Below are 68,653 nucleotides of genomic sequence, written 5' to 3'. Positions count from 1 at the left end.
GGGCACTGGAAGGGGCTCTAAGGTCTCCTTGGAGCTTTCTCTTTTCCAGCATGAACAACCCCAGCTCCCTCTCTCAGGATATCCTCACCCAGCAGTGAGGGATAAAACCTCCTCTGTGCTAGGGCAGAGCTGTCCCTGCACGGTGGCACTGGAGCTGGGGGCACCACTCCTGCAGCAGGTGATTGCTGGCAGGACCCAGCAGGCTGGGACAGGCAGCGGGTGCCAGCCACTGCCCCCACCCTTGCTCTACCTGTCAGACAGGTGGAGCTGGCCACCTGCCACCGCCTGCCACCGTCACTTCTGGGAAGGGAGGATGCGGGAGGGATGGGTCTGCACAAAGGCTGAGGACCTGCCCACGGCTAAAGTGACCCTTAGGACCTGCTCCCTGGGATGGCTTGGGAAGGGCTCCCAGTACCAGAGGCCCTAGGAAGCCTCAGGGCTTCCCTGCAGGTGCCCAGGGAGAGGGGACAGACAATCAGCTCTTCCACGTGCCTATCTCCTCTCCTGCTGCTCAAAGAGCCCTTGAGGCACATGCCAGGGCACCCTCCTTCTGAGTCCTGTTGTTGGAGAAGGGTTTCCTGCACATGGATACCACCAGCCTGTTGGGGTGGAGGAGGTAAAGGGCTTCTTCTCCAGTAAACACCAAGGGACTCAGTGTCCATCTGCCCCTCTGGATCCTACACAGACCACCCTGGCTACTGCCAGAAGCAGACCTGGGGCCAGACACTTCCTGAGCATCCTGCTGGAGCCGCTGCCTGCTCTGGCCTCGCTCCGGACAAGGGCAGCACCTCAGATGCCACCGGCTGGAGCCCAGGGTCAGCCAGAGCCAGGCCTTGCTGTGCTCAGCTGGGCACACTGGGAAGGTGCAAGGAAGGAAACTGGGACAGGCACCCCCACGCTGGGGAGCCTGTGCAGACTTCCCATGGCACAAGCCACGCTGTGCCCACTGTGTCAGAGAGAGACAAGGCTCTCACCCTCCTGGAGCTGGAACAGTGCAGATCCCATGGGGAAAACACAACTCTCATCCCTCAGGACCTGGCCCCAAAGTCCCTGGTTTTTGCACCAGCACTGTGGGCCAGGCTGTTCTCAGTTCACCCCGCTGTGCACCCCAAACATGCCTTATGTAATGGCCCCGGTGTTTGTGGCTCCCACAGAGAGTGCTCTGAAACTCGGCTCCTTTTAGAAAGGCCCGGAGCGATGAGATCTTGTCAGACCCACCCTTTGCCCAAGAGCAGGCTCAGGCCTGGACTTGCTTACCTGCAGTCCTGAAGGCAAAGGCTGGAGCAGCGCCAGCTCTCCAGGGAGCCTGAGGAGCACACAGGAGCTGCCACCCGGCAGCACACCATGGCAGCCCCTCGGCCACCTGGATGTGCCCCAGCTGAGGCTGGCATCCACGGCCTGGCCACTGTGGGCACGGTCCCTTTGCCCTGGGGTGGTTTAGCAGCAGAGCCCCACCACCCAGCAGAGGAGGTCCCTGGATGAGGGGAGCCCAGGCAGGGGGATCTGCCCCCAGCCAGCTCAGTGTGAAGTGATATCTTCCAGGGTTTTGTGTTGGGATACCAGGACTAGGTCCTCACTCTTCACCTCCCGGCCCAGGCTGTCCTTTGGAGATGGAGGGGCTCTGACAGCTCAGCCCCAGCACACCTTTGCCCTGGGGCTCTGGCAGAGAGCAGGGCTGACGCAAGAGACACGCAAACCTGCCTTGTGCTCAGCCTGCCTTGTGCTCAGCGGGTGTGCCCGCAGCTCTCAGGGCACCGCCAGCCCTGTCCTGCCCGACGGGCACACTGGGCAGGTGGAAACCTCTGGTGTTTGGGGACGGAGACAGGGAAGGCTAAGGGAATATGGAATTGTTCAGCCTGGAGAAGAAGGCTCCAGGGAGACCTTAGAGCCCCTTCCAGTGCCTAAAGGGAATCCAGGAGAGGTGGAGAGGGATTTTGGGCAAGGGCCTGAAGTGCCAGCACAAGGGAGAATGGCTTCCCACTGCCTAGGGCAGGGATAGATGGGATATTGGGAAGAAATTCTTGGCTGTGAGGATGGTGAGGCCCTGGCAAAGGATGCCCAGAGCAGCTGTGGCTGCCCCATCCCTGGAAATGTTCAATGCCAGGTTGGATGGATCTTTGAGAAATCTGGGATAGTGAAAGGTGTCCCTACCCATGGCAGGGGGTGGAACAAGATGGTCTCTAAGGTCCCTTCTAACCCAACAGTTCTGTGATTCAGGGGCAGGCAGGCAGGGAAATACAGCAAACACCCCAGCACAACACAGTGCATGGCACAGCAGGCTGGATGTCTTATTATACCTGTCTCCTGTTTCCACTCACTAACCCTCGGAATCCTGCCAGGAATCCTCACAGGAGGGCTGTGATGCTCCTGTCCAGGGCCATGGGGATGCTGGGCTCCCTGGCCTGCCACAGGCTGACACACTGGCTGTGTCCTGTTCCCATTTCCTCCCTGGATGCCCTTTAACATCTCTGGCCATCGGCAGCCTTCCTGACATGCCCAGTGCTGCAGGTCAGGAACCCCCAGAATCCTGTGTGGAGCAGCAGAGAGAGACATTTCCCATTGCATTCAGGCTCAGTGGACACCATGAAATGCTCAGCAAGGGGGTCCCCATGTCTTCATTAGGCATCATTGCCATGCAGCAGGGTGGCAGCTCCTGTATTCCAGTTCTCACCTTCCTTGCATCTCCTCTCAGGCATTTCAGACACCACTGCTCCTCATCTTCCTTCTCCACCATTGTGCTCTCCTCCCCCTCTGACTGCATGTGCTCTGTGCTGGGATACTGCAGCAGGGGAAGGTGTGCAGCTGGGACAGCCCCTCACACTCCTGGAGCAGGGGCAGGGCCCTGGCCACACTGGCTTTCAACATTCTGCCTTTTGAGGAGTAACTCTTGCCACTTAGTGCCTTGCTGAACTGGGATCAGAATGTACCCACAGTGAGCTCAAACACCTTAATTTGCTATGTGTATTCTCGGTAAAAACTCACAGATGAGCATCTGGCCACGACCGGGTGGGAAGGTGAGCAGTGAGTGGAGGAGATCAGGGCTCCTGGTGACCTCGCTGTGGAATGAATCTGCACAGAAGATAGCAGCTGGGAGCTGCAGCCTGTGAGCTCACCCAGCTCTGTGCCCCATCACCCAGCATCTGCAGCTGCCCCGATGCCCAGATGCCCTTCTCAGTACCCAGCCCAGGCTCCAGTCCCAAGCCTCTCCAGAGCACAGAGCTCTGAGGACCACGTGCCATGATGGCTTGGCAAAGGGCTCCTGGGCTTGTTTCATGTGGCCTGCTCAGGAGGAGGAGGAGAGAACAGCCAGTGGTGCCTGGCTGCCTGTGGGAAGGCAGAGCTCTCAGGAGGCCTTGGTCAGTTGAGTGAAATGTCTGTGTGATGGAAGCAGACCTTGCCAGCCTCTTTGGCATCTGCCAGCCCACCAGGGATGCCACGAGCTCAGCTGGGCCCTTCAGTTGGTGCTTTCCCATTCCTGGAGTCCCCAGCTCATGCTCTCTGCCCAGAGACTCCGTTTCAGGCTGGTGGAGTGCCAGGCTCCATATCACGTTTGGTGGATAACAAAGGGCAGGGCTGGCCAGGAAACAAGAATGCAATGAGCATTTCTTTTGATTCCACAATGAAACATGGCAATTCTTGGTGGCAATGAGGGAGAGAGGAGAATGAAGGGAGCTGGGAGACATCCACCCAAGAAGGGTGCCAGAAACCAAGGGCTGAACATGTACCCCAGCCTGGGCAGTCTGAAATCTGGTGTTTTCTACAGGAGGGGAAGCATCTGAGCAGGAACAGGAGCTGGGGAGGTGGCAGAGATGCAGCTTTGTCAAATTTGTGTGAGAATAAATCTTTGGGCTGGAATCAGGTCGTGTGGTCAGAGTCCTGGAATGGTTTGTGTTGGAAGGGATCTTAAAGATCCCCAGTTCCACCCCCTGCCATGGCCAGGGACCTTTCACTAGCCCAGGTTGCTCCAAGCCTCATCCAGCCTGGCCATGGGCACTTCCAGGGATGGGGCAGCCACAACATTTTTGGGCAAACTGTTCATGAGGTCTGTCCCTGAGGAGCAGGGACCAGCCACCGCAGCCAGCAGGAGCCAGAGTGCAAGCAGAGCTCTGGTCCCAGAGAAGCATCGAGAGCAGCATGGGGCCATGAGGCTGGGACAGTCCCTCCCCAGGGGTGACAGGGCAGCTTCTGCTTTACTCTCAGACTCTAGGCAAATGCCTGATGCTGAATGACCGAGTGGCAAACCAGGAGACAACCTTTTGGGAGCTTGGACCCTCCAGTCCCATCCTGCGTGAACAAGCAAAGTCCAGCCTGGCACTTCCAGGGATGGGGCAGCCACAACATTTTTGGGCAAACTGTTCATGAGGTCTGTCCCTGAGGAGCAGGGACCAGCCACTGCAGCCAGCAGGAGCCAGAGTGCAAGCAGAGCTCTGGTCCCAGAAAAGCATCGAGAGCAGCATGGGGCCCCCTGGTACAGCCCAGCAGCTCTGGCTGGAAGCAGGGATGGGTGGGATGCACAGGTTGCAGTGCTGAGCACAGGAAGAGGGAAAGATGGGCCTGAACAGGCAGAGGCATGTGGGTGTCCCAGGGTGGTACCCTGCTTCCCCAGGGTGGTACCCTCGTGCTCCGGGGGTGCTCCCGATGCCACTGGCTCCCTGCTGCCTCCGGTTCCAGGCAACTGCACCAGCTTCCCCATTCCTCCAGTGGGAACAGCCTTTCTCTTGCTAAACAATCAAACAGCCCAGGGTTGCCAGACGAGCTCCTGTCAGCAGGCAGCTGCCCTGGCCAAGTAGGCACCCCTGGCAGCTGCTGCTGGAAGTATCAAAGAAACCGTCAGGCAGGGGAAGGGTGTTCTGGGAGCCCAGGTAAGGGCCCCAGGTAACTGCTGCTGCCCCGAGGAGCAGGGATGCAGCTCAGGGGGCCTGCCCAGCCCTGGGCATGCCAGCCCAGCCCTGACAGCAGGCTGGGTTGGAGCCTGCCACAGCAGCACCCTGCTGCAGCCCCTGGCAGCACTGTCCTGCCAGCTCCTGTGTGATGTGGGTCCCCTGGGCAGCAGCTCTGCCCCTCCACATCTGGTCTAGCAGCAGCCCTCCCCTCTGCAGTTCCACTCTCAGAAGTGCAGGTATGTAACAGCCCCATCCCTCACAGCATGGCCCCCCAGACATTCACCTTCCTGCCCCCAGACCAACCCCTAACACTCCATCCACGAGACCCCTCAGTGGTGGTTCCACCTGCTCCACACCCTCTTCTCCCATGCTGTGCACCAGCTCCTCTCCACGGTTCCCAAAGTGTGCAAGGTTCCCATAGTGGCTTCCCTGCTCTGCCATCCCTGAGCTCTGCCCTCGGCTGCAAAGCAGAAGGGTAAGGAAGGAAGGGTGAAAGCCAGCAGGGCCTGCAGGGAGCTTGAAGGGAACCAGAGATGGTCCCTGCCTCCCAGCAGCTGTCCCCATCCCCACTGCATTCCCATCTGCTCTGATCTGCTCAAGGATGGCCACAGTCTGGCTTGGCTGGAAAATCAGGTTGTGCTCAGGAGCAGTTCATGGTCTGGCATGTGGGATATTGGACACCTTCTTGCTGGTCGAGGTGAAACCTCTTCCCTCACCCAATTTCTCTGCTCCCCCTCTGCACATTTCAGCCACAGCAACCTGCTTTTGGCCACAGCTCCTAGGGGAGCAGTGGCCAGGGCAAGCTGTTCTCTTCCCTAACTGGGACCAGGGCTGAGCACCAGCCTCTGTGTCCCTTTGGGAAGTCTTGAGGAAGACAAAACACTCTCTAATGCTGAGACTTGAAGGGTGCCCAAGATATTTTAATGAGAACTGTGTGCCTGTTCAACTTGGGACCACCTGATGGGAAAAGTCTTCCAAAAGACCCCAGGGTAAAAGTGTTAGGCAGTCTTGGAGGAAAATACTCTTTTTCTTCAGCTCTTGTCATGGCTTGCCACAGCCATAAAATCCAGGCACCTCCAAAGATAATAAAATAAACAAATCATCTGTTTTTCCTGCCTCTTGCTGGGAGGCTCTGCTAGGGTGGCTCAGTATGGGCTTGGAGGTCACTGTAGGTGTTACCCCAAGTGTGTGCTGGCTGTGCACTGATGTTGGTGTATGTGTGTGCATTGCTCCAGCCTTGCTCTCTTTCCAGTCCTGGCTCTTCATCCCACTGCCCCACAGATTTCATGAGAGGCTGCAGGATCTGGTCCCCCCGTCTGTGCCCACACACCCCTGCCTCCTCCTCCTCCTCCTCCTCCTCCTCCTCCTCCTCCTCCTCCTCCTCCTTCTCCTCCTCCTCCTCCTCTTTCACAAGGTACCCACACAGCTGAGGGACCTCAAGGGACAAAGGGGAATGGCTCCACAGTGACAGAGGATAGGGTTAGAGTATATTTCAGGAGGGCATTCTCCCCTGTGAGGGAGGTGAGGCCCTGGCACAGGGTACCCAGAGCAGCTGTGGCTGCCCCATCCCTGGAAGTGTCCAAGGCCAGGTTGGATGGTGCTTGGAGCAACCTGGGAGAGTGGAAGGTGTCCCTGGCCATGGCAGAGGGAGGAGGCCGTGGTGGTCTATAAATTCCCTTCCAAACCCTTTTCTGACTTTACAGTCCACAGACCCTGCCTCTGCCCCACGCTCCTGCCTGGTGTGCCACCCACTCCGCAGTGGGGTGGCAGCGATGGGCACTGGGGACACCGGGGGCACAGAGGCGAGGCAGACAAGTTCCCTGCTGCTGTTGGAGCTGGTTAAACATTGTCCCAGGCCAGTTAGGTAACACAAACTGCAGCGGGAAAGAAATGAAACTGCTTGAGCAAACAAGGCGCGCTTGGCAGGGCACCAGGCTGCGTGACAAAGTGCTCCCCTCTCACTGCCAGCCTGCTGGGGTTATCTATTTACGGAGAATAAACACCTCGCCCACAACCCCAAACTTGAGGGACAGCGGCCAGGAGCACAGGCAGCTCCTGTGAGACCCAGCCTGGGGCTGGGCTTGCTCCACTCGCCGTGTTGGTGTCTGCTCACAGACACGCTGATGGCCAGAGGGCACTGGCCTGTCCCCTCCCGGGTGTGCCAGTGCCCCTCCTGCCACCCCTGAGCCTGCTCTCCGCAGGAGCTCCAGGAGGTCAGGGATGGACCTGGGGCACCCTCCACTCACTGAAGCCAGCAGACACCAGCCAGGAAAACCTGTTCCCTGGGGAGGATTATGCAAAGAAACCTGGCGGAGGTCTGGCTGCAGCCCAGACCAGGGCCCGGCTCCAGGTTCACACCCAGGGACTGGGACCTCTTCTTGCACCACAGGGCAGCCCTGATCTCCTCATCCCAGCGTGTGTCTGGGAGCAAGACAACTTCAGCCCAGCATACTGGAAGGCAAGGAAAAGAGGTTTTCCCTATGACACCAGGCATCCCAGGTGGACCAGCAGGGCAACTCCATATATAAACAGCAGTGGAACCCACAAAAAAGATGTGTCTGGCCTATGGGCACCTTCTGCCCCTGCAAAGCAGGTGGGTCATGCCCTTGATGTTGCTGCAGCCTCTCTAGGAGGGTTCGAGCCACCAACCTCACACTCAAGCTGAGGCCAGGCAGACCTGGAGCAATTCCAGCTGCTTCAGCCAGCACAGCTCAGGGGGACAGCCCAGGTGTCTGCTGGAGACCTTGCTTTGAAGGGCTTCCTGCTCTCCTTTGCAATGTGTCCCAGTCCTGCGAGTGCTGGGTGGGGGATGTGGAACAGCACCACGTCTCTGGCAGTAATGAAGGGCAGTAGGGGAACATGGGCAGGTGGGAGAGGGAGAATGGTTTTAAATGAATAGAGGAGAGATTAAATTAGATATTAGGAAAAAATTCTCTATGGGTGTGGTAAGATCCTGGCACAGGTGGCCCAGAGAAGCTGTGGTTGCCCCATCCCTGGAAGTGTTCAAGGCCAGGCTGGACAGGGCTTGCAGCAACCTGGGCTAGTGGAAAGTGTCCCTGCCCATGGCAGGGGTGTGGAATGAGCTGAGCTTTATGTCCCCTACCAACCCAAACTGTTCTAAGATTCTATGATTCTATGATAATGGCTGGATCCCCCTGCCAAAAATGCATCTCAGGCTTTGCAAAGCACCTTTACTAGGCAGCAAAACCTCCCCTCACCCTCCTACTGGTGCTCTGGCTTCTTTCCTTAGTCCCTCCAGGCAGTGGCTGAAACCATTCAGAAGGATGTGGCATCCCAGACCTTGTCCAGCTCCAAGCTCAGAGCCCAGGGCTTTTCTCTTTGGGGGTGAGCAGGAACTGAGCAGTGCCCTGTGTGCCCCATTCAGCAGGTTCTGGGCACCAGCAGAAGGTCAGGGTGGCACAGAGACCCTCTGGTGCCACTCACTGTGAAATGCAGTGTGTGCCAGCCAGGGGCCACTGCTGCTGGCCACATCCATGGTGGAAACACACCGGAGAGTCTGCTTGGCCTCCAGCACCCTGAACTCCTTCTTGCCACCCCAAGACAGATCCTGTGGGTTGGAGAGATCCTCTCAGCACCCCTGAGACAACCTCCTGGCTTCCTCACAGCTGGGCTGGATGGGGAGGCAAGAAGGGGAACGTGATGTGTTCAAGCTGCTCACACTGCCGGGTCACTGCAGTCCTCCCCCCTCCCAAGATGTGGTCCTTGTGCCCCACAGGTCCTGGAAGAGGCCAGAAAACAGCCAGGCTGGGAGAGGAGCAAGCGTTCATCATCCTGTAATGCCCGTGCTGCTCCTTGGCTATCCCTCCGTGTCTCCCTGGCCAGGGAGAGGCTAAAGGTCCTCCCACAGGATATTTATGTGGAGGGTGTTGGAGATACCGTCCCCAGATCAGCCAGGGCTTTGCTTCCCCCCAGCCTGCAGCTGGTGAACGCTGGCTTGGAGCCAGTGCTCCAGGAAAGGCTCTGGAACTCCAGGCCAGGGCTGGAATTCCAGAGGGATCTCAGAAGGGCCAAGGTTTGGGAGTGGCTGTAAAGATGCCCCTCCATGGGTGGCTTTGAGCCAGTCTGGGACAAACCCACCTTACCCTGAGGTGGGCAGCTTCCAGATACAGCTGCAGACAAGGTTTCCTGTCAAGGACAGTCCTGTGACTCTGTGCCAGGATGACCAGGACAGTTTCCTGTCAAGGACAGTGACTCTGTGCCAGGATGACCAGGCAGGAGATGGTGGCAGACAAGGTTCCTGCCATGGGACATCCCAAGTAACATGAGCCTGGTCCTCGCTGTGTTTTTAAGAAAAACAACAAAAAAATCACAGATAGGTACAAAACCCCAACAAATGAACAATTTATTAATCTTATATTCCCACTCGAAAAGGAGAAAACCACATGCACCTGGTGGGTGCCTGGCTGGGTTGGTGTCCTCTTCTGTGGCTGGCACAGCACCAGTCTGTGCCCTGTGACATCACTTCAGTCCAGCTGAGCATCACCACCTGCCACCACACACCTGTGTGCCCCACAGCACACGCTCTCACACAGGAACATCTTACTCATGAAAAAATATATCTGTACATTCACTCTGCACTTCTTTTGGGTCTTACATAAATTAGAAGCTACTTTTGGAGAAAAGGCCTGTCTCTAGACACAGGCTGGGCTGGAAATGCAGCATGGCCCTGCTGTCCCACATCCTCTTCTCACTCACTGAGGGCTTTCTGGGGCCAGGTGAAGCTCCACAATGTTCCCATCTTCTCTCAGCAGGTGCCACACTGAGAAGCTGCTACACAAAGGGGGTCTCACCCAACCCACATGCAGTGAAGAGGACATGGGGCACCTTTGGCACGGTGCAAGCAGCAAGAAGGAGGACCCCACAGCTGGGACAGGCTCTGTTCAGTCACAGGTGACACGGATGTGCTGCCCCTCTGCCCAGGCAGGAGGTGGATGACAGCAGGAGACCTGCTGGGCTCTCACAGTGGGGCTTCAAATTCTCTTCCCCGTTGCATCTGTTCAGGCTTTGAAACAGCCCCAGTCCCCACGGCTCCAACTGGAGGTACGGATCCAGCAAGGGAAGTCACAGTTTGCAATAACCTACTGGAGCCAAAATACTGGCTCTGAACACCTCGGTGCTGGCAGTCACCTGCACACGCGAGCGTGCCCACGCGAGGGTCGGAATTCCACGCGCTGCATGGGCCAGCAGCTTCCAGATGCAGCTGCAGGCAAAGTTTCCTGTCAAGGAGCCCAGCTCAGGGCTGGCCTGAGGGGCTGATCAGACCCTGGCTCATCCAGGACTCCTACAGCTCCTTGTTCCTGTTGAGCACCTCCTCTTCCTTCCAGCCGCTGGAGTTCTTCCCAAACTTGTACACCAGCCGTCGTCCATCGACTCTCTCCAGGATCTCTCGTTTGTAGTAGTATCTGTGAGAGACAGAGGTGGAATCAGAGCTCTGGGGAGCTGCTGGAGGGCCCAGGCTGAGCCCCATGGGGCCGAGTCCCCCCAGGACGGGGTAGGGCACTTACCGCATGGCTCTGCTCAGCTTCTCGTAGGTCATGCTGCTGTTTTTCTTCTTCTGGCCCCAGAGCTGAGCCACCGCTTCCGAGCGCAGGAACTTGAAGACCCCCTCCCGCCGGTCCTCCCACTTCATCAGCCCCTCGTTGAGCTCAGGGTGGATCAGGATGTCCCGGATGAACTCCCACAGGTGGGTACCTCTTGGGGCTGAAAGAGGACATTGAGCTGTAGAGGAGGGAAGCTCCTGCAGGTCCTTGAACCTTTGGATCACCCTAAACCCCCCTGCCAAAGCCCTTCCTCCCTTCATTCCCCATGAAGCCAAGAAGGCAAGATGGGGAGGCAGTGTGGGCTGAAGGGTTCACGTACAGTGCTTGCTCTTCCTGTTCTCCAGGCAGTCTCTGCTCTCCTTGCTGAGTTTTCGGGGCCGTCCCCGTTTCCGCTTGCCGTGTTTGCTGTCCCCTTTTTTGCTGCCTGGAAAGTGGTCTGTGCACACAGAGAGGGGCACACGTCAGGCTGGGCAGCACATGCCAGACTGCAGCCCCCTCCTTGTCCTCCCAGGGACCAGGAGCACCCTCTTTTCAGGCCCAGATACCAGGGAAATATCCCCAGAGAGCAAAGTCACTCCATTCCCTCCAGCCTCATCCCACCCTCATCCCCAGCACTATGCTTAGGGCAGCATGTGCTCCTTCCCCAAACCCCACTGCTTCCTTGCATTCCTGGTGTTCCCAGTGTCATCACCAGCTGGGATCAATACCAAACACTGACTTCTGTGCCCAGGATTCCTGGCTGCAATCTTCACCCATCTGCCACCACCCACCCCTTCCCACCAGGATCACCAGTGCCCTGCCCATCATGCTGCTCAACGGAGAGAAGCAGAAGCAGGACACTCAGGGAAACAGGCCTTTCCCTCCTCCTCACTCTGAGGATGGGTGTTCAGGTGTTGTCCCTAAACCATTGCAGGTAGGAAGTGCACAACTGCCCGGGAGCCAGCCCTCCCCTCCCAGCTCCTGTCTGGAAGGAAGCAGCTCACCATCAGGGAAGAGCTTTGATTCTGCAGGGTCGAGGTCGAGGTCACTTCCACCGGAGTCCTGAGAGTTGGGGCTATGGGACATCACAGGCCCTGAGAGGCAAAGGATCAGGGTTCAGGCCTCTGAGCATCTGGAGGTTTTCCCCTGGCTCCCACCCTTCCCCTGCCACCAGACTGCTGCAAACCCACCCTTGTCAAAACACTGACCTGAGACATCAGAGCTGCCTGGGGACATGGAACCCGGCAAGTAGGTGAAGTCTGTGAAAGGGTTTGTGGGCTTTAAGTCCTCCAGGGAGTCCTTGGCACAGGAATTTCCCAGCTCTGGAAGGGGCAGAAGGGAAGAAGGGGTTAGCCTTGCTGTCATCAGTATGTGATCCCTGGGGAAAAGGCTTGGCCAGGGCCCCTCTCTTACCCAGCTGGCTGGAGTTGAGGAAGGTCTGGGAAGTCGCATCCTCTTTTTCTAGCAAATCAATGATCCAATTCAGCTCATCAGAGGCTACAGGGGTGAAGGACTGGGGTTAGCAATTCCTATTCCATATGAAGGGGAATAGTGCATACTGGGAGCTGAGCCCAGCCATGCTGGGACTCCGGTCTGTGCCCCCACACCCTCCCACTCTGCCTCTGCAGTGCCCAGGAAGCACCAGCCTCCTGGGCTAGTGGAGAGCTCTCAGACTCATTCTTCAGCTGCTGGGCCAGCAGATGCAGGAGACCCTGCTGCACTCACTGATCTCATGCAGGCGGTCGTAGAGCTCATCCCCCAAGGGCCCGAAGATGAGGCGCATCTGGTCCCTGCTGCAGTGGCACAGCGTGTGCCCGTCCATGTTGCAGCAGGAGAAGTCGATGGAGCTGGCATCGTACTTGTTCTTCTCCACATGGTAGCTGATCCACTCCAGCACCTGCACCTTGGTCCAGAAGTACGGGAGCTCACTGAACCACTGGGGCTTGTCTGCAAGGGATGGAGAGCAGGGCTCAGAGCAGGGTGGCTGTACCAGCACCATGTGCCTCATGTGGGCTGCCCGTGCCCACTGGACACCTGATGTGGTCCCGTGGCGATCCTACAGGACACACAGGTCCTGCCCTTGAAGGGCTGTGGGACTAAAGGGTCCTTAGTGCCCTGCCCTGCAGACCCCACACTTCCCACACCGCTAGTTTGGGTGCCATTTGTCCTGTTTGTGCTGTGATTGCCCCTGCTCTGCTGGTGTGTTTCTCAGGGTGTCTCCCTGAGCACCATCACATGGGCCCCATCACCAGGATTGTACTTCCAAACTGCTCCTGGTGAGCCCTGGCAGCCTGTCCCCTGTGCTGTGGGAGGGGGACAGTGATTCCCCCATCTCCTGTATAAATCAGATGTGCTCCCAGCAGCCATACGTCTGCCACCCAGGGTGTCCTCCCACAGCCTTTCCCTGGGAAAACTGAGGCACGGTGGAAGCTGCTGACCTGTCCCTGTGGGACAAGGACCTTGCAGTGCTGTTCCCAGCCAGCGGCACTGCCTCACACTGCCCCTGGTGCCGGCTCCCCAGTGCCACCACTGCCACTCCCCTGCTCCTACCTGTGCTCTGTGCTGGGGGCTGGCTGGCCGGGAGGCTGAGCCCCAGGTTGCTGTCATCCCCAAACTGCCCCAGCATGTCCAAGGCTGGCTGCACCTCGTCGGGCTGGTACATGGCGCTGATGTAGTTAGAGAAGATGTTGCTGATCTCACAAGATCCTGCCATGGAGCTCTGTGCCGAGAGATGACAGTGAGCCCAGGCCCCCAGCACCTGCAGCACCGCGAGTCGGGCTGGGCGAGGTCGGGCTGGCTCTCCCTCCACCCATCGTCACCTCTGGGTCACTTCTGCAGAAATATGCACCAGCACCTGCCGGCTGGGGCTGGGCCTGACTCACCAGCTCTGGGGCCAGCGCAGAGGAGCTGAGCCGGAGCGAGCTGGGGACGTGGAGTCACTGCCCTGTCCCCAGCAGCCCGGCCTCGCCCGGCTGCCAGCCGGAGGAGGTGACAGCCAGGGGCGGCTGGCAGAGAGCAGAGAGCAGTGCCCCAGCCCCTCCGTGGGTGCGGGTTTGGGCACTCGGCCCCTCCTGAGCCCCCTGCCCACGGCTGTGCCACGGCTCCAGTGCTGTCCACCGCTCGCAATGAGCACGTCCCTATCACCGAGCCCCTGCCCGGCGCTCACAAAAAGCCAAATGGCGCTGTCCATTGCCAAGCCCGGGGCCGGAGGGCAGCTGCTGTCCATTGCCAAGCCCGGGGCCGGAGGGCAGCTGCTGTCCATTGCCAAGCCCGGGGCCGGAGGGCAGCTGCTGTCCATTGCCAAGCCCGGGGCTGGAGGGCAGCTGCTGTCCATTGCCAAGCCCGGGGCCGGAGGGCAGCTGCTGGCCCCGCAGGGCTGCCAGAGCCAAGGTGGAGCTTGGAGAGGCCAGAGCGCATCCCCACCGGGAGCCCAGGTGCGGGGAGCAGAGCAAAGCAGCTGTCCTGGCCTCGGGCACGTCACCAGGCCTCGCAAAAAAGCTTTGGTACCTTCTGTGGTGGCAACTCCAGCAGCTGCGGGTAATCCAGAGAGGAGCGAGGGCAGACGGAGCCCGGGCTGGCCGCTCGCCGCTGCTGCGGGCCCGGGAGGCTGGTGCCGATGGGCAAGCCCTGCCCGTGCCTCTGCTTTTATAGCTTGGGCGGCGTAACAATCTGGCAGCCCGAGGGGAATTCCAGCCCCAAACGTTCATGCTCCCAGATCCAGGTGATTTGCATAATATGAACCACCGGGTCCCAGCCCTGCGCTGCCTTGCCGGGAAATCTGGGCTGGCCAGTTTAATCATTGCCAGAGCCCGTGCCCCACCGGTGCCCAGAGTTTCACCCACACTGCCTTCACGGGCTGTTTTCTTGCCAAGCTCGTGTTTGTTTGCTCACAGCAGCAGGTTCACTCTGCTCCTGCAGCCAAAACCACCCGTGGGGTCGGGGTGGCTCTGGGGCCTGTGGATCCCTACCTGGGGTTTGCTGGGAGGCAGGACATGGGGCACACAGCTGGCCAGGTAGGCAGCGCAGCCCTGGCAGCCAGCAGGGTGTGCGTGGGTGCCCTGGCCGTGCCTGGAGCACAGGCTTGGGTGGCACGGGCACAGATTTCCCAGAGCTGGAAGAGGGTCTCAGTGACCAAGCAGGACAAATGCTGGGCACGGGCCACGTGCTGGGAGCAGGGCTCAGGTGGGACACGTGGGCTTCGTGGGGGTGCAGCAGAAACCAGGCAAGTGCCTGAGCATTGCTGCTCTGCCAGTCAGAAGGGGTTGATTTTTGCCTGGGGGAGGTCTGGGGCAGGCTGCAGAGCTGTGACAGCCAAGTCACACATACCTGGCACCTGCAGGTGTGCACGCTCACCAGGGACGTGCCAAGGGACGAGGCAGGGTCGTGGGATGCATTTGGGGAAGTACCTTTGGTGGCTCTTGCCTCTCTGGCCTTGGGCAGGGGTACCTGGGGCCCTTTGAGGTTTATTCCTGCTGGGTTTAGCCCTGGGCTGTCCCAGCCAAAGCTGGGGCACCCCCTCTGCCTGGTCCTGGTTCTTTGCCGAGCCAGCCACATCCACACCATGTGCAGACTGAGGCAGTCCCAGGCACCTGGGAGCAGAGCAGACCCTGGCATCACACAGCTGCCACCTTGGCACTTCAGGGTCCTTATCACTCCAAACCTGGCAGCAAACCATCTCCTGTGACACTGTGCTCACAGGCTGTTGCCAGCACGGATACTCCAGCTTGGCACATGGACCAACAAGGGCAGGGTGGCCCTTGTCCTGTCCCCTGTGTCACATCCCCCAGGCCCTGGGGCAGCCAGGAGGCACCGGGTCCCACCAGCTGATCACTCACCCCAGCTTCATTCCTCCTCAGCAGAGTGCTGGGTGCTGCCAGGCCCTTCTGTGTCCTGGGCACAGCCCACAGGGACCTCCCCTGCCAGGGAGCAGCCACAGGGCAAGCCAGGGCCACCAGGGCAAGCAGCCCCAGAGCCTGGCCATGCCCGCAGCCAGGGATGGAGCCCAGGGCTGCCCCGTGCCCGGGGAGCTGGCTGCTCCCTGGGCAAGGCTGCCAGTGCGTGTGGATGGAAAGCTGCCCCTGGGGAAGGTTTTTCCACCCACCACTACACTGCAGGTGTCCCTGGAGCAGGGTGGGATGTGCCAAAATTTCACCATCCCCTGGGCCACCAGCCGAGGGGTGAGAGGAGGTGGCCCTGTGTCATTTGGGAATCTCCTGCCCGAGCCGTGCACAGCCCACCCACCCACAGCTCTGCCCGTGCCAGGGAGCCCGGGGGCTGCCTGGCAGGGCTGCCTGGCACAGACCACCCTGAGCACCCCCTGCCCAGGTGTCCCTTCCCTGCAGACTGGCTTCAGGGAGGCACCACAGCCAGTCCACGTGCCCAGGCAGTGCCACCATGGCAGAGGGACACCCAGGGGTGACACCCTCAGCCTCCCATGAGTGCTTGGCACAGCAGGAGCCCTCGGTGTCCTCCTGTGACTCAGCCTGCCCCTTCCTTCCCCTGCCTTTGGGAATCAGGAGGCCAGTGCAGGAGCTATCCTCCCCAACCCCTGCAGGTACCTTCCAGCTTTCCTGCCTGCAGGAATGCCCTTCCAGCCCCTCGTCCACTGAGGTGCCACAGCCTGGGGAGGTCACCATGGGCAGCACTCCCTGGAGATGCTGCAACACTCTGCTGGGAGCTTGGGAGGGCACAAGCCTTTCCTCATGTGTGCCCATGTCCTCCCTGAAGCCCTGGGGCACAGCAAGGTGCAGAACGGTGCCCATGGGACCCTCCCCTACCCAGTAGCAGCCACAGCCCTGATGGGCTCAGAGCAATTCCCTCCTTCAGATGGGTGGCACGGGGCTGCCAGCATCTCATTGCCACAGCTGGCAGCTCCCAGGGCTGTGTCCCTGCTGTCCCCTTGCTGCTGGCCCAGTGCACCTTTAGGCATGTGGGGTGCATGGCACAGGTCACTGCCAGGCAGGCTTGGCATGCTGCAGCAAGAAAGAGATGGCCATGAGTGTGACATGGTGCCGAGGACTGGCAGGAAGACGTGTCTGTGGTGCCACGAGTGGCTGGGGCAGCAGGGGGGAGCAGGAGCGATGTCCCCTGCCCTGCCAGGGGGAGTTGGGCCCGTGGCACCCCACGTTTGTAACCCAAGGCTGCCACTCGCCCTGGCAGCACCACGGAGGCTGTTGGTCTGGGGGCTCATGCCAAGGTGACAGCCATGCCATAGCTGAGGGTGGCACAGGGCATGGTGCTGGGGGCTGGGACACCGCTGGGCACTGCCAGCCCCCAGAGACACCTCAGAGCTGGCCTGGCACCGCGGGACCAGCACTGCAGGCACCTTGAGAGCCGGGCTGCGGCCCCAGGGTGTCAGGGCAGGGGTGCCCAGGCAGGGGCAGGGGTGTGCGGGAGGGAGGCACCGCGCCCGGGCACTGCGGGCACCGAGGCTGGCAGCTCTCACGGCTCAACAGCGCTGCCGGCAAAAGGGCAAATGGAAGCTGCAGGGGCTGAGCTCCAGGTCGCTGTCCCCCTCCCCATTCTGGAGCCGCTGGCTGCCCAGCGCCGCTGCGTTCCGGCATCGCTCACCTCGGGGGGCTCAGCACCGCACGGTGACACCGAGCCACGCATCGCCCACCGCGACACCCCCACCGGCAGGGCCCTGCCGGCGCCACCTGCCAGCATCTGCCCCAAAATCTCCTACCAAGGAGATCTACCTAGGCACTCCCCAACATCCCCCCATCCCGCAGGACGCTGCGCTGCACCCAGCATCTCCCCCAGCCCCGCAGGACCCGCACCCCCGGCAGGACCCCCACACCCCCAGCATCTCCCCCAGCCCCGCAGGACCCCCACACCCCCAGCATCTCCCCCACCCCCGCAGGACCCACACCCCCGGCAGGACCCCCACACCCCCAGCATCTCCCCCACCCCCGCAGGACTCCCGCACCCCCAGCATCTCCCCCACCCCCGCAGGACCCCCACACCCCCAGCATCTCCCCCACCCCCGCAGGACCCCCGCACCCCCGGCCGGAATCCCGCCCCCATCCCCCGCCCCGTGTCCCCTCCCGCTCTCCGGGCGCCGCGGTGGCGCAGCCAGCGCTGCCCCCTGCCGGCTCCCTTCCCTTCCCTTCCCTTCCCTTCCCTTCCCTTCCCTTCCCTTCCCTTCCCTTCCCTTCCCTTCCCTTCCCTTCCCTTCCCTTCCCTTCCCTTCCCTTCCCTTCCCTTCCCTTCCCTTCCCTTCCCTTCCCTTCCCTTCCCTTCCCTTCCCTTCCCTTCCCTTCCCTTCCCTTCCCTTCCCTTCCCTTCCCTTCCCTTCCCTTCCCTTCCCTTCCCTCTGCAGGCTCCTCCTGGCCAGGACAGGGGCAGCCCCTCAGCCCCTTCCACCACCTCAGCCCCTGGATCTGCCCCCACCGAGATCAGTTCTGCCCCGTCTGCCTGGGGTCCTGCTGCCCAGGGGGCTCAGGTCACCTGAGAACCATGGAAAGGATGTTTCCTTTGGAAAAGCCTTCTGAGATCACCAACTCCAACCACTCCCCCAGCACTGCCACGTTCACCACTAACCCGTGTCCCCAAGTGCCACATCCACACGTCTTTTGAACACTTCCAGGGATGGAGACTCCACCACTGCCCTGGGCAATGGTGCCAAGCCTCTGCCAAGGCCTGACCACCCTTTTGGTGCAGAAATTTCCCCCAATATCCAACCTGAACTTCCCCTGGAGCAACTTGAGACTATTTCCTCTTGTCCAATCTTCTCCCAGCCAACAGGATTATAGAATCACAGAATGGTTTGGGGTGGAAGGGACCTTTAAGGGCCACCACATCTAATCCCCTGTCATGGGGAGGGACACTTGCCACTCCATCCAGAAGGGATGCAGCCACAGTCCCCCCTCCCCATCTATCCCCCAGTCCCTGGGCCAGGCTCATGGGAACAGGAGGGGATGGGAGGCTCCTGGCTGTGCCCTTTCCCTCCTCAAAGCCACCTCTGTGCTCCGTCCCTTCATGTCCAGAACATTTTATTTGCAAAGACAAAAAGGCAAGAAACAAACAGCCATTGAAAAAACGTACAGCAGGAGAGCACAATAACTTACACTATTTACAGGAACACACCAAGGTAGAAAACACACACACACCTCATGCTCTGACAAACCCCCACAGAGGCCACAGCAGCCTCCAGAGCAGCTGGCCTCTGGAAAAAGCTCCGAGTGTGAAAAGGCATCTGCTGTTGTGCTCCTTGTGCAGAAAGAGATGGAGCAGGGGACACAGTGCTGCAGCTGCCCCAGCCTCGCTGGGCTGCACCCGGGGCTCCCAGGCCAGGGCAGAGCTGGAAGGAGCCAGGGCAGAGCTGTGCTGGGCGAGGGGACGAGCCCTGGGCAGGAGGGAGGTGCAGGGCTCTGCTTTTCTGGGAGCTGGGCCTGTCCCAGTCACAGCTGGAGCACCATGCAGCACCTGGAGGGGCTGAGGGTCCTCGTCCCTTCCCAGAAGGGTGAGGGGGGCTCAGGAGGATGTGCAGCCTGCAGGAGACAGTGAAGCTCCAGGGAGCCTGTGGGAAGCAAGCTGGAACCCTGTGCTTGGCAGGGATCAGGGATGGTACCTGGACTCTCTCCAGTGGGGGCACGGGCAGGACTGGTGAGGAGCACAGGAAGGAGGGGTGAGGAGCACTGGGAGAGCACCGTGGGAAGCAGGCACTGGGTTTGCAGCACCAAGGCAGGAGGCAGCAACTGAGACCCCTGAGCAGCTGTGCTGAGAGGTGGTGGGGAGGAACATCACACCTGGGGGGGACAGGATGGGACCCAGAGCTCCCATTGCTCGCAGCTGGCCAGCCCAGCCTGTGCCATCGGAGCTGTAGGTGGCAGGAGGGGACACTGCTCAGGAGGGCTCACAGTGGTTTGGGGATCCAGTGCTTTTAGGCTCCTGACTCTGGTCCACCCCTGTTGTGCAAAGCTCAGCCCTGGGGCAGCCCTGCCCCCTGCACAGAGGCTGGAGCTGTGTGCTGGGGGTGAGGAGACCCCCAGAGCAAGAGTTAGGCCCTGGGGGAAGAGGCATGACCCAGCAGCTTGAGGAAGGAGTGCAGGTATGATCACACCCTGGTCACAGATCCAGGTGTGGTACAAAGGCAGCTCCAAAGTGTCCCTGCCCCGGGGGGGCTCTCAGAGGGGCTCTGAGACCACCAGAGGGGACTTCAGTTGTGCAGCCAGCACAGTGCACAGGGATGGAACAGCTCACCCACAGGCCAAGAGCCTTCATCCCAGTCCTCCTCCTCCTCCTGTCTCAGCCCATGGTCCCATTGGAGCTCTGGGGGGCCAGGGTCCCAGGGGCCACCCCTCGTCGACCCACCTGCGTTGGGACCTTGTGCTTTAGTGTCACCCCAAACTGGCCTGGGGCTCTCCCCAGGCCCTGTGCCAGCCTGAGCTGGGGGCTCCAGAGTCCCCCTGGTTTCTGTTCAGTGCCTGGCACTGAATCTGGACACAACTACGTTTTTTGGGAGTGAAAAATCAACACCTCACACCAGAATCAGCTTCTCACACACTATCCCCAGCTTGGGCAGAGGCTTTTACAGCCCCAAGGCCCTGCTGCCCTGCAGCTGGCTCTGGGCAGTGGTGGCTGGAGCCAGCCCATCCCAGCAATGTGCTTTGCACTGACATTTCCAGTCGAGAGCTTCATCTCAGCCACAGAGAGCATCTGTGAGAGCAGAGGGAGAAATCTGGGCTGAGCCTTTCAGAGCTCCCCTTCCACCCTTCGTGGGACCACATGGGAGCCACACCCAGGCTGCCAATCAGCCCAGTCACCAATGGAACACCCCAGATCCCCAGCCCAGGAGTCCCATGAGAAATGGGAGCAGAATCTGGCTCTGGGGGATCCCACAGCAAAGGGGGAGCTGGCAGGGCAGGGGCTCCAGCCCTGCTGCCCTGCCCAGGAGGAGGCAGGGCTGGGAACACAGGGGGTGGCTCAGACATGCAGCAAGGTGGCAGTGAGGCCACGTGTCCCCAGGACGAATTCAAGTGTCAAAACCATAACAATAACAATAATTAAGAGAAAAAAAAAAAATCTTACACCACAAACTCCCCACCCCATCCCCAACAGGAAACCCAATGACGACAGCACCCAGCTTGCACCGTGAGGTAGCTAAACCAGATCAACAGCCAAAAAATGCTCTTTTGCATGAGAAACATCAACCCACACAGGTACTGAGACCTACACACACACACACACACACACACACACACACACACACAGAGCTATGGGATCACAGTCACCCCTGGCCTGGTTCCAGCCAGGACAGAGTTAATTTTTGCAGTAGCCAGGAGGGGACATGGCCAGACCCAGAGGTCCTTTCAGACCACCTCACATCATTGCTGGGCAAGGGGAAGGGAGTCTCTTCCAGGGAGAAGGGATCTCTTCCAATCAGGGTAGCTTGCACTGCAGTGAGCATTTGCATGTGATTTGCTCTCTTTTGTACACTTTCGTTATTAATGTTGTTGCTGTTAATTGTTTTTATCTCATCGCTGTTTCCAGTCAATCGTTCCTATCTCTGCCTGTGATTTTTTCACCTTTGTGCCTCCAGTTCTCCTCTCCATTCCACCACAGGGAAGGAAGGAGCTGGGGGTTGTGGCAGTGCACAGTTTTAGTGGGAACACTAAATTGGGGAATACCATTCCTAAACCACAACAGCTTTTTTTTTTTCATCCAAAGTAGGGCTTGAATGGTTGAGATAACCACAGATCTGCCCAGAGTGGGTAGGAAGCAAATTTGATCTAAACATTTTCTGCATTAGGTGCTGAGCCAGTGGTGACAATGTTTTCTGGTCTGCCCAAGTGGGAACCTAACCCTGTTCATATTTCTGTCCCCATCACAGCCTCTGTCTCAGGGAGGGGGATCAGGATTGCCCTGTCACTTTATGCCATGATAACACCAAGGGCAGTGAGGGTCATTTGGGATATGTCTGGAGTGTTGCTCTCCTACCCTTACCTCAGGCACTTCCTTTGGGAGTCCATTAATAACAATTATGACCAGCCTGTGGGGGGAACAGGGGAGGATGATTTCCCCAGACTTTCACCCACTTTCCCCCCTTGAGGCCTGTTAAAACAGCTTTCGAAGCTCTGAATTCCCTTTGGATGTTAAGGAAATCATATTTTTCCAGGTCACCTTACTGCAGTCCATATAATCTTTGGAGTCAAGAAAGAGATTTCTAGGGAGGTTATTCAGAGATCTGTCCTGAAGGGGAATAGTCATGAGTGGCATGGAATGTGGGAGAAAATGGGCCACTTTGGGAAGAAATTCTCTCCTCCAGTGGTTTGGAAGAAGTACAGGGTGCTGTAAAAGTGACAGAGCACTTGCAAGGAGAATGTTGCAGCAGTTCCAGTGAGGAGCCTCACTGCAGCATTTATCAGACACTGCTTTGCACCAGACAGCACCCTCGGGAGGAGGAGGAGGAGGAGGAGGAGGAGGAGGAGGAGGAGGAAGGCAGAGCAGCAGCACCGTGGCCACTCAAGCTGCAGCTGAAGCACAGGAACAACCCGTGCTGGCAGCAGTGCCCCAACACAGAAGAAATCCAAATCTCTATCCAGTTCGTAGGGAGAAGGATGAAGAGGAAGCAGAGCCCTCACAACAGGAGCAGGCAGGGCTGGGGATAATCACCCCATCCCCAGGTGAGGGACAGCTGAAGAGGGTTCAGCTGCCAGGGGGGTTGAGCCCCTGCTGACCCCAGTGCTGCAATGCTGGGATGCTGAAGCCACGCTGTGGAACCTGATGGCAGCGAAGCCAAACACTGGGATCCCTGTCCTGGGACGTGGCATGGGCAAGGGAAGAGCACAGCAACTCTCACCTCTGCAGCAGCTCCTGCCAAGCTGAGGGAAGGCATTCCCTCGAGGATGATGGAGCAGTGCACCCAAGCAGGTGGAGCAGCATGGAGAGGGTGCCCAGCACCCGAGGGAGTGGCAGAGGGGGTCCCTAGGGATTCAAACAAGCAGCAGTGCCTGCAGATGAGGTCCAGTGCACACCATGCACGTGCCAGGAGGTTGTACACAGCACAGCCTCATTGGCAATGATGTGGATGATTTTCCCCAGCCTTTCACCCACTTTTCCTGTTAAAACAGCTTTGAAGTTGTGAATTCCCTTTGAATGTTAAGGAAATCATGTTTTTCCAGGTCTCCTTACTGCAGGCCGCATAATCTTTGGAGTCAAGAAAGAGATTTCTAGGGAGGTTATTCAGGGATCTGAACAGAAGGAGAACAAACAATGTTAAAGGTGACTCCTCAACTCTGATGATGAAGATCATGATTTTTTCTTCCTGCCAGCCTGTCTCAACTGTGTAAAAAGACTGTCTAAGACTGGACCAGCCCATGGACTGTGGACTGAGGAAATGTCCCATGTCACACCAGTACAGACCAGAGCCTCTCTCAAGAGGGGACACACCACAAGGCAACCAGTGGTTTTACCTGCATGGGCACAGAGAGGACAAGAGGAAGAGGGAAGGAAAACCCACCTCTGCCCCAAGCATGGGGGTGTGAGCTGAGAGAAAAAACAACAGCTGCAGGAAATCCTTCAAGGATCAATGCCAGCCCCGTTTCCAGTGGGCACGTGCTCAGAATAAAAAGGCAAATGTCACTTAGGGGAGGGGAGGGCAGCAATGGGCCCTGTTGGGCTGTGTGGGTCCAAGGCTGGCACAGCAGATCCACAAGAGTGTAAGGCTTTACACACAGTGTACCCTGATGCCATGGAGATACTCAGGGGAAGGATCCATTTTTCTCTTTTCCCCAGAGGAGAGGTCTACTCTGGTCAGTAGAACACGGCTGCAGGCAGGTCAGGGTGAGCATTCTGCACGTGAATCATTCTCTCTTTTGGATACTTCTGTTATTAATATCGTTGCTGTTTTACTGTTTGTCTTTTATCTTACTGCTGTTTCCAATAAATTGCTCTTCTCTCAATCTGTGATCTTCATCTTTTGTGCCTCCAACTCCCCCCTCCACCCTGCTGGGGATGGGGATGGGGATGTGAGAGGTGCAGGGTTTTAGTGGGAGCAGTAAACTGGAGAATGCTATTCCTAAATCAGGACTCTCCTCACTTCAAACCCCCTGCCTCAGGACACCAATGCCCCAGCATCACCCAGGACCAGCCTTCAGCCCTGCAGTGCTGAGCAGGCACCTTCAGCCTGCACACAGGAAGGTATTGGTGGCAGAAGGCAAGGCAGGTGTGACCCCAGCTGTGCCCCCTTCACCCATGGCAGCAGGGAAGGCTCCAGGCACTGGAGATCTCAGGGCAGACAGAGGCTCACACACGACACCAGGCTACAGCCAAGCACTCAGCAGAGACACCCACACGCACACACAGCCCCTCCAGCCACGCAAAGGATAAACCAGCTGAGGAATGAGTGCAGAAAGCCAAGACAGGCTTAGGGTGGAGACAGCTCCTGCAGACCCCCAGACCCCCACCATGGCTGTGTGCCCTTGGCTGGTGAGGTCTCTGTGCATTTTTGGCTGCAGCCTCAGCTCCACAGGTCACACAGGATGGGTGGGAGACTCCCCTCAACACAGTCACCAGTCCTGGCTGTGCAGGGCTCAGCCACCTTCACAGGGACCAGTCCTGGGCAGGGTCACTCACACTCACACTCACTCTCACACTCACACACAGGTACCATTTACCCTCCACCAAGGCAAGCCAGCAGGATGGAATTTTCCCAAAAAAAGACAACCCCCCTTCCCCCCCAAAATCAACAGAGATACTCCTGTCCTTCTTGATGCAGAGGAATCCCCTCACTCCAGCAGAATGTTGGAACAAGGGCTGGTGGCAGCTGACCTGGGGCAGGTCCAGGTGTCACCGTGGTTGGAGAGAGCAGAGGGGAAATGGTCTGTGCTTTATGGGGCAGGTCCTGTAGCCCCTGGCCTCCAAGATCCCAGTTCAGTGCTGGTGGGATCACACGGAGAAATCCTTAAATTTGAGTTCAAGTGCTGCTTCTTCTGTGACAAAGGGGAAAGGAGAGTGTGTGAAGCAGGACCACCCGTCCTGGGGTCTCCTCGGCCACTCCACAAGAGCCCTGGGTGGCCCAGGGCAGGACAGAGCAGGGGATGGTCCAATGGTCCATAGGAGAGATGCAGGGAAGCTCCAGTGTGAGAGCAGGGCCTTACCAGCCCCCCTTGAACAGGAGAGACAGAGGAAGGAGCCTGCAGAATGTGCGTCCTTGGGAAGACACTCCTGGGTGGAGCCCCCAGACCCTCAAGGAGATAAGATTGTGCGAGATCATCCCCTGCAGGACTGTCCTTGGAGCACAGGGGGAATCAGGAGCCTTGTGCAAGGGCAGAGTGTGCAACCCCCTCCCCTCTGCTCTGGCTGCTCCATGCCTTCTGGCTCCTCTCCAGCCCTGCAGCCCAGCAGGCCCAGCCTGAGCAAGCCCCAGTGCAGGCAGAGCTCTGAGGGCACAACCCAAGGGAAGGACAGACAGAGCCACAGCAGTGGGGTGACAAGTCCAGCCTTGGCTCTTTTGCCCTGTGACCTCCACTCTTGCTTGGTTTCTCCATCCCAAGGGGATTAACTTGCTGCAGGAACCCAGCACGAAGCCCTGATGGGGGCCACGACGTCCAGAGCAGAGGTGGGCACGTGGGGAAGAGCCCAGAGCCATGGGGCAGTTGAGTTTACACCTGGGGTGTGGAGAGTGTCAAAGGGAACTGCAGCAGGTCTGTCTGGAAGTTGTCCAGTGGAGATCTCCCCAGGCCTGCTGTGCCTCACCAGATGGGACACGGCCAAGGAGCTCAGAGTGCAGCTCTCCAACCACTGGGGACATTTCCACACAGGAAAGGGGAGGCTGGGAGTACCAGGAAATCCTTCTGCAGTCCCCACAGCAGAGGTGTCTCACAAGTAATGGCTCCAGAGAAGCACCCTCTGTGTTGTGGTCCTGGCCAGCAGACACCAAATGTCCTCGTGGAGTGGAGAAGGCTCCTGCAGGAACCAGCCTGGGAGCAGCACAGCATGGCAGAGGCCACGTGGGCCCACAGTGGCAGGAGGGAGCCGGGTGTCTCTGAGGAGTCAGGGATCCCTGACCCCCAAAGTCCTCACAGCAGGATGGGCGAGAGGAGAGGTGAAACATTTCCTGTTCACTGGAGAACCATGGAGAAACCTCAGCAGGAGGGCAGGTGGAGCTGCTGGTGCCCCCCAGAGCTGCTTCCTCACAGGAGCTGACAGTGCTCGAAGTAGCAGACGCAGCATCGTCCACCCCGTTGGGTCAGGCACAAAGAAATCCCTGTCCTGGGCTGAGCTCCTGTGGGTGACTGAGTCCTGGCAGCAGGGGGAGGTACCCTGACCTTCACCCTGCCCCAGCCTTCCAGTCTTTCTGCAGTTCCTAGTTTGACCCCGCAGGCAACCTCCTCCCACTCCAGAGCTTCACTGTCAAGTCGCTGGGAACAAAGGTGAGAGGGACAGCATGACCCAGGGGTCGGGGCAGGAGCCCCAGGCACTGCCCCACGGGCTGCTCGCTCCCCAGCCCCGGCATGCAGCCCCCCAGACTTCCAGGCCCTCTTCCCTTGGCAGGACGTTGTCTGAGGCACCTTGGGGAGAAGGCAAGAGCCCGATGGGGCTCAGCCTGCAGCTCACCTGCAGGCAGGAGCTGGGGACAAAGGAATGGGAGAACTCCAGGGCTGACCCCACACCAGGACTCCTCCCCGCCCTGCACGAGCTCCAGCCAGGTCCCAGCAGGGATATCCAGGGAGCTGCTTTGCTCCTGGGGCATGGGCTGGTTTGGGGGGGCTGCTGACTCCCAACCCACTAGCCATGCGAAGGCACAGGCAGGCCACGGCTTCCCACTGAGTTGCCAAAGTAGATGTGGGCACTTGGCGAGGAAAAAAAACCAAAAAGAAGTGAAACCAAGGCGGGGCTATGACTGGGACAAGGGGGCGAGTCCATTCTAACAGACTTATCAAGTGGAAAAACGCAGAATAGTTTCATACCGTGAAGAAGCAGCTCAGACCAGAGAAAAAGGGGGGGGAGGGAAAGAGAGAGAGTAGCAAAAGCAACAGTGAGAGGGACAGAGGGAGGGAGAGATGGAGAGAAAAGGGAAGGGGAGACAGAAGAGGAGCATATGAGCAAGAGAGTCAAAGAGCAGGAGGGTCAAGGCAGACTAGTAGCACGGCCCTTTATGGCAAGGACGCGTCGTGGAAGGCAAGGGGTGAGCCCAGGCACGTAATTCCATAACTTTACCCGGCAGTCGCTGTGGCACAGATGGGAGGTGGGGAGAAGGAGAGGCAGAGAGACAGAGAAAAAGGAAGGGAGAAAAGGGACAGGGTCGAAAAGAGGATATCAGAGTCTTGCTGCTGAAGAGCTCCCCGAGAGCAGCAGACAATGCCCAGCCCCGAGGGAGAGGGGTCCCTGGTGGGGAGTAACCCAGGGCATCACCAGAGCGGGGCAGGGGATGGCCGGGCACAGCTCTTGGCACTGCAGTGGGCAGGCCTGGCCGTGGCAGGCTGCAGTGGGCAGGAGGAGATGAAGGAGGGACTAAAAAGCTGCGATTCCCTCCCCGCTCCCCCAGCACCCACCCAGGCCCAGGGGTGGCAGCTCAAACCCAGGGTCTCCCCCTTCCCAGGGGCCGTGGGGCAGAGGCAGGGCTCACCTGGAGGCAGTGAAGATGTGCTTGGAGTTGGTGCAGATGGCGTTGATGGGGCTGTCGTGCCCCTTGATCTCCCCGACTGGGGTGAAGCTGTCCACGTTCCACACTTTGATGACGCCGCCTCGGCAGGCGCTCAGCACCATGGGGCGCCCGGGGATGAAGGCCAGGGCACAGACCCAGTCCTTGTGGGCATTGGGGATTTGCTGTAGGCACAGAGCACAGCCATGACCCACCATGCACCATCTGGGTGGCTCCTCACCGTCTCAGGGAGCTCAGGTCCTCACTGACACCCCGGGACTGACTGGGACCGTGGAACTGGTGGTGCCCAGGTAGGAGCCAAGGGTACGGGCACAAAAGTCATGGTTTGGTTTCTCCTTTGGGCAGGAGACAACAAGCAGAGTTCAGGGTGGAGCACAAGCCCCCACACTGCAACTGATGCCTCAGCCTGTCTGAAGGAGAGCCAGCGATCCCAAGCACCCTGCTGGACAAATTATGGGGGCACAGCACACCCTCACCCCACACAGCCCAGGACTGGGAGTGCCCTCCCTGGTGAGCTCCACTGGCACTAGGTGCCTGGACAAACCCCCAGCCCCAGCAGCAACCCCCCTCTGCCCTGTGCTCCCCTCCAGACCTGGATAAGTTCCTGCTGCTCCAGATCCCACTTCTTTATGCCGTTGTCCCTGGAGCCGCTGAAGAGGACATCCCCCTGGATGGCCAGGCACTCGATGCCATCGTAGTGAGGGGGCTCGAAGTTGTGAGTGGGGCCAATATTGCCCACCATGCCCTCCGTGATCTCAAACACCTGGGGAAGAGCAGCGGGTAACAGACCACAGATGGCACTGGGGACTCCCTCTCCCTCTCTGGGGGAGTTTGGCCACCACCCTCTGTGCTCCAGGCTCAGGGCACCGCGAGTGATGCTGGAAACAGGACTGAGCATTGGCTGCTGGAGGCTTTTGGGGCTGAGGGTCCTGCCACAAGCAGAGATTTGCCACCAGGGACAGCCCCACTCTGCTGCATTTTACTCATGGTGAGCCTTCACACTCCTCTGGAGCCAAGCTGACAGCTGAGTGGGATCCTGTGTCACTCACCATCTCACTACCCCTCCTCACTTCCCTGGGGACAGCTCTAATTCAACCTGCTAAAACCTGAAAGGAAGGGACAGGCTCCTGCTGTGCTGAGCTGTCACTGAGCAGGCACAAGGCATCTTTATCGGGGGGATTATCGAGCAGAACAGGGTGAACTGCTCATCTGGGTCAGCCCTCACATGCAAATCCCAGCCAGAGAGTCTGATGCATGAGAGAAATGCAACTTCTTCTCCAAAGGTGCATTGTGGAGCAAGCAAAAGGCAAGACTTGGGAAGAGGAAACAAGTGAAAACCTGGCATGCGGTGGTGAAAACAGAAAGTGGGCTCAGCTTTCAGGAGGAGAGAAGGGTGCAGGACGGGGGGTGCTGCTCCCCAGGGAGCAGAGTACCTTGACGTAGTGATCCTTGGAGCCGGTGACCACCAGGTCGTGGTTGCTCGCCGTCTGGCTCACTGTCAGACACATCACTGGCCCGATGTGGCCACTCAGCTTTGCCACGGGCTGCAGCCTGCGGGCGAGGGCGCAGGTCAGCCCTGCTGGAGCCCACCCAAAGGTGCCCCCAGCACAGCTCCCCCGGCCCTGCGGGGCTGCTCCTGAGGGGCACAGCGGGCAGGGAGAGCCCTTCCCCATGGCTCCAGGGCAGGAGGGCAGCTGGGAGAGTGCCAGCAGCTGCACAGTGAGTGTGCCAACATCTGGCTGTGCAGGGAGAGAGTGCCAACATCTGGCTGTGCAGGGTGAGAGTGCCAACATCTGGCTGTGCAGGGTGAGTGTGCAAACATCTGGGTGTGCAGGGGGAGTGTGCAAACATCTGGCTGTGCAGGTTGAGAGTGTCAAGATCTGGCTGTGCAGGGTGAGTGTGCAAACATCTGGCTGTGCAGGGTGAGTGTGCCAACATCTGGCTGAACAGCCTGAGTGCCAACATCTGGCCGCACAGGGTGAGTTTAGTATTTACATTTTGGTTCAAACTGTTTTACCAGTTTTTAGAGATTTTGAGTTTTTTTTTTTTTTTCTGGGGATTTTTTCTTTTCTAGCTTGCAGCTGTACATTATCTCTGTTTCTTCAGGTCTTGACTTTAACAGTTGTGCTCACACAGGGCACCATTAAATACCAGTAAAACTATGGGTTTTTGGTTTTTTTTTTTTGGTTGAGATTGGGATTGAAGATACTTGAGACAAAAACTCTGTGTTTAGATTTAAATGTTCATTTTTTAAAATTTATGTTATAGTCTCACAGGTAGTGAGTTTTGTAGTATTCTACTAATAAGGTACAAAATGGTTAACTGTTTTTTGTTGTAAGGTTTTTTAAGATTAAATTGTCCAATTATGAAAATATATTCAAATTATTTTTACTTTTAATTTAATAATTAATTATTTGAAGTCTGGAAAGCGGATTTTTTTTGTCTAATTATAAAATACTACTTAAACTTATGAAGAAGAAGGATTAGTTTATGTTCTAAAACTCTTATCTTGTTCTATATCTATTATTATATTTTAAAACTTTCTATTTTAATTTTTTTATTTTGTGATACTATATACTTTTAATAAACTACATTCTACAGCATGAGTGTGTGCCAACATCTGGCTGCAGAGCCCAGGGTGCTGCACTGGGCAGGTGGAAGGACAAGGGAAGGACAGGGTCCTGCTGCTCATTCCACTTGTCTTTTCCCTTTTGCTAAGCTCTGTCCAGTGCACAGACAAACTCCCCACCCCACACAGCTCCAGTGCTGCTCATCACCCCTTGGGTCACCACTGTAGATCTTAAATTTAGAAATCTTAAATATTAAGAATTTTTTTTAACATTTTTTCTTTCAATCTTAAGATTTATGAGCTTCGAAAATCTTAAATTTTTAAAAATTTAAAACATTACATTTAAAAATCTTAGATTCAAGATCTAAGAAAATCTTCAACTGAAACGTTAAAACCTTAAAAAATCTTCGCGATTTTTTTAAAACCGCTACAGTCCCAGAGGAAAGGGTCCTGCAAACCCGTATGCCAGGCAATTTCTGAAGGTTTTCATTCTCCCCTCCGGGCCGGGCGCCTCACCTGCTGAGCTCCCAGGCGCGCACGGCGTTGCCGGCGGCCGCGTAGAGCGCGGTGCCGCCCGGGTTGAGCGCGATCTGGTTGATCTGGTGCTCGCCCTGCACGCTGGCCACCGTGCGGCTGCTGGTCCCGGCACACGCGTCCCCAGAGATCACCTGCCCAGAAGACCTGGAGGAGGGATGTGGGACTCAGATTCAAAGAGAGAAATGGAGAGTTTCTACCAGGCAGGAGCCTGGAAAGAGTTGGAAAATAATGTAAATTATTCTCTATCTCTCTTGTTGTTCACATTGTTTATAGTTAAGTTCTATCACTGTCCGTCAAGCACTGTACACCAATGATGTGAGTTGTTTTCACTTCAGGACCGATGGATTTGATCCTTGTATCTCTGTATAAAGAGTGGTGTATTTTGAATAAACCAGAGTTTTACTCTCACAGCCTTCTGATCTGAGTCTCTTCATTCCCATCCTGCCTCCACAGGGACAGAGGGAGAGTTCAAATGGGTGATGCCTTGTCAAGGCTGAACAGAGCCCAGAGCTGTCAGAACCCAGCACATCCCTCTGGCTGCCCTGGCTGTCTCCAGACCCTGGCAGGGGGCTCAGAGACCTTGGCACCACGTCAAAAACATCTCTGGCTTCGATTTGAGCCCGTGGAAAAAACTGCCAACTTTGTATGAGGAATTACAAACCACAAGGGTTTGAGTATTGTGATATCTGAACTAACACAGGGTGAAAAATTAGAATTCTGGGGCTTTTAGAACGTGATTCGGGGGTACAAGATGGAGGGATTTGGGCGAGTCCTGACCTACTTTTCCTTCTTCTTGTCATCCATGTCTTGCTGTGATGGTGACACTTTTCTATTGGTTTAAGGCAAAGACTCACTGTCCAACATAAATGATAGACATTGGCACATTATTGTACATATAGTACATGTAGTTTTTGATATAAAATGTAAACACTGTCCTGAGGGCAGACAGAATGCCATGGACAGAGCTCAGCAGGTCAGAGGAAGAATGTTCTAAAAAAACAACTTGAAAAGCTGACCCTACACATTCCAACTCCTTCTTTGGCTGCATGGGCTGGGAATCAAGGACTTTTACACTCTCAGGGTCACCTCGACACCCAGACCCCGAGAGAGCAGAGACTGGACTGGGCTAAAGAATAAAGTAGGGATTTTTTAGGAGGCATCAATGGATCCACCTTGGGCAGCACAAGAGCCCAGCAGTTCACATTTTGGCTGGGGCAAAGTAACCTTATAGAAATACCACTACTATAGTAGAATTATGCCTAAAGACAAAAAAGCTTTTATTCTCTATTGCAGCTTTTTAGATACTCAAGGCACTTAGTATACATTTCTACTAAAAGCTAAAATCTATAACCTAAATCTATATTTATATTTCACTTTGTAGCTTCATCTAGCTCAGTTTCTCCAGAGGTTTCAGTTCAATCCTTGTGCTTAGAATTGCCTCTGGACCTGTGCCCTGAGGGGCCTGTATTCCAACACCAGCCAGGGCTGCACACAAGATGAGCCAAAATGGTCACAAAATGCACAACTGGTCACGAGGTCTCTCATTTTTATATGTTTTGGTCCATTTGCATATTGGAGTTCATTGTCCAATTCCAGCTTTAGCCCATGAAGCCCCATCCTGCTTGTTTTTCTCTCTTCAGCCCACGGTGTTTGTGCTCTTGGGCCTGAAATTTGGATTGGTTGTCCTTGGCCCCCAGCTGTTTTGTCTCCCTGCTCTGTGCACAGAGCTCACCATCCCCTCATATGAAGCCCAGACCCACACACTAAAGCAGCACAGAATGTGAAAAACATAAAAGCCAAAACCTGAGGCATCAGGGAGGATGAGCCCAGAGCCACTGAGGAACCACAGGGCTGGGTCCCACACTGAGGAAAGGCCCTGGAAGCATCCCTGTCCCTCTGGCCACAATGGGACCAGCAAGAGCCTTGTCCACAGGCCAGTGCCTGGCCTGCAAAGGCAGCCAAGGATGCAGGGCCTATGCATGCCTCAGAGCATCCTGCCCTGGTTTCCAGCTGAGCTTCCTCTGCTCTCCTCTGTGCCTCTCTGCTTCCCACAGGAAGAGCAGACGAGTGCTGGCATCAGGTCTTGGCCTCTGTGCCAAGAGAGAAGCCAAGGCAGATGAGGAGAGGCTGGACGGAGACAGGAGACCTGTGCCAGAGCAAGTGGGCAACTCTGACCTACCATGCTGTCCTAACCTTTGTGCCCTACTCCAGGCTGGCAGCCACGGCTATTGTCTGTTCCACGCTCCTCTCTGCTCCTCCAACTCCTCACAGAGACCCACGTTGAAGAGCCTGTGATTTACCCAGCCACGATGCTGTTTGGGGCTGTGCCCCTCCATGGGAGCTGCCAGCTCCAGAACAGCTGCAAAATCCCTTCACAGCTCCTGACCCTTAACAAGTGCTGGATTCTGCAGCTGGGGCACAGCAAGCCTGGCTGTGTACAGCAGGGAGCAGAGGCTGGAGAGCAGCTCTGGGGAGGGACTGGGCATCCTGGTCAGTTGAATATGAGTCAGCAGTGCCCTGGCAGCCAGGAGGGACATCCATGTCCCGGGACACACCAGGCACAGTGTTGCCAGCTGGTCAGAGGGGACTGTCCTGCCTGCTCTGCACTGGGGCAGCCTCACCTCAAGCCCTCAGGGCAGTTTTGAGCACCACAATATAAAAAAGACATTAAGCCACTGGAGAGCATCCCAAGGAGGGCCATGAGATGGTGAAGGGTCTGCAGGGGAAGCCTCATGAGGGGCAGCTGAGGTCACTTGGTTTGTTCAGCCTAGAGGAGACTGAGGGGAGACCTCACTGGGGTCTTCAATGTCCTCAGGGGCAGCAGAGGGGCAGGTACTGATCTATTCCCTCTCATGACAAGTGACAGGACTCAAGCATGTGGCTGGAGCTGAGCTGGGAGATATTTAGGTTGGATGTTAGGAAAAGCCTCTTTCCCCAGAGTGTGCTGGGGCACTGAGCAGGCTCCCCAGGAAATGGGCACAGCTCCGAGCCTGTCTGAGTTCAAAAAGTGTTTGGACAATGCTCCCAGACACTGGGTGGGATTGCTGGTGTGTCCTGCACAAGGCCAGGAGGCAGACCTGATGACCCTGATGGGTCCCCTCCAACTCAGCACGTTCTGTGATTTTATGACCCTGACCCTTTGCTGCAGGAGGCCCCATGAGCTCCCTCACCCCAGCCTCTCCCCACCTCCCTGTTCCCTTAGGAAGCAGCACTGCAAACTGGCACTAAGGAGCTGGTATCTGGCTGTGTCCCCAGCCCCTGCAAGTTCTGGAAGTGGCATCTGCAAAGCCAGAGAAGCCCAGGGTGCCCAGGTGCCCCGGAGCTGCACGTACGTGAGGGTGCGGACGCAGCGGGCGGAGTCGCGGATGTCCCACACCTTGATGTACGACGTGGACACGGTGAACACCAGCCCCGTGTGGCTGCAGTACTTGATGGAAACCACATTGTTTGGGTGACCCTTGAGAGAGGCGATCTCCTGGCCTGTCACCAGGTTCCACATTTTGCAGCTCCGGTCTGTGGGAGGAAGAACATGCCCAGGAGTGTTGGGGGTGTCTCCTCCAAGGGCATGGTGGCCTGGGGACAATGCACCTTCTGAGCATCTCCTCCCACCCACAGGGCCAGAGGAAAGGAGCCAGCCAGCCCCAGCACAGGGGCAGGGCAGGGCTCAGCACTGAGGACAGAGACCATCCCTGTAATGCCCAACACTTCCATGCTCCCACTGCCAGCCTGCTGCCACAGCACCTGCCCCCTCTGCCCACCACGCACCTTTGGAGCCGGTGAAGAGCAGCTCGTCGGTGGCATCCAGGCAGAGCACAGGCTTGGTGTGTCCCTCTGCCACCGAGACACACTGCAGCGGGGCTGTCCGGGCGTTCTTGGTGCCACCCACCGGGTTAATGATGCCCCTTCACAGGAGAGAGAGAACAGCTACAGTGCAGGTGGAGAGGCACGGTGCCCACAGCCCCAGGGCACGGAGGAGCATCTCCCACTGCCCAGCACTGAGACAGGCTGCTCCACCTGGAGGTGGCACGTCTGAGGTCTCTGTGGAAAGCCCAGAATCTCCCCATGGGCAGCCCCTGCCATCCGACAGGGAAAGGGGGACGCTGCCCAGTGACCTCTGCTCTCCCCCCAGACCTCTCCTGCCTCACCAGCACAGACCCAGGACAGTTCAGGAGACTCAGCTCCTTGGCCCTGAGGTCCATTTTGGGGCAAACTGTGCCCTCTCCAGCCTGAAGCCGAAGCTCTGCTGGGATAATGTTTCAGAGTACCAGTATCAGCACCCCCATCCCTTGGGGGCTGTCACCCTTTGGCTGGTGACATTTGAAGACAGGGCCTCGCTCCTTTACACAGCTCACAAGGGTGACAAAGGGCAGCACCAGCACCTGCACCCCACATCCTGCTGCAGTGGCTGCTCCTGCACCCACTGCTGGCTCTGGGCAGGAGAACACCTACCCCTGCCACACCTGCTGCCAGGGAACACTGCTGTCCTGGGGGACACATCACCTGCCAGTCCCCTCCACTTCAGACATGCTCAGGGTGCTGAGGACCACCAGCCTGACCCTCCCATGTGTGACCCCGATGTGCCTGGTCATCAAGCACAGCCACAAGACCCCGAGTTGTGCCAGTCTCTTCTTACAGGCAGGGAAACTGATGCATGGGGCTAGAGAAGGGCAAGGTTTGCATTAGTCGTGAGGACAAGCACAGGCTCATTAATTTGGGTTTGGAAATCACATGCATGTGATGTTCCTCAGCTCTGCACTTATCAAGGCCAAGCCAACAGCCTTCCCCTCACCCCCAGTGCTTCCACCAGCCTCAAAGCAACACTGAAACCAAGGAGAAATCCCTGCACTGCATCCTCCATGGACTTTGAGTGGCTCCCTGACTACAAAGTGCCCAGGGTGACCCTGCTCAGACTGGTCTGGAGTCACCTCCCCAGTGCCAGGGGGCCTGCAGGAGCTCAGGGCACAGGCAGAGGGAGGGGACACCTGGGTGCTGGACGGCTGACCATGGGATCAGGGAATGGTTTGGGTTGGAAGGGCCTTTAGACACCATCTCGTTCCATGCCTGTGCCATGAACAGGGATACCTTCCACTATCCCAGGTGGCTCCAAGCCCCATCCAGCCTGGCCTTGGACACTCCCAGGGATGGGGCAGCCACAGCTGCTCTGGGCATCCTGTGCCAGGGCCTCACCACCCTCACAGGGAAGAATTTCTTCCTAATACCTAGTGCAAATCTCTCCTCTTTCAGTTTTAAACTGTTCCCCCTTGTCCTGTCACTATTTGCCCATGTAAAAAATTGCTCTGTCTCTTTGTTACAAGCCCCTTTAGGCACTGAAAGGCTGCAATGTTCCTAAAGAATGGGGGAGATGTGGCCCTTGTTCTGGGGAAGCTCTGCAGTGAGGTGGATGCAGGGAGAGAAGCCCAGGAGAACCTTAACTCCAAGGCTGAGCTCTGCACCACAATCTGACTTGATTTCTCTAGGGAAGAGACTGACCTTTTCCAACTCAGCACCAGGGAAGCACAACCAGGCACGAGGTGAGCCTGAGATAACTGCCTGGAAGACGCTTGCACAAAGCACGTGCTGCAAGCACCCTTCCCCACCATCTCACCATCCTGCTGGAGAGCTGGGGAAGGGCTGGGACGTGGTGGCCTCATGCTGGCAGGAAACCATCAGAGATGGAGGAGAACATGCTGCCAACCCAGAGCAGCCAGCACCCATCAGTGAGCCCAGCACCACGTCCCAAGGGCTAATCCAAGCAGGAGCAGTTGATCTTGCAGCTGAGGGACAGCATCGGGCACCAGAGGTGGCATGCCAGGGGGGACAGACACACAGGCTGGGATGGGGGGAGAGCAGCAAGCTGCAGGCAGAGCATGCAGGGACAGGGAGAGCAGGCACCTGACAGAGAGAAGGAGGAGCAGAGGAAGGGATAATAAATAGAAAGTTGTCTATACCTCAGCACCTCCGAGACAGAGGAATCGCTGTCATCAGACCTAGGGGCAGAAAATTAGCAGGATTATGGGAGAGAAAACCCAGACTAGAGAAGGAAGCAGTGGAGTCAGAGGTGGAAGATTGTTATTGCATCCAAGCCAGTGTAGGACAGAGAGAAGGAGTGGAGGGAGGGAGAAGGAGAAGCACACATGGAGAACCAGGGGAGAGCAGAAGAGCAGGAAGGCTTGTGAGGATCAGACAGCAGGTCTCCATCAGGAACACCAGCACTGCTAGCAAGCCCAGAGCAGCCCCTGACCTGCTGCCAGGAGAGGCTGGAGCAGCAGTTGTGGCTGGATGCCAGTCCATCAGCTTCCTTTGAGCCCTCATCCCCTCACCCCATCTCGTCTTTCCCATCCTGCTCCCTCGTCTTTCCAGGGCTCCAAGTCTGGCACCACCCTGTCTCCGGGCAGAGGCCAGGACTGTGAGCTCAGAGGGGGCACAGTGGGCAGCAGCACAGCCCTGGCATGGCAGCTGCTCCATCCCAGGGAGAAGCAGGGAGGTGCAGTGGTGACAGGACAGTGGCTGGAGCCAGTCCAAGCCCTGGTGTTGCTATGTACCCCAGAGGACTCAGTACATGCCACCTGCTGTCCTGCTCTGGGTTCCCCTCGCCCAGGCACTCTCAGCCCAGCAGGACTTACTTGTCCAAGGCAGATCCCTGGCTCTGGGTGCTCGTGAGACGGGAGAAGACGTTGCGGTCGTTGCGCGGACGGGTGGGTGGGGATGAGGGTGGAGTGAAGCCAATGTCTGCAGGCCTGAGCCAAAAGGATCAGAGGGACACATGACTTGGGAACTGCTCACCTGGCACCTGACTGGGCCCAGAAAGAATCCTGGGCCACACAGCCCCCCCTGCCCGTGTCACCATTTCTCCCAGGCTCACCTGGCAGGTTGCCCACGGTCATAGGATTTCCGCCTTGTCAGAGGAGAAGTGTCCGAGCCCCGGGACTGCCTGGGACTGCAGCAGGTGAACAAAGCACAGTGGGTGCCTGCCCCAGCACCGTGGAGGATCCCTCCACAATGAACACCTCTGTCCTCCCCCAGCAGAGCAGACAAGAGATTGGGCTGGAGTCACAATCTTGAGGCAGCCCACAAGTGCAGAGGCTTTTGGCAACCCAAGACACCTCCAAAAAGGCTGATAACCCAGAGCAGGGAGTTGGGGACCCTCGTGCCCCCTTTCTTTCCCTGCTCCTGAAGTATCCTCCTCCCCATCTGCAAACAACACCATGATACTCCTACACACTCTCCAAGCCTCGCTGAGAAAATTCACCACGGCATGCTGTAGCCAAGCATGGACAGATGCAGGACTGGGCTCCCCTTCACCCCTCTGCGCCTCCAGAGGCCAGGCACAGCTTCCCCCAGCCAGGCCCATGCCTCCTTGAGCCTCCCAGTGCCCAGCCACTCGTGGCCCACGCTCACAAGGTGCTTCCTCGCGTGGGCAGGCTGATGGTGCGCGACACCTTCTCCTTGTAATAGGGGTCCCGGATGGAGAAGCCGATCCCGTCCTCTTTGATCTCCATGAGGGATGCCAAGGACTTGGTGATGTTCTTGGTGGAGACGTCCAGTGTGGGTCCCAGACACTCAGCTGACACTGCCTTCATCTGCCCCGAGAGCTTGGGCTCTCCCTAGAGCAGGGCAGAGGGCTCAGGGCAGCACAGGGGCACTGGGAGCAGTCAGCAGTGTGGGTTGGAAGAGTTTGTGCTCTCTGGCCACAAAGCAGCTCCCCCACATCCCACTGGGATGCCCAGCACAGCCAGCTCTCCAGCAAACGTGACAGCTTGCACAGAACAATGGCTGCTTCCCTCCACGGGGACACTTCTCAGATTTGGAAGGTACCGCCTGCTGTGCTGGGTGTTTCCCAGGTCTCTGTGCCAGGAGAGCTTGGCTCTGCCCATCCAGAGAGCAGGCATACTGCCTGATGCCAAGCCTGGCTCCCCAAGGTTCAGACTGCAGAGTAGAGGCCTCAAGCATCACTGAACATCCCTCCATCCCTCCTCCCCATCTCTGTGACCAGGCCACACAGAAAGGCCAACTAACCTTGAACTTGAAGTCATCCTGGCTTGCTGAACCCTTCATGGTGAAAGACTGGGAGATGCTGCAAGGAGAAAAGAGCAAAGATGGATCTGCAGTGCCAAACTCTCTTCAAAAAGCTGGTGCCACTGGTCCACCAGACTCCTTGAGTCACCCCCTGCTCCCCAGCACCCCTTCTCCAAGGAATGACCAAGCCTTCCCTCCCTGCTCGTGTCCAAGAGACATCCTGCTCCCTCCACCAAGGGCTGGGCACCAAAGAAAAGCTCAGGTGGGGCTTTGTTCATCCATGCCCCTCTATGAGTCCATGAATGGCATCAGGCATTGTGCCCCAGCCACCACCACCTCAGGCAGTGCCAGGCTGGCTGCTCACCTCCCATCCGAGGCCAGGCTGAACTCTGAAACCTCCTCGTCCGTGCTGGTGTAGCCGTTCTCTGCGAGAGGGAGACAGAGCATCAGCAGAGGGGACCCCAGTGCCACCAGCCCCACCCAACCCCACAGCAGAGCCCAGGAAGGTGTGGGGGTGACCCAGCCCTTGTCCCTGCTACCCACGGCCAGGGCACATGCTCCCACCCACCACGGCCCTTGGGGCAGGGTCCCAGCCACAGCACCTCCAGGTGCTTTCTGCAGGGCCAGGACGGGCGGGCACCCCCCCGGCAGCACACCTGGCCTGAGGATGGAGGATGCACCTGCCTGCGGCCCCACCTTGCTGGACGTTGTGGATCAGTGCCTGCAGCTCGGGGTGCGACTCTGCCTTCTCCCTCAGGGCGTCCAGCAGGGCGTGGTTCTGCGAGGAGCTGGCCACGTCCGTCTGCCGCAGGCGCCCCTCCAGCAGCCGGATCTGGGCCTCCTTCTGGGCCACCTGCAGCCCCTGCGGGAGAAATGCTGGCACTCAGGCAGGTGCCACAGGTCCCTGCCACCAGCTCCCCACCCTGGCACCCAGCAAGAAACCCTGCCACACACCCACACCCCAGCCCTGCCTCACACCTTGTCGATGGAGGCTTTCAGGAAGTTGTCCAGCAGCAGCCGGGCTTCGGCCAGGGAGCAGGAGCTGATCACCACCGAGGTGTCCGTGGAGTCCAGCTCCTCCTGAAACACGGACAGACAAGGGCTGGATGCAGCAGGGTAGCTTTGCTGCTGGACGTGGGATGGCTGGAAGGGCCTCCATGGCAAGCACAGAACTTCCATCACCCTGCAAGCAGTGCCAGTGCAACCCTCACCTCCCCAGTCTGCCCAGTGGCTCTGGGGAAGATCTGGCCATGGGACTGTCCAGTGCTGAAGGACTTATGCACTGCTACAGAGATTCTGGTTCCAACACAAAACTAGATACTGAACAGACACCAGGCTCACCCAAATGCACAACACAAAGCCTAGGGTGAATTAACAGCAGCCCTTCTTCCCTGCTAATCAAGGTGACAGCTGGGGACAAGCCAGGGACAGCACACAGCCTCCGTTCCAGGCTGCAGGCATTCAGGCAAGTTTGGAGCTGCCCAGTGGCATGCCCAATATCACAACTGGACACAAAACCTAGATGGTTTCTGCTGGGAAACTTAGGATGTTTCCATCCTAGTCCTCCTAGGATGTTTCCAGTGCACGAAGCAACAAACATGGGTACAAGTGACCACCAGCCCCATGTGTCCCCATGGGCAAATGGGAGTCGCAGGCTCCCTACAATTCCAGGGCAGCAGGACACCAGTATGTCCATGGACATGCAACTCCTCTCTGTTATTAATCACCTAATGAGAAGAGACTGTGTGGGTGAAGCCCCAGCAAGAGTGACAGTTCAAAGGACTCTGGGTCCTCTGAGCAGAGCCCAGCCCCAGCTGGCTGTGCCCAAGGATGTTCTTTCCACAGAGGGATGCTCTCATTTTCTCCCTGCTAGCCAGATCCAGTCCTACTGCCCACCTTGGTCTCCTCAATCTGCATGATGGTGGCCTGGCAGTCTGAAATGCTGTCGTTGATATAGTCAATGTTGGCCCCCAGCACCTCAATTTCCTCGTTCAGCTCTTGCAGACCCTTCTGCTCCTTGGGGCTCTCTGCCTGCAGCTTTGCCCGCTTGCCCAGCAATGCCTCCTGCAGCAGTGATAGCTCCTCACGTTTCTGGGGGAAAAGGGAAGGGGGATTAGCACTGTCCACATGGCCACCTCCCTGTCCTGCACCCACCACCCAGCCCTCTCTGTCCCCAATGCTACAGCCACCTTGATGAGCCTCTCCATGTCTGCCTCTAGGTTGACGATGGTCATTCTCTGCATGACAATGTCGAAGATGCGCCGCTCCAGGGACTGCCACTTGAGGCGGGCAGCTTTGCTGAAGGTCTGGCTCGTCCCCTTCTTGGGGAACTTCTTCCTACAGCCAGAGGGAAGAGGAGGCATATGGGCAGATGGCCACACCATGCTGGAGAGCCAGGCTTGCCCCAGGATCTGGGATCTGGCTGGCCAGAAACAGAGGATTCATCTGTGTTGTTTCCGCATTGCCCAACTTTTCCTCCTGGCAAAGCGGGACAAGAGAGGAGTCCAGCAGGGTTTGTGCCACAACATTTAATCCTCATGGAAGACCAGCTTTGAGCTCAAGCCCAAGTGACAGTCACACTCTGCCAGCACAGCTTATCACAGGGTCACTGGTTTATTATGGCTCAGGTGGGCACTAAGCAGCCACTAAGCTACCCTTCAACCTCCAGCACCAGCCAAAAGCCAGGCACGGGGCTCCCAGGGATGTCTCACCCCCCACCACCCAGCCCCTGCCCTGACCTGGCAGGCCGAGCCCCATTAATGGAGGACGAGGGGTCTCCCAGGAAGTTGTTGATTTTCCTGTTCCACTGGCGCACAATGCTGGAGACGGAGCGAGCGCCAGACTCGGGCTCGGAGGAGGTGGTGCTGGCCGAGACCTCGGCGCCCGAGTCCATCATGGGCGGCTTCTGGCTCATCCTGCCTGCCACCCGGTCTGACATGGGCTTGGCCAGACGGCGCAGTGCTGACACCTGTCCGGAGGAAGGACAGAAGAGAAGGTGTCAGCTGGGCAGCCCCACCCAGCCTAAACCCACTGGCATCACCCCCAGGTCCCCACAGGTCTGACAGCAGCAGCTGCACAGACCCAAAGCCCAGGACTCATGGAGTTCCCTCTCCTCCCTCATAGCCCACCCCTGTCACCAGGCTCTGCTGCTCGGGATGGGGAACTCTACTGCTGCCTACATCCACTTCCCACCCAGTTCCTGAGCCATAAAACCTCTCCCTGCTTTTTGGGGACCCCATTCCCAAAGCCAGCCCTGTCTAAAAGATGGGATTTCTCCAAGCCAAACACTGGGGCCCAGACCTCCATGGAAGCTGGGGGCTATGTGGAGGAACCCCCTTTCCTCACCTCCTGGGTTTTCCTCCGCAGCACTATTTCCTGCTGTCGCTTCTGAGATTCCAGAGCCCTGATTTGGAACTGCACAAGTGAGAAAGAAAAAGACACTCTTGAGGTCCAGCCCGGACATGCTCACAGTCCCAGTGCTCCCTTTGGCATAGTGTCACTCTCAGTTCTAACAATGAACAGACTCCCAGCCTTGAGCTGGCTCTGGCTGCACATTCCCCATTCCCACAGCATCCCACAACTCCAGCAGGAGCAGCGGGAAGCCTTCAGGAGCATTCATCCAGCTGTGCTCTGCTAGGACCTCCGGCGAGGCTCCACCAAGCTTCCAGGTATATGTGATCACCTGGAGTGCCAGTGTGGGTCTCAGATTCAGTCAAAGAGAGAAACTGAGAGTTTCTAGCCAGGCAGGAGCCTGGGAAAGAGCTGGAGAAGAATGTAAGTAATTCTTTATCTCTCTTGTTGTTCACACTGTTTATAGTTAAGCTCTATCACTGTGTGTCAAGCACTTTGCAACAATGCTGTGGGTTGTTTTCACTTCGGGACCGATGGATTTGGTCCTCATGAAGCTCTGTATAAAGAGCGATGTATTTTGAATAAACCAAAGTTTTACTCTCAGCAGCCTTCTGAGTCAGTCTTCTCATTCCCGTCCTGCCTCGACAGCGACGTGCCAGAGCAGGACAAAGCCCACCTCCCCGGGCAGACCAGCCCCCTGCACGGGGCCGTGTGGCACAAGCCAGGCTCTCACCTCCTGCCGGCGCTGCTCCTTCTTGAGCTGCGCGATCTCCCGGTTCCTCTTGGTCTCCGCCAGCCGCCGCCGCTGCTGCTCCTCCCGCATCTGCTTCATCAGTGCCACCTGCGAGGAGGGGCCGCTGTGCCTCTGCCCCGGGCACCCACCCACCAGCACACAGCAGCTCTGCGCTGGCCACCAGAGTGCAAGGCACTGCTCCAAGAGGGGAGCAGGGCTTGTCCAGGTGATTCCTCCCTGCCCTGGCACGTCCGGGTACCTTTGCCTTCTTCATCTCGGCCACTTCTGCCTGCAGCTTGCGCAGCTCCCGCTCGTAGCGAGACTGGTTCTTGAGCAGGCGGGCGTGCTCCTTCTGGGCTGCCTGCAGCTTCTGCAGGTCCCGGTTCATCTCCTTCAGCCGCTTCTCGTAGTCTGCCTTGATCTTGTTGGCTTTCTCCTCTGTGTAGCACTCCATGGTGCCTGGTGGGTGGGGAGAGCTTGCAATGGCCATGCAGCCCCAGATCCTCCTGTACCCACACCCCTGCCTGGAGGCACCAAGCACTGTGTCCCTCCCCGTCCCACCAGAGCCCCCCTCACCCCATGGTGAACTGGGGCCTGTCTGGGAATACCCGCTGGAAGAGCTGAGCACAGAGTGGAGATGCAGTGGCTGGCCTGAGCAGAGCTGCAGACTGGGACACACAGCCACATAGATGGGTGACCCTGCCCTCTTTAAGCCTGGAGATCAGCCCCACCACTGGGTGTTTCGCCCCTCAGTTTCCCCAGGAGTCCCCCCAGCTCATGAAGTGGTGCTCAAGGCTGGAATAGACTTTGCCTCACCCCCCTTCTCCAGCACCAGCAGAGTCCAGAGCTGTGCAGTTGACTGATGCTCCCATGGCAAGACAAGGAGAGTCTTGGGGGTGCCAGGGATTCAAGGAGAAGCAGGGGGATGACAAAGCTCTACCAGACCAAGGGGTGAATGTTTTGACTTAGAGTGAGCTGGGCTTGAGCTGGAACTGGGGTCTGAGGCTGTCAGAATGGGATCCCATGGGTGAGGCAGTTCTCACTGAGGTTTTGCAGGACCCGGTCCCGCTCCAGCTGTGTGTCCCGAATCTTGTTCTGCAGTAGGATCAGCTTCTCCTCATACTGGTGCTTGAGGGTCTGCAAACGCCGCTGGCTGTTCTCCAGCTCATCAATCAGCTTCTGCTTGATCTCAATCTCACAGGTCAGATCTGCCAGGTCAGCCTGGAAATTCACGGCTGGAGGCAGAGGAGAAAGTCAGGCTGGGAGGCATGTGGAGCATCACTTCCATGGCCCCACTGGGTCACAGCACATGGAGAGGGCAGAGGAGCTGATGGGAGCCCACATTGCTGGGGAGCAGTAGCACCCAAAGAGCACTGCAGCAGCCCTGGGGCTCTTCCAAGTCCCACAGAGCAGACATGGTTGGGGCACGCAGAGTTCCCTGCCAGAGATACCAGCCGTGCCCCTCCATGCCCATGGCTGCACACAGATTCCACTTTACCCTTCTCCTCTGCATCCGAGTCTGAGTCCACCAGGCTCTCTTCACTGCCCGAATCCTCGTCTTCATCCTCACGCCCATCCTCTTCCTCACAGCCACTCTCATCCTGTTCTTCCTCCTCCTAAGAGATGAGTGCCTAATCTCAGCCAGCAGGATGGTCTGTCCTTCTCCCCACAGCTTCTCCCTCCTCCAAACCTGAGCTCACCCTACAGCAATGGGCCACAGCCCCCCAGGTGGGACTCAGCCTCCCACACGGGATCCCAGGGGCTGCAGCACCATTTCTGGACCCCCAGCACATCCTGTTGAGAGGAACAGCAATGTGACCCATCCATCCCTTCCCAGCTGACCCCACTTCATCTTACGCTGATTGAAAGCAAACCCCCAAAAATGTGGACTCCTCATTCTACATCCAGGCTGACTGGGGAGTATCCAGCTTCTGCCCTGCTCCAGCATGGAGTCCTCAGCAAAATGCCCCTTCCAGCCCGAGCTTGGTCCTTGACACCCACTCACCTCTTCCACCTCGTTCTCATCGGTCTCCTCCCCATTGTCCTGCTGCAGTTTCTGCCGCTTCTTAAACGCCTCCTTCTCTGGGCTGGGGGAACAGAGTGGGGCTGGTGAGTCCCAGCATGAGAGAGGCCAGAAACAGGTTCTGCTGAGCCACCCTCCCTCCTGCTTTTGGGCCCTTTGGGGAAAACAGCCTCTGGAATTACGTGACGGGGAAAAGGAGACCGAGGGCAGGGCAGGGCTGGGAGGGGAACGCGGGCGTGCGGGCTCTGGCCATAGCAGAGATGGGGAAGCAGGAGACCCAACCCTGCAGGGACAGACTCAGCCTCCCCCTTCCCAGCACCTCCCCTCACCTCTTCCTCTGCTGCCGCCGCTCTTTCTTCTTCAGGCGCTCCAGGTCCTGCTTGGCCCGCCGGAGGACGTCGGAGGCCTCGGTGTCCAGGGGGGCAGCAGGGCTGCACAGCCCGGCCAGGCCAGCGGGCGAGGAGCCCACGGGGTAGGGGGGCCGGGCAGAGACCCGCGAGAGGCTGCGGCGCAGGGACTCGTTCATGGACTCGCTCTCCAGGAGCTTTGTCCTGGGGAGTGGAAACAGCACGGTCAAAGAGCAGCCATCCCACTGGCCCTGCGGCGGGGGTCTTGCCTGGGTTTAGAATCACAGAATGGTTTGGGCTGGAAGGGACCTTAAACCTCATCTCATTCCACATTCCTGCCATGGAAGGGGCAGGGACACCTTCCACTAGACCAGGTTGCTCCAAGCTCCATACATTCACAGATATGGGATAAACACAGCTGCTTTGGGCAAACTGTGCCACTGCCTCACCACTCTCACAGGGAAGAATTTCTTCCTAACTTCTAATTTAAATCTCTCTACTTTTAGTTTAAAGCCATCTTCCCTTGTCGTATTGCTATCTGTCCACATAAAAATAAAATCCAGCACTCTCCCTCTTTCTTATAAGTCTCCTTTAGGCAGTGGAAGGGGCTCTAGGGTCTCCCCAGTCTTCTACAGACTGAACATGATGTGTCCAGATGGTGTGAGCCAGGGACAGAGTCACTACTAAGCCATTACTGCTAATGATGGGTCAGAAAGCCACAATGCTGCCAAAGTACCAGGATCAAGCAAGAGACTGGGATGGACCCATCTTTGGGAGGCAGCAGTCCCTGGAAGACCCCAGGCACTTCAGATAGAACTCCCCCCTCCATCAATGCCCACACCAAGCACAACAATAGCCAAAGCACCACCTGGCACCAAGGCTGGGCCTCCTTCAGCCCTGTGTAGCAGCAGTGCCACCAGCTGCTGTTCCACAAGGCTTGCAGTCCACCCCAGCAGGGCTGGAGGCACTGAGCTGTGTGAGCCACCCAGCCTCAGAGCCCGGCCCCAGGAGCCCAGAGAGGCCCCAGCTGTGTGCCCACTCACCTCAGCTCCTCAATCTCCCGGATGTAGTTCTGGATGAGGGCGCCGATGGCTTCGTTGCCGTCACCTGCAGCGCAGAGGCAGTGGTGGAGAGAGGCACACGCTGCTGCACCACAGCCCCGTGCCAGCTGCTGCCCGGGCTGGCCCACCACGGCACCCACCAGCCCAGCCTCACCTGCTTTGGCCAGCATCAGGTTGGCCTCCTGGCTCATGAGGTAGGTGACCCTGCTGTTGATGGCGTCGATGGCCTCCTGCATGGCCTTGACGCGCATGCGCAGGGTGCTGTTCTCCTTCTGCAGCATGGCGTTCTCCCGGAACAGGTCGCTGTAGCCCTCCGTGCCATCCTCCCCGATCACCCGCTTGCCCTGCGGGCACAGCAGGGGAGCCCCTGAGTGCTGGGCAGGCTGGGACACAGACACCACCACTGCACCCCCGGGGCAACCCCAACAGAGAGCAGGGACAAAGCTAGGGACCAGGAAAGCCTGAGCTGAACATGCAGAGGGTGAGAGATGCTTCAGGGCCTCTCCCTGCCTTACCACCCCCAAAACCTGGCCAAGGTCCTCCCTTGACAGGCAGGAGCTGAGACCCTGTATCTGAAACCTCCTGACTCCTCCTAGGGCAGGGGATGGGAGGCAGGAGGCTCTGTCCCACTAAACCTGCCCCAATTCAAACACAAGGAGGGGGCCTTCTGCACCTGTCTCTGCCCCCTCACCAGGTCTGCTCCATCAGCTGGGTTTGCCTTTGGTGGAGTTCATTTTCCTCACAGCAGCTTTTGTGTCATGTTGTGTTGGGGTCTGTGCTGAGAATAGCACGGAGCCCACAGGGATGATTTAGCTCCTCCTGAGTCAGGAGCTGTTCTACCCCTCACCCTGACCCACCAACATTGGGCCAGGGATGCACAGGGAGCTGGGGGGACACAGCCAGGACAGCTGTCCCCCACTGACCACAGGGATATCCCAGACTATGTCATGCCATGCTCAGCACATAAAGCTGGGGGAAAGAAGAAGAAACAGGGCATGACTGGAGTGTTGTCCCAAGTCACTGTTACCCTTGACAGAGCTCTGCTGGGCTGGGAATGGCTGAACACCTCCCTGCGATGGGAATGAGTTCCTTGATTTGCTTTACTTCTTAAACTGCATCCAAACCAAGGAGTTTTCTCAGTGTTGCTCTCCAGCTCTCTCCCCCATCCCACTGGGGGGCAGTGAACAACTGGCTGCACGTGGCTCCCTTCCTTGCTGGGTCCCACAGGACGTGGCAGCACTCACGGCCTTGTACTCCATCAGCTCCATCTGCAGCCGGGCGATCTCGGCCCGCAGGGCGCTGATCTGCTGGCTTGTCTTGTCCTGGTTCACCACCACCTTGTTCTTGATGTTGCGGGCCCGGTTGGCGTACTTGAGCGTGTTCAGGGTCTCCATGAAATCCCGGTCCGAGGGGCTCACGCAGGCAATCATGATGGTTTGGCTTGGGGAGGCAAGGGCAGGGTGAAAGACAGTCCCTGCACAGCTCAGCAGCCCAGCAGGTGGAAACTCAGCTCTCAGCACAGACCAGGCACCCCAGACACCCATCCTGGATGGAGGCCCATCCTGGGCCCTTGTGGGTTTTAAAACAAGGTATGAACTGGGTTCATCCCTCCCAGAGCACCCACGAGACCCCTCAAGCACATCACATAGCACTGAGCAAAGGCAGCCCTTCCTCAGTGCCTCCCTCTTTGGAGAAGAGGCAGGGAATTCAATCCCATGCTGGGCACCATCACTTGCCAAGTCCCAGATCTGTGAGGGCTCAGGAAGGTTTTGCATCAGCTGATTCTGCCAAAGCTGCTAATTGCACCTGAGGCTGATGAGGAGCCACAGCCTTTACATCTGTAAAGTCATGCCGTGCCTGGAAGAAGGCATCTCCTCCTCACCAGGCAGCCACTGGAGCCCTGAGACAGCTCCTGCATAGCTCCAGAGCCCCCTTAGCTCCATCTGGGGGGGCACAGCCCTGCAGCCCTCAGCCCAGGCTCAGCCCCCTTACCTGTTGCCCCCGAGGGAATCCTGCAGCAGGCGGGTGAGCTTGGAGTCGCGGTAGGGCACGTGCACGACCTTCTTGCTCTGGTCTCCAAGGGCACTGATGACATTCCCCAAGGCCAGCTACCAACACAAAGGGAAGCCGCCCCATGTTCAACCCTGGCTGAGGGTGCAGCTGCCATGCAGCCAGCACATCAGGCCTGGGGCACGCCCTGTAGCACAGCTTTGGGTTGCACAAGGCGCAGGCGTGGGGCTTCCCTTAGCCTGGGCTCTGCCTCTCTCCATGCTGCACTGAGAAGCAGCATCAAGCCCCAGAGCGGGTTTCTTAGCTCTGATTAGCAGATCTCACCCTTTTGGGAGCTGCACCCCTCCCCACAGCATGAGTCTCCTTTGGCAGCAGAGCTGTGCTGTCCTTTGAGCAGAGCTGCGCTCCCACCACTAGCACTGTGCATGTTCTTGCCATCAGGCACAGCCATGACAGCAGCACCCCGACAGCCCAGGGCAGCTCCAAGCAACAGCCAGAAGTGTCCCAGGCTTCCCCTGGCAGGCCTTGCCTTGCCAGTCCCCCTGCCTAGCACAGCCCAGTGCCCTACCAGCCCACAGTTGATGGAGATCCCCTCCTTCGCTCTCTCGCCAGTGGCACCCGTGCGCTTCAGCCTCTCCGAGCCAGCCAGGTCCACAAAGTGAAACTTGGCTGTCAAGGTCTCGTACTCAGCAGCCGGTTGGGATCCATCCAGAAGGCTGCTCACCTCCTCATTCACCTGCAGCCAGGACACACGAGGGGTCACCGCCCCAGACTGGAGCAGGCAGAGGCTCCCAGAGTCGGAGCATCCACCTTCCGTATCCAGCCCCCCAGAGATGGGGACAGCATCCCAAGAGCAGCTTGCTCTGAGCCATCCTGCCTTGGATCAGCTCACCCTCAGCCCCATTAAATCCTGATGCGGGCCATGACTGGAAAGAAGACAGAAAAATCCCTGCTCCCCTTTGCCACACTTCAAACCCTCTCTCCTTCCCAAGGGAACTTCATGCATCACCTGGGTATGGATCCCAAGAACCTGCCACGAGGCAGGACCACATCTCACCAGCTCTGGGCGGGCACACACTCTCGTCTGGCACAGGTGAATAGTGAAGATGGCATGGGATCGGGAGCTCTGCACGTTCATCTGGGTGCTGGCCGTGGTGCGGGAAAGAGCTCCTTGTTTCAGGCACTGGATCAGCTGCAACGACACCAGGCAAGGAAGGAAACCTTAAAGTCCCCTTCTGGGGAGTCAGGACAGACCCTGTGCAGCTCAGTGGACACACTGACCTTTTCCAGAACACCCCAGCACTGCACTCCCATCCTGGGAGAGCTCTCCCCCACCAAGCTGTCCCCACATCGCACATCCCTGGCCAGTGGCACCCAGCTGCCACCCCTGCCCTGTGTCTGCCCCATCCTGCACCCACCTCATCCTGTGAGCTGATGAGGCGTGACGTGACCCCCGTGGTGTAGATGCTCCCACTGGCATCCTCGTGGATTTTGATGTTGGATTTGCGGTGGCGCGCGTCGGGGTCGCGGGTGCTGTCGAACAGGTCCAGGATCTCCTCGTTGTAGAGCTGAGTGGGGCAGCAGTGGGTGTGGGGAGAGCAGAGGAAGCACGAGGCTGCTCAAGCTGGCACTGCAGGACTGGCAGGAGCTGCCCTCTGGCACCCTGCTGCCTCTCCCCCATGGCTGGGTGTGCTCACAGCAGCTGCAAGGCTGAGCAGGGGAGCTGGGGTGTGTGCATGTGCAGGAGAGGAGGCACAAGCACAGGATCATGGAATCCTTCAGACTGGAAAAGCTCTCTAAGATAACCAAATCCAACCATTTATGCCAGCACTGCCATGTTCAGCACTAAACCATGTCCCCAAGTGCCACACCCACACATCTTCTGACCACTTCCAGGGATGGTGACTCCCCCTCTGCCCTGGGCAGCCTGTGACAATGGCAGACCACAACTTCAGGGAAGAAATTTTTCCTAATATCCAATCTAAACCTCAACTGGCACAATCTGAGGCTGTTTATTCCTGTTCCTTGTCCCTGTGAGCAGAGCTCGACCCCCATCTGGCCCCACCTTCCTGTCAGGAAGTTGTAGAGAAAAAAGGTCCCCCTGAGCCTCCTCTTCTCCAGGCTGAGCCCCCCAGTTCCCTCAGCCACTCCTCGTCACACTGCTGCTCCAGAGCTTGCCATGCAAAGCTCTGAGCTGCAGTCTGGGTGGGTTTCTGCTGCCCAAAGCTGTCCAGTTCCTGGTGCACACAAACACTGAGCAGACACCCAGGAGCTACAAATCCCCCTGACCCTCCTGGCTCACCCGGCCACACAAGCCAGTGAAATTCCACTCTCATCACAGCTCAAGGTCACCTCTGTTGGGTGTACAGGGGATAAGGGGGCCCAGGGAGTGCTGAACAAGCAGGAAAGCCCTGCTGCCCCAGAGCTGACTCCATCCACATCCTAACCCTGCAGTCCCCTCTCAGCTTGGGGTGGAGGGACACCCCGGCCCATCTGTCCCCTGCTGCCACCATTCAATGTCACCTCTTGCACCCACATGCCAGTGCAGAGGGCTGGGTCACCCAAGGATTGCAGTTCCTGGCCAGCACAAGGGATCAGACTAATCCATCCCTGGCTGCCCCTGGTGCCACCAGCTCCTCAAAGGTTTAAACCTGCTCCCAGAACCCGCTCCCAGGAGCAAAGTCACAAGACTGGGATCAGCCAGAACAAATCCTGTGCCCATGCCAGGACAGCAGGGTTGGTGACTGGTGCCTGATGTGGCCATGAGCTGCTTTAGCCACGCAGGATTTCAGGACAGGCAGGAAATTGTCCCCATTTCCATCCCAGCACAAAGGATCCCTAAAGAGAAGCCCCACAAACTGAGCACAACTGGGCAGGCAACCAGGACTTGGACAGGCCACGAGATGGGAATGGGAGGACAAACAGCACCACAGGGACTCTGCAGATGGAGACATAAGTGGGAAGGATTTCTCCAGCCAGGAAGTGACTTTGGGCCCTCTCCAAGCCACCAGCAGACACCCAGATGTGATGGCCAACAAAGCCACCAGGAGGCAAGATCACAGCACAGGGCCCTTCCCTGCCCATCTCCTCTGGGTGCATCCCGGGTCACAGCCTCAACCAGATGAAGCTTGCTTGGGAGCTCAGCTTTGCTCAGCACCACCCTGTGCTTTCTCACTGGGGCCTTAAAACACTTCCCACTTGCACCTCTTTGCTCTTTCAGCCCAGGAGCAACCTCCAGGAAAAACGCTGCCAACACATGAGGTCCATGGGCTTCCCAGGACAAACTTCTCCAGGGAATGAAGCAGTTAATAGAAGAGGTTTTGACTAGGAGAAGCCTGGGCAGAGGCAAGAGAGGATTCGTTCTCAAGGTCAGAGATGCAACAAAGGTCATGGGAAATAGCACAGTCCTTCCCCAACCCCCTCCCCAGAGTGCCACTTTCTTCTGCTCCTGTTTAACTGGGAGCTCTGGTCCAAGGCCGTGGGCTATCCTTGACCTCAAACAAGGATGAGACAGCCCAGAGCCCCTGGATCCCCAGGGCACCAAGCCATAAAGCCCTTCCCCATTGTGGGAGCTCCCTCCACCCAGTTTGCAGACATGTAGGAGTCCCCAGTGCACCAGCACACATCCCAGCCCCAGCCTGTCACAGGGTCCAGCTCTGCCAGGAGCCAGCCAGGAGATCTGGAGCAGCTCAAGGCACGGGAGCAGGGACAGGGCAGAGCCATGGTGTCCCCCAGAGCTGCCATCACCCACCCACCTCCAGGAACTGGGCGCTGACTTTGAACTCGGGCGCTGCCAGGCCCTGGCTCTGGGCCGCTCGCCTGCGCTCCTCGATGCCGCTGAAGAGGTGGCTGATGGCCCGGGGGATGATGCCCTGCTCCTCCTCCGAGGTGCTCATGTCGAAGCCAGTGCCCATGGTGTAGGTCTTCCCTGCTCCAGTCTGTGCAGAGACAGGGGGGAGCTGGCTGGGCCCTCCCAGGCTCAGCTCTGCCCAATGCACCCTGCATGTCCCCTCTGCTGCTTTAGGCTCCCCAGATGTCCCTGCGAAGCCACTGCGAACCCCAGTGCCACGCTCCCAGCCCTGCCACCCCTGCCCCCAGCTCTCACCCAACCAGGAACAGCTCTGTTCTCTCCATACCAGGTTCTCAGACACCCTCCACCTTCCCTAACGCCCCAGGTGCCCCTGCAGCACCCCGGGAGAGCCCAGTGCTGAGGGCAGAGCCCGTACCTGCCCGTAGGCCAGCACAGTGGCATTGTAGCCCTCGAAGCAGCCCTCGATGAGCTTCCCCATGCACGTCGTGTAGATCCGCTCCTGCCACGTGTCCAGGTCAAAGACAAAGTCATAGGTGAAGGCCTTGTCCTTGCCCAGCAGCACCTGGGGCTCGCCAGGTGTCACCGAGGTACAGATGTGGCACCCCTCTATCTTCTCCTTGGGCAGCTGCGGACGGATCCTGTGGCAAGAGAAGCAGGCTGAGGGCAGCACAGGCTTGAGGGACACCAGGCTGGTCCTGAGGAGGAGAGCACAGCCCATCCTGTGATCCATGTCCTAGAGTGTGCCCAGTCCAGCACAACCAGAGGGAAAAGCCTGCTCCCCACTGCTCTGCACTGGGGCAGAGTGCTGTGTCAGTTTGGGGCACCACAGCGTAAGAAGGACAGAAAGATATTGGGAGTGTCCAGAGAGAGGACATAAGAATGGTGAAGGGCCTTGAGGAACCCTGTGAGAAGCAGCTGAGGTCACTTGGCTTGCTCAGACTGGACAAAAGCAGCCTGAAGTCAGACCTATGGAAGTCTGCAGCTTCCTCACAAGGAGCAGCTCTGATCTCTGCTCTCTGGGACAGGGACAGGACCCAATGCAACAGCTGGGGCTGTGCCAGGCGAGGGTCAGCCTGGAGATCAGGAAAGGTTCTTCCCCCAGAGGTGCTGGCACTGCCCAGGCTCCCCAGGGAATGGGCACAGCCCGGAGGCTGCCAAAGCTCCAGGAATGTTTGGACAATGCTCTCAGGGATGCACAGGGTGGGATTGCTGGGGTGTCCTGCACAGAACCAGGAGCTGGACCCTGTGGGTCCCTTCCAGCTCAGGACATTCTACAACTCCTGCTGGAAACGTGGCTCATGGAGGTAGGGGACGGGCAGCACCTCTGCCTGTAGCACAGAGCACACAGGGCAGGGGATGCTGCAGCCAGCCATAACCCTGACCTGTTTGCAGCTGAGAAGAGAGGGTGACACATCCCAGAAATACCACCAGGCACCTCCATGAATGAGCTGACAGGCAGGGCTGGGCACAAAGAGCCTGCACCTGGAAGTGCCCCCGGCCCACCAGCCCCTCACTGAGCTCTGGCTCATTCACCCACTGCCCCTGGCAGGGCTGGGCACGGACAGGAGCTGTGGCACCAGATCAACCCCAGCAGGGACGGGGCAGAGCCAGGCAGCCAGGCCAGCACAGCCCCACTCACCCCCGACACAGACACATCAAACTACACAAACACATCAAACCGCAGCTACAAAGGCTTGAAATGCAACATGCAAAACCACCACAAGACAGTCCTCACCGTTTGAAGCAAAGCACCACCCAGCCCAAAAGCTGTCCCCAGCCACGGACTCCCAATGGGACCGGGACAGGCGAGGCTGAGCCGGCTCCTGGCCCGGGCAGAGCCTGACCCACCCATCACATCCCACCCACTGCACGCAGCCCTGCCTGGGACGTGTGGGAGCAGAGTGGCTGGAACTGCACAGGCACTGCTGCTCTGCATGGCTGCATGGGCACTGCTGCTCTGCAGGACTGCACGGGCACTGCTGCTCTGCATGGCTGTACAGGCACTGCAGCTCTGCATGGCTGCACAGGCACTGCTCCTCTGCAGAGCTGCACAGGCACTGCTGCTCTGCATGGCTGCACGGGCACTGCTGCTCTGCATGGCTGCACAGACACTGCTGCTCTGCATGGCTGCACAGGCACTGCTCCTCTGCAGAGCTGCACGGGCACTGCTGCTCTGCATGGCTGCACGGGCACTGCTGCTCTGCAGGACTGCACAGGCACTGCTGCTCTGCATGGCTGCACGGGCACTGCTGCTCTGCAGGGCTGCACAGGCACTGCTGCTCTGCTGCTCTGCAGGGCTGCACAGCTCTGCCTGTGCTGCATGCAGCGGCTGCAGGAAGCCGGGGGCTCCCAGGGGACTCATGGAGAAAGGAGCTGGAGCCAAGCGCCATGCAGAATGCTCTCATTAGTGCTAATGAGTGCACAGCTCCGTCCCCGGGTGCTCCATAAACACAGCTATTAATTCCTTCAAACCACATCCCTGGCAAGCCACGCCGAGACCTGAGCAGGGGCTGTGCGCACTGGGACTCACGATCAGGAATCTCCTGGGCTGGAAGGGACCCACCAGGATCACCCAGTCCAACCCCTGCCCTGCCAGACACCCCAAATCCCACCCTGGGCACCCCTGGCAGCGCTGTCCAAACCCTCCTGCAGCTCTGGCAGCCTCGGGGCTGTGCCCATTCCCTGGGAGCCTGGGCAGTGCCAGCACCTCTGGGGAAGAGCCTTTCCCTGAGCTCCAACCCAAACCTGCCCTGACACAGCTTCCTGCATGAGTCTGTGATGCTCACCCACCCAGGAGCAAAGCCCAGGAGGGCCCTGGGCTGTGTTTGGGGGTACAGGGTGCCCCGGGCAGGGCAGGCAGTGCCAAGCACCCCTGCACCCCTCACCCCACGCAGCAGACGCATGGGAACTGCTCTGTGCCTCTGTGGATATATTTAGCTCAGCAGCCACAATAAAAAGCAGCTTCTGATGTGCTCGGTCCCAGACACATTGCTGTCGCCTTCCCAGGGTTCCACCCTCCTCCAGAAAAATTATCCCTGACTTTAATTACTTTTGGAGCAAGATGATGTGCTTCCCTCATCCCCGCCCTAGACATGAACAGCAACTGCAGCCCCAGGGAATGGGCAGATGAAGGAACTGGAGCCACAATACGCTTGGGAATCTTTTTCCCTCTCAGGAAAAATTAAAGCAGGTTTTCAGCAAAACATTTCTTTGTCTCCCCACTCCCCCAAGAGGGTTAAATACCTACATGGGGGGTTTGGACCAGCGTGAGCAGCAGCACTAGAGGGGTTGGGTGCACATGGATTTTTCACAGGGCATTTAGGAACTCACTTGGAGCCTGTCCATGCTGGGCTGCTCCAGTGCCCATACACCAACACCAACATCTGCCCCTCTCCCACTCCCCAGACCTCACTGCCAGCTCCAAGCACCCAAGGGGCCCATCCCTCACCCTGGCTCTCCCAGCCAGGGGACCTGGGGGGCTGGGGAGGACCCAGTGGCAGTTCTCAGTGTGCTCCCCCCCCGCCCATGCCATCCTGTCCCATCTCCCCAGAAGCAGAGAGACACTGGAGATGCAGGAATCCCCCAGGAAGATCCTGCTCTTCAGGCAATTGGCCAATCTCACCCAGGGATGCCCCTGGGAGCTGCAGTCAAACACACAGACCATGCAGTGAGAGTGGGATGAGTGAAGCAAGAGGGCAAGGACGGGCACCGGCTGCCAAAACTCACGTGGGAAAGCACAGAGACATCACAAAGCATCCTTGGGCCTCCTGCAGCCACCAGGAGACATCTCAGAGGGTTTCTCTAGGCCAGTGCAGTTGCTCCTCTGCTCCCCAGTGTCCAGCTGCCCCAGCTCTCCTGCACCAGAGTGTTGCACCCCTGCTCTCTCAGGAACCCCACCAGACTGGGAACTGGGCAACATGAGACCCCAGCTGGGGTAGGGAGGTGTTCAGGTGTAGTTCCAAGCCATGCCCAGGCACCATGACACCTCCAAAGTAGAATCATGGAACTGTTCAGGTAGAAAACACCCTCTAACATCACCAAGCCCAACCACTGCCCCAGCTCTGCCATGTTCACCACTAAACCATGTCCCCAAGTGCCACACCCACACATCTTGTAACACCTCAGGGATGGCGACTCCACCACTGCCCTGGGCAGCCTGTGTCTGACCAGCCTGTCAAGGAGGAAATTTTTCCTAATATCCAATCTAAACCTCCCCAGGACAACTTGAGGCCGTTCCCTCTCCTCCTGTTCCTGTTCCCTGGCAGGAACTCCAGACCCTTCCCCAGCGCCATTCCCTTCTCTGGACACGCTCCAGCCCCTCAATGTCCTTCTTGTGAGGGTTCCTCAGGACTGGAGGTGCCTCAGAAGTGCCCAGCTCAGAGAGGTGGGCACTGTCCTGGTCCTATGGCTGGTACAAGGCAAGTGCCATTGGCCCTCCTGGGCACCTGGGCACACTGGGCTCATGGTCAGGCACCACTGACCAGCATCCCCCAGGTCCTTTCCTGCCAGCAGCTTTCCAGCCAAACATGACAATCCCCTAAGCACCAGCACAGGTTTCTCCTTGGCCCTGATCTCAGCCCCAGCTGGTAATGCTGGGGGAGGTCTCAGTGCTTGCCATCCTCTGCCTGAGCTTCCCACATTCTCCAACAGAGATGAGCAACTTTAGTGGCCATAAAGTCACCATCTGAGTGTGTTCTGGCACCCCTTACCACTCTCTAACACTACCAAAAAAGACCCTGGCCACATCCTGTCTGCTCATAGGTCCAACAGAACTGGATGTGATACTGGCAGGGTCAAACCTGTGAACAAAGGAGCTGCTCCCACACCTGCCAGCCAACCTGCCCCACACCTGGTCATGAGGACAGCTTTTGCCAACCACTGGGACTCACAGCAGAGCCAAAGGCATTGGGGTGCCTGGTGCAGGACTGGGACACCCCTGAGAGCCTTGCTGCCCTCCTGAGAGCCCGTGACACAGGCTGCTGTGGTTATGTGACAGCTGGCAACCTACCTGCTCAGTGCCAACCAAAATGACCCAGCAGTTCAGCAGCAGGGGTCTGCCTTCCACCCCCCAGCCTGGCAGGAGCGACCCAAGCTCCTGACAGTCTGTGCCCAGCCAGCCCCACACTGGCCCTGGTGCCACCTCTGCCCCAAGCTGACACGGGGAGGACACAGCCTGTCCTGAGGCCAGCAGCTCGCTCAGTGCTCAGCTTCCTCCCTCCCACATGAACACAGCAGCCTCACACAGGCACCCCAGGAAGGAGAAAGCCAGCAGGACCACGGCCACGCCAACCAACCCCTCAGCTCCCTGCCAAGGGATGGTGACAAGGACTGGAGAGCCAGGGCAGAGCTGCACGGCCCCAGCCAAACACCCCTGCCAAGAAAACCTTCCCAGGCAGCCAGTGCAGCAGGCAGGAGGTGGGTGGATGGATGGATGGATGGATGGATGGATGGATGGATGGATGGATGATGGATGGATGGATGGACGGACGGACGGAGGGATGGATGGATGGATGGATGGATGGATGGATGGATGGATGATGGATGGATGGATGGACGGATGGACAGACGGATGGATGGATGGATGGATGATGGATGGATGGATGGACGGACGGACGGATGGATGGATGGATGGATGATGGATGGATGGATGATGGATGGACGGGCACACAGAGGGACAGGCAGGGATGCAGAACATCCCTCCCCAGCCGGCAGCTCCCGCTGGGCAATGACAGCATCCCACCAGGAGCCTGATCCAGCAGCAGCATCCAAAGCCACCAGTACGAGCCACGCAGGGACACAAACAAAGGGGACCTCGGCTGGAGTGTCCCCATCGCTCCCCTGGCCATCCCTGCCAGGCTGGCAGGCTCTGAAAGCGCCGTCTCCATGGCTGGGCTGCCGCGGAGCCCGAGCATCCTGGAGGAGGGAGGGGAGAGCGCCCTGCAAGCCGAGGGGCAGGAGCTGAGGCCCAGGAGCTCGGCAGGCACAAAGGGTGAGCTGTTCCGCACTGCTGCCCCGTGCCAGGGAGTGGAGGAGGGGCTGGGAGCCCAGTGCCAGGTGGGCACTGAGGCAGCTCCAGAGGCAGGCTCAGCCTGGGCGGGGGTCCCTGATCCCAGCAGGAACAGCGTCCCGGGGGGATCTCCCCATCCCAGCATCTCAAGCCCTGCAAGAGGCAAGGGACGGGGTCGGCTGGCACAGGCAGCATCCCCAGGTGAGGGCTGCATGCAGCACTGGCAGCAGCAGCCTCCTGCACGCCGAAGGGAGGCTGTCTCCTTGCAGGGAAGGCACGGCTTAGCTGACACGGACTGCAGGGTTCCTGTCCTCCTCACCAGTTGTCTCAGCTTCCTGCCTCCCAGCCCAGCACCACGGCAGCCCCAAGGGGCTCGGAGCATGTGGGAATCCAGGGCTTCCCTCTGGCTGCCCTGTCTGCCCTGGGACCCTGGCAGGGGACAGGAACCCCCCTGGACAGAGCCCCCAGAGACACTGGCTGTGATCTCTGGCCATGGAAAAGAGTTTTCAATCTTACAGGATCAATTACCTGCTCTGAGTGCTTGATATAAGTAATAATTAAGTGTGGCACTGGTGAAAAAGTAAAATTTTAGGATTCTAGATTAAGAATTCAAAAGGAACAGGATAGAAGAAATTGAGTGTGTTTTTTCCTTTTTCTCCTTCTTCATGCCCTCCATGTCTCACTGTGGTGTTGGCATTTTTCTGTTGGTTCAGGCTGGGGACACACTGTCCAACGTAGGTGACAGATATTGGCACGTTCTTGTAAATGCAGCCCAGGGAGTTTCTGGTATTTAATGTTTGTCACATCCCACTGAGGGCAGAGCCCCACATGCTGCCCTGCAGGACAGAGCTGGGCAGGGCAGCAGAACATGTGAGAGATCAACAGAATAAACAACCTGGAAACCAGCACAGACCAATTATGGCTTCTGCTTTGGCAGCGGGGCTGACAGACAGAGACTTTCTACAATCTGGGAATCATCAATACCTCAGATTCCAGCAGGAGCATCCTTTGGCCCCCAGCACTTTGCCAAAGCCATGGCAGCACACTCCCACAGCCTCCAGCACAGAGCCAGAGCCTGACAGCCCCAGCCCACCCCTCCAGACTGCCCGTGGGCACTCACCAGGCCACTCCACCCTGCTGAGGGGGCAGAGGGACCCAGGTCCATCACCCAGGATCGCCCGTGTCACACAGGGGCTGCTCCACCTCCCAGGAGCCTGAGCACACACACCCTCCAACATTTCCCAGCGCTGTCAGGGGGCTGTAGGGCAGCTGCTCGCAGACTGGGGGATCACAAAGAGCTCCTGTCCTCCCAAGACCTCTCTGCAAGCTGCCTGCAGATCCTACAAAGAGCTGCTCCTCTTCCCTCCCAAGAAGGCTGCCCAGCCAGGAAGGGCTGGCTGCCCAGGGAGCAGAGCCAAAGAGCTGGAGAGTGATGGGTGGAAGTGCTCCTTGGGATTTTCCCTCTCTGTGCCAGGCCCCAGATGCTCAAAGCCACCAGCTCCTGTCCACCATGTCTGCAGAGGGGCAAGGCTGCCCACTGCAATGCTGCTGAGGCACTGCCCCTCACGCAGCCACAGGCATCAGCTGCTGTGGGCTGGCAGAGCTGGAGCTGGCAGAGCCCACCAGGGGCACAGCCCAGCTCTGTCAGCCTGTCAGGACGGGTGGGCTGGGCAAGCCCAGGCAGCACCTGGCTCCTCTCCCCACACTGCCTGCACTCAGGCTCCTGTCTCTGTTCCCACATCACCTGTGCTCACCCCACGCCCCACATCATCTGCATTCACCCCATTTCCCCCCCTACATGACCTTGCATTCACCCTGCTCCCATCCCCACATCCCTGTTCCTGCCCTGCTCCCATCCCCACATCCCCACATCCCCAGTGCCTGCCCTGCTCCCATCCCCACATCCCCACATCCCCAGTGCCTGCCCTGCTCCCATCCCCACATCCCCACATCCCCAGTGCCTGCCCTGCTCCCATCCCCACATCCCCAGTGCTTGCCCTGCTCCCATCCCCACATCCCCACATCCCAGTGCCTGCCCTGCTCCCATCCCTGTTCCTGCCCTGCTCCCATCCCCACATCCCCAGTGCTTGCCCTGCTCCCATCCCCACTCCTCCCATGGCCCCATCTCTGCTCCCAGTGTCCCCAGCCCCCTCAGAACTGCAGGAGCCCCTGCCCACAGCCCTGCCAGCCTCGCTGCCCTCTCTGCTCCCTAGCTTCCCCCCTGCTCTGCCCTGTGACCCCACCATCAGCCCAGCTCAGCCAGGAGCAGCCATCTCATCCTCCAGTGCTCTTCCAGGACATCCCACGGGCCAAGGAGAGCCCAGGCACCCAGAGCCAGCAGGTGAGGGGCGCTCAGCTTGGCCAAGCAGCTCCCCAGGGCAGGATCAGAACAAAGTGCTCCAGGATTTCCCACACCTCAAGCATGGATGGGACTGCCTGCCCTCCCCAGTGGCTGCCCAGATCCCATAGGAGACTTTTCCCCTGGCCTGGAAAAGGATCTCCCAGCCCCATTCTCCCTGAGCATGGGGACCAGGGAGAGGGCTGGCTGCCAAGGGCTGCCTCTCTCACACAGGTTATATTGGACACAAACCAAGACAAAGTTCAGCATTTAATTACCACGGCAGGGAAGTGGCTTAGCAATCAGAGAAAATTGAATCAGGCTCCCCGGAGACTGCCAGGTCTGGTCAGCAAACAGCCCAATTAAGAGATATAGGCAGGCACCTCCCCGAGCAGCAGGCACAGCACAGAGCCCCCCGTGCCACCGTGCCCCAGACAAGCCCTGCCAGGGCTGGGGGTGCCTCAGCCAGCATGGCTGGACCAGCACTGGGTGAAGACAGAGCTCCTGGGCAGCCTGGGCACCCCACAGGGCTGGGTGCACCCAGAGCCCCGCTGGGCACAGCCCAAAGGAGGGACGTGCCTCTACATCCATCCCCCAGGGAGACCCACCCCAATGCCACCCAGCCTGCTCCTGGGCAAGCCTGCCTCGCACCCCAGAGCCCCCTGGGCTCCCCCTAATCCCACCACTGCAGACTTTCCCAGGCTTAGGGAAACCTTTAAATCAGGCCGTGGCAGGCAGCATGTGCTGCTCATTAGCTGTGGCAGAAGCACGAGGCAGTGAGCTGCACCATCTGCTCTGCCAGGAGCATGGCAGGGTGAGGGACATGCACAGCCAGCAGCAGGGACACCCGGGCCTGGGCAGGGACAGCAGGGACACCCAGCCCCAGGCAGGGACACCCGGGCCTGGGCAGGGACAGCAGGGACAGCAGGGCCTGGGCAGGGACAGCAGGGACACCCAGCCCCAAGCAGGGACACCCAACCCCAGGCAGGGACACCCGGCCCCAGGCAGGGACAGCAGGGACACCCAGCCCCAGGCAGGGACACCCAGCCCCAGGCAGGGACAGCAGGGACACCCAGCCCCAGGCAGGGACACCCAGCCCCAGGCAGGGACAGCAGGGACACCCAGCCCCAGGCAGGGACACCCAGCCCCAGGCAGGGACACCCAGGGGATGTGGGGACCTGCAGGGACCCTGCTCTCCCCAGCCCAGAGGGGAGCAGAGCCAGCCCAGGCTGGGATGTCCCTGGACTCCAGCTTCACCCCCGTAGGTGACCTTCGCTCAGGCTGGGCTCAGCCCCAGGGCAGCACCAGGAGATGTCTGCACACAACAGCCCCAGCACAGCCACCTGCAAAGGCTGCGGTGTCACCAGCCCCAGGCGGGGTGGGAACACACGTGTGACAGCACATCCCATGTGCCACATGCCCCAGCAGGGCCCCAAGTCCCCTCCAGCCCCAAAAACACCACCTCAGCAGCAGAGTGGAGTTAATGGGGAGTCAGAGGAAACCAGCACTCCCCAAGTCACCTGGGGCTGCCAGGCCAGCACTGATCCCACCAAGCACAGGATCCCCCAGGGGACAGAGGGACACACTTCCCACCCAGCTCTGAGGCTCCCATGGCCTCCCACTCAGCAAATCCCACCCACAGGACCTCTCCCTCTCCCAGGCGCCCTGCGAGGTGCCCACGCCCCACTCCCACCCCAGCCCCACGCTGGTGTGCCCGTGCTGGAGCTGAGGCTTCCCCAGAGCCAGCGTGCTGCAGGCTCCCAGTGCACTCCAGCTGCCCCTGGGGAAACAACAACCTCACCCTGGCAGAAGATTCCGCAGCCCCAGAGCTCACCAGGAGCACCAGAGCACATGGGAGTAGGCGGAACAAAAGAGGTGCCTCTCCAGCCCCTCTCCAAAATACAAATAAGGGGATAGAAAGAAATAAATATCAATAAATAAATGGATATAAAGGGATATGGATAATATAGTTCCTATTTATAAATATATTGGATAATATATTTATTAATACTAAATATATTACTTCATAAATATATTCTTATATATATAATTTATATTATATTAATTATATTATATTAAATTATATTATATTATAATATTATATTAATTATATTATATTATATTATAGTATATTATATTATATTATATTATATTATATTATTATTTATCAATAATTATTTATATTGTTTATAGAAATAAATAAATTGCTAAAAATAAATACATAAAAATATGTATACTTGTATATAGAATAAATAGATATATTTTTTAGATAAAAATAAGTTAATTAAATAAAAATAAATAGAAATAAATAAATGCCAAGCCCTTGGCCAGCAGGACAGGAGATGCTCTGAAGTACCCAGGAGCAAACTCAGTCCCTCACCAGGGCAAGGAACAGAGAACATTTTGACCTCATGTCTCCCTCAGGCAGATGCAGCCTAAAATAATGGCTGAGCAGAGACCTCAGCAGCATGGATTGAGAGACCCCCCCTCTCCCCCAGCTGGAGGGGCTGGGCTGTGCTTTCCAGGCCAGGGATCTCAGTGCTTGGAGGCATGGGGAGGAGCAGGAGCAGGAGTTCAGCTCCCTGCCAGCATCCCAGGCCAGAGCAGGGATGGGAGCATCTCGCTGCCAAAGCTGGGCATGGGCAGCAGGCAGGGAGGTGCCCACAGCCCCACAGGGCAGCAGGACGGGGGAGCTTGGCACCAGGCTCCAGCACAGCGAGCTGTGGCAAGAAATCCTCCCCAGCCAGGTCAGGCTCCAAGGAGCTGCAGGGCTGGGAAAGGGAATCCCCCAGTCCAAAGGGAATCCCCCGGTCCAAAGGGAATCCCCCAGTCCAAAGGGAATCCCCTGCTCCTGGGGCTCAGCCCTGAGCCCTCCCTGGCATCCCCCGGATCTGGGGCTCAGCCCTGAGCCCTCCCTGGCATCCCCCGGATCTGGGGCTCAGCCCTGAGCCCTCCCTGGCATCCCCCGGTCCTGGGGCTCGGCTCTGAGCCCTCCCTGGCAGAGGGGGTACTGACTGCATGGCATCCATACGGAGAGAGCAGAGGGGCAGATTCCCAGCCAGAGGAGGCAGCCGCACCCCAGAGCAGTGCAGGGCTACCAGCACACGGCAGGGCAGCGCTGGGCTGGCTCCTGCCCTGCCCAGAGAGGGAAGAATGGCAGGCAGTGCCAGTCCCCTCCACCAAGGCAAAGTAAAACCCATCAGCAGTGGCCAGGGCGCAGAGGAACCCTGCACACTGATGATCTCCTGCAGCAGACCCCCGTGGCAGATGTCCCTGCGATCCGGCACATCCCAAATCCGCCGGCTGTTTAAGCGGTGGCATGGCGTGTTGTGACAGCCTGCAGCAGCAAACAGCCCTGTGGGACCCGCGGGGCCAGCCCCAGCCCCAGCAGGAGCAGCAGCACAGCACGGCCGGGTTGGCACTGGATACCCTCACAGAGGGTATCGCCTTCCCTCCCCGGGGCCAGGAGCCATGTTTCTGACAGCTTTGTTTGGGCCTTCCTCCGCAGTTTTCTCCTGCCTCCAATTTCACTGCTGAGGCAGCAGCTGCCTCCGTCCTCGGACTGATTCTGGGGGGCCCTGAGCTCCTGAGGCTCCAGGGTGCTCAGCTAAATGCCCTGCCACGCGTGATGGGTGGGCACCAAACCCTCCCCAGGCTGCCCACGCTGCTTTGCTGCGGGCGCTGGCACATCCGGGGGTGCAGCCCTGCTCCACTTTTGAACATTTCCGCTGTAAAAGCCGACTGAGGGCTGGCTGAAGGCAGGCACGGAGCCCCCTGCACGCACACTCCTGGGCCCAGCGCCCCCGGAGCCCAGCGTGGCCCCCAAAACTCCCTCCAGGCTGGGGAGCCCCTGTCCCCCAGCTCTTGGAACACACAGCCCTGAGCCGCAGCAGGCTGCAGAGCCCCAGAGTGAAAGCAGAGCATGGCTGGGCAGCTTCAGCCTGGCAGCAAAACACCCGCAGGATGGGCAGGGGCCCTCTGCCATGGCTGAGCTGCCCTCAGCAGGTGCAAAGGCTGCAGAGGAAGGGGCTGGGTTTGCCAGCCCTGCACCCCGAGGGTAGAGCAGCCTCCTGAGATCTCTCCTTCCAGTACCAGGGCTGCCCCCGACCCTGCAGAGCACCCCAGGGCTGTGCCCAGCACCGGGATGGGCTGCTCCCCTCCCCCCTTCCCCTCCCCCTCCAGGACAGTCACATCCCGTGTCTTGGGCTGGAATCGATTGCCTTATCTCTCCCTGCAGGGCTGTAACAGCTGAGCAGAGCCAGGCCGATGGCTTTGATGCAGGAGCCAGTGCCACAGCAGAGGGCAGCAGGGGAGGGTGGGCAGCAGTACCCGGGCTGCACCTCCCTCTCCCCGCGGGAGCCCTTGGGCAGCACAGACACTTCGCACCTTTCCCCTGGATCCAAATCCACCCCAGAACAGCTGATGTGGAAGCGCTACAACTTCACTTCCTCGGTGAGTGACCCCAGCTGGTGCCAGACGCTTTGGGCTCACAGGAAGCATCCCAGCAGGCAGAGAGCCCCAGCCATGGGCACTGGAGATGCCAGGACCCTGGCAGGGCTGAAGCCCGGCTGATCCCACCTCCAGGCCTTGGCAGCTCAGTCACTTGGCCGGAGCAGCCCCGAGGGTGTAAGATGATGAGGGGAGGGGGACTCCGAGGAGGAGCTGGGAGTCCCTCCCCAGGCACCAGCCAGCCATGGGCTGTGTTGTGGGCCACAGAGCATCGCAGCAGGGGCGGCCACGAGAGCAGCAGAGCACTGGAGGTTGCAGAGTTTAAATAAACTTGAAATACGACTCAACTTCCTTCCCCAATTTCACAAGCTCCGTTTCCTGCGTCTCCTCAGCAGGCCAGGCATGCTCAGTGCCATGGCAGCCCTGGCACAGGGGATGCTGCTCCCTCTCAAACCAGCCAGCCAGTTTGGAGGTGCCCTCAGGGAGCAGCTCTGCAGCCAGCCAGGCCACTCAGGCCTCCAGGCAAGGAGTTTAATGGCTTCGGGGGTCGATAGATGCCATCAGCCCTTCCTGACACTGCAGAACTGCTGCGCTGAGCTCTGCTTCCTGAGACACAGCCCGTCCCACTGCCCGCACCCGGAGGGGGCTGTGGGGAGAGGGGCTGCTGGGGGGCACAAGCCCCCAGTTCCTGTGCCAAGCCTCCAACCAAGGAGGTTCTGTGCTCCTGGGCAGAGGGCAGGAGTGGGGAGCTGCTGCTCCGGCTGCATTGCAGCCACCCCTTTGAAGGTGACCTACAAGGAGGAGCAGCAGCTGCTGCCTGAGGAGCATCAGCCCCAGGTCCTGCTCAGCACTGCCGGGCAGGAGGCAGCTCCCTGCACCAGCCCAGCACAGCCTGGAGAGCCACAGCCCGGCTCCTCCCTGCCCCAGGAGACACAGTGACACTGAGAAAGAGACACAATGACACTCAGGAGACACAGTGACACTCAGAACCTGCCCCAGGAGACACAGTGACACTCAGAACCTGCCTCAGGAAATACAGTGACATTCAGAACCAGCCCCAGGAAACAGTGACATTCAGAACCAGCCTCAGGAGACACAGTGACACTCAGGAGACACAGTGACATTCACAAGTCACACTAAGGGGCAAGCAAAGGCAGACCCTGCTGGCAGGGAGGGTGAGAGCCAGGGCAGGACCCAGCCCTGCCCTTGCAACCACTGCAGGTCTGAGCTGCAGGTACAAGGTACAGGAACAAATCAGCCCCTGGGCCAGGAGGAGCTGCTGGGCCTGCATTTCCTTCTGCTGAGAGCAGCGCTGCCGCAGGTACCGGCCATTTCCCTCCCAGCACGTGGGGAGCCACAGCTCAGCACCCAGGCTCTTTGGAGCCCAGTGCAAATGGGGCAGAGCAGGGTCTCAAGGAGAGGATGAGAGACTGTGGGGCTGGCAGGGAAACACCACACCATCTCTCCTGCCTTCTCCTGCCAGACCAAGGCAACCAGCAGGAACTGGGATGCACAGATCCAGCATCTCTGTTCAACTGTTCCTACTCCTCCCACCCCAAGGCTCTGTGGGACCACGGAGACGGGTCCTGATGGCTGTGACAGCAACACCAACCATCACTTGCCAGTGTCCTCGGCCCTTCCCCAGGTCCCACCTCCCTCCCACCAGCAGCACAGACACAGAGACCCCAAAGAAACAGCACAGCTGGCCCATTCATGTTATTATCAAGGGACAAAAGGGGAACTTTGATCCGTGTCCTGCTGCATCCCAGAACCATTAAATCTCCTCTGTGCTCTGATGGCTGAGAGAGGTGGGATCGGGGGCAGGTTTACTTCAAGGGTCTTAGAGAATCCTGCAGCCTGGCTGCTCCACCGGCAGGGTGTCACCAGCACTGACAAAGGAAAACCTTGCTCTGCTCCAAGTCCAGGACAGGAGGGGACCCAGCCCCAGCCCCCCGGGGCTGCTGTGGCAGAAAAGGTGGGTGGTCTGCAGGGAGAGCAGTTCAGCCCTTGCACACTCAGCTCAGCATCAGAACCACCTTCCTGCACAGCATCACAACCCGATGGCTTTGTTTGGCAGCCTCCTCACTCCCAGCCCTGCTCCTTTGTCCTCCCGACTCACCTCCAGCACCACATCCCCCCGTGTGCCCGGCTCTCACCAGCTGCTCTGAGCGGGATCTTGGCTCGCTCCCTCAAGGACGGGGTGCAGGAGGGTTGGAGCTCTCCCCCCTCCCTGGATCCTCACCATGACCGCTCCAGCCCCACTGCAGTGCTGCATACCCCCGCCTCCTCCCCGCTGCGGTCCCCGAGCCAAGCAGCAGCCAGCCCGGGACCCCACTGCTGGAAGGGACCCAGGGATGAGGAGAGCCCCGCAGAAAGGACTCCACAGCCGCCATGCCACGGGGCACCCACCCCATCTCCGGCATGGTGTTCAAAGGCATCATCTCGAGAGAAATGCAGGATGGAGACGGGAAGAGTCTGGCCAGGAGGAAATCTCCACCCCCGTGGTCGGCATTAACTCGGCTCCCGGGTCAGTGTCCTGGCACAGGCGCTCTATCTTGGCACAGCCCCCCTGCCCCTGTGCAGCCACCCCAGCAGCAGCCGCAGCGGGGCTGCCGTCACTCCTGCAGCTCCCCCATCCTTCGCAGCCAAAGCCTGGCCTCGACCCTCGGCCTTTCCAGAGGAGAATGGCAAAAAATCCCCTCCAGCTGCTGCCAGGGCGAGCAGGATGGAGGGGCAGGGGGAGCTGGGAGGTGTCGCGGTGCACACACACGCGTGCACACGCACACACAGCCCCGCACATCGGCGTGCACACGCACACACAGCCCCACACCCACCCGCTCTCCCTCCATCACTGCCGCTGCACCAGCAGCATCTTTTGTGCTCCCGCTCCGACCAGGCAGGGCGCGGGCAGTGCCCCCCGAGCCCCGGCGCGTCCCCGCCGCCGCCAGCCCGCACTGCCCGCACCGCCGGGGGCACGGGGCGGGGAGGCACGGCGTGTCCGCCCGGCCGGGACGGGCTGCGGGGCCGGGCTCCCACGGCGTCCGACCCGCTCCACCGCCACCACGGGCCCGGCAGATGCGGCTGCCCCGGCACAGGCACGGGGCGAGCGCGGCCGGCCGGTCCCTTCCCCGCGGGACGGCGGCTCCGGCCGCGGCAGGTCCCGGGCCGGGCAGGGTCCCGCGCTGTCGCTCCGTGGGATTCGGATCCCCTCTCTCGGCGGGGACTCCTCCCTCCCGTGGGGCAGGAGCGGCAGAGCCCCGCCGCCGCGCACCGGGCCGGGCATGGCGCTCACAAAGACGAGGGTGACACAGGGGGTGTCACCCGCTCCCGCGGGGCTCGGCCTCGCCCGGCCCACGCCCCCCGAGCTCCCGCAGCCCCCCGAGCCCCGGCGGGCTCCGAGGCCGCCAGCAGCTCCTCCGTGAGGTGCGGGTCTGCAGGCGCATTGTTCCCAGCACAAAGGACACCGATACCGCATCGCTTCCCACCACCCGGGGGGGCGGGCAGGGAGCCCCCACAACGCCCGGCATCCTGGTGACACTTCGGACGGCCGAACCCGCCCCGCAGCAGGCGGGAGCCGCCCGGGCTGGGCGCCCGCCGGCTCGGCAGGTGGAGGAGCCGGGGGTCCCGGCCTCGCCCTCCGCCGGCCACGGGGGATGGCGGGCGGCGGGGGCGGCGGAGGGAGAGGGGGCAGACATCCCAAACGGTGCGGAGCGGGGGTGGGGAGGAGAGCGGCGGGGCCGAGGGGGTGCGGCAGAGACCGGCCCGGCGAGGTCTCACTGCCCCGGGGCGGGGGTCGGAGCCGGGCGGGCACCCAGCGACCCCCGCCTCGCAGCGCAGCGGCTGCGCCCGCCCCGCCCGTCGGTACCGGAGCCGGGCGCACCGAGCTCCGGGAGGCGCGGCCCGGCCCGCGGGAAGCGCCGATCCCGCACTCACCTCACGGCCACCTTCACGCAGCTGTCCGGGGCCGCCATGGCCCCGCGCGGCGCCGCCGCCGCTGCCCCGGAGCATCCGCGGGCCGGGAGGGCGGGGCCGGGGCGGGGCCGGGGCGGGGCCGCGCCAGGTGCGGGGCGGGGCCCGGCCGGGACACGCCCCCAGGGCCGGACCGCGAGCACGCGGCGGGAGCGGGAGCGGCGGGAGCCGGGACACGGACACGGACAGGGACGGGACACATGGACACACGGACATGGACAGGGATACACGGACAGGGACAGGGACGGAACACACGGACACACGGACACGGACAGGGACAGGGATGGGACACATGGACACACGGACATGGACAGGGACAGGGACAGGGACAGGGACAGGGACAGGGACAGGGATGGGACACACGGACAGGGACACACGGACACGGGCAGGGATGGGACAC

The 68,653-nt window shown here is 58.9% G+C and overlaps 2 protein-coding genes across 6 annotated transcripts; both read right to left on the bottom strand.

Annotated features, from left to right (window-relative positions):
- Positions 1 to 9,217: 9,217 nt before the first annotated feature.
- Positions 9,218 to 14,064, bottom strand: ELF3 (E74 like ETS transcription factor 3). Its single transcript, XM_021527729.3, has 9 exons — positions 13,931 to 14,064; positions 12,974 to 13,142; positions 12,149 to 12,370; positions 11,837 to 11,920; positions 11,632 to 11,745; positions 11,428 to 11,517; positions 10,764 to 10,880; positions 10,409 to 10,604; positions 9,218 to 10,306 (listed from the first exon to the last, which is right to left on the bottom strand). The coding sequence occupies exons 2-9, from the start codon at positions 13,134 to 13,136 to the stop codon at positions 10,186 to 10,188; spliced, it is 1,107 nt and encodes a 368-aa protein (XP_021383404.1). The 5' UTR covers positions 13,137 to 13,142; positions 13,931 to 14,064; the 3' UTR covers positions 9,218 to 10,185.
- A 4,336-nt stretch (positions 14,065 to 18,400) lies between these two features.
- KIF21B (kinesin family member 21B) lies at positions 18,401 to 68,315 on the bottom strand. Of its 5 annotated transcripts, XR_013341256.2 has the most exons (36): positions 68,218 to 68,315; positions 51,906 to 52,128; positions 51,435 to 51,617; positions 49,098 to 49,247; positions 48,737 to 48,871; positions 48,248 to 48,415; positions 47,662 to 47,777; positions 46,914 to 47,109; positions 45,824 to 46,013; positions 45,652 to 45,715; positions 44,591 to 44,812; positions 44,244 to 44,325; positions 43,737 to 43,854; positions 43,282 to 43,473; positions 42,498 to 42,697; positions 42,239 to 42,346; positions 41,500 to 41,568; positions 40,893 to 41,122; positions 40,344 to 40,491; positions 40,051 to 40,245; positions 39,133 to 39,234; positions 38,851 to 39,016; positions 38,519 to 38,579; positions 38,155 to 38,212; positions 37,537 to 37,742; positions 37,001 to 37,075; positions 36,762 to 36,875; positions 36,087 to 36,125; positions 33,904 to 34,040; positions 33,471 to 33,651; positions 30,118 to 30,282; positions 28,466 to 28,583; positions 27,625 to 27,795; positions 26,997 to 27,196; positions 26,338 to 26,597; positions 18,401 to 25,788 (listed from the first exon to the last, which is right to left on the bottom strand). XR_013341256.2 is itself a non-coding variant. In XM_021527657.3 (35 exons), the coding sequence occupies exons 1-35, from the start codon at positions 68,253 to 68,255 to the stop codon at positions 25,734 to 25,736; spliced, it is 4,875 nt and encodes a 1,624-aa protein (XP_021383332.2). In that variant the 5' UTR covers positions 68,256 to 68,315; the 3' UTR covers positions 18,401 to 25,733. The 5 variants fall into 5 exon arrangements, 4 of the variants coding, with proteins under 4 accessions (XP_021383332.2, XP_021383333.2, XP_021383330.2 ...); XM_021527657.3 differs by lacking the exon at positions 26,338 to 26,597; XM_021527655.4 differs by lacking the exon at positions 18,401 to 25,788 and having other exon boundaries at positions 25,838 to 26,597.
- Positions 68,316 to 68,653: the final 338 nt, after the last annotated feature.

Source organism: Lonchura striata, chromosome 26 (genome assembly GCF_050655825.1).
Source record: "Lonchura striata isolate lonStrDom1 chromosome 26, ASM5065582v1, whole genome shotgun sequence".
In the NCBI taxonomy this organism is placed as follows: Eukaryota; Metazoa; Chordata; class Aves; order Passeriformes; family Estrildidae; genus Lonchura; species Lonchura striata.
The sequence above is the reverse complement of the archived record's forward strand: the minus strand, read 5'-3'. Positions and strand labels throughout refer to the sequence as shown.

Coding starts and splice junctions, on each gene's coding strand:
- ELF3 (XM_021527729.3), bottom strand. CDS start 13,136: ATGGCAGGATCTTGTGAGATCAGCAACATCTTCTCTAACTACATCAGC. Junction 11,746..11,836: donor CCTCAACTCCAGCCAGCTGG/GTAAGAGAGGGG, acceptor TGCCCCTTCCAG/AGCTGGGAAATTCCTGTGCC. Junction 11,518..11,631: donor AGGCAGCTCTGATGTCTCAG/GTCAGTGTTTTG, acceptor TTTGCCTCTCAG/GGCCTGTGATGTCCCATAGC.
- KIF21B (XM_021527655.4), bottom strand. CDS start 68,255: ATGGCGGCCCCGGACAGCTGCGTGAAGGTGGCCGTGAG. Junction 40,246..40,343: donor ACATGGAGAGGCTCATCAAG/GTGGCTGTAGCA, acceptor CTTTTCCCCCAG/AAACGTGAGGAGCTATCACT. Junction 39,017..39,132: donor TGAAAGCCTCCATCGACAAG/GTGTGAGGCAGG, acceptor TTTCTCCCGCAG/GGGCTGCAGGTGGCCCAGAA.